Source organism: Anomaloglossus baeobatrachus, chromosome 12 (genome assembly GCF_048569485.1).
Source record: "Anomaloglossus baeobatrachus isolate aAnoBae1 chromosome 12, aAnoBae1.hap1, whole genome shotgun sequence".
Classification (NCBI taxonomy): Eukaryota; Metazoa; Chordata; class Amphibia; order Anura; family Aromobatidae; genus Anomaloglossus; species Anomaloglossus baeobatrachus.
In genome coordinates, this window is record NC_134364.1 from 89,310,264 (window position 1) to 89,382,352 (window position 72,089).

The window sequence follows — 72,089 nt, forward strand, 5'->3', positions numbered from 1 at the left end:
TGCAGACCAGTGCCGAACATTCAGGACACCTGCTGCGAAGATTGGAGCAGCGGGAGAATGGGGAGAGATGAGTTATTTTTGTAATCATTAGGTGGGGCAGCCATTATACTGTTTTCATCTGTGTAGGGGCCAAAATATAGTTTGCTGGGCTGTATGAGGGGGACATTATAGTATTTGGATGTCGATGTGAAGCGCATTATACTGTGTGTGAGCCATTATAAAATGTGGTGGGTTGTGTCGGGGCTATCATACTGTGTTGATGAAACTGTACTTTGTGGGTTGTTGAAAATGGAGGTTCACGAAACTTTGCGTCATCTTTTCAGAGTAGCTACTGAAAAAACTAGTTCTATCAGTCAGTGTAGGGGTAAACGGCCCTCTTTTCAGAGTATCAGAGGCTATTGTTGGGCAGAACCAGGCCCTGGATTCCGGATGTGTGATCAGGATCAGGCACTTGTGAAATTAAAAATTAATAGTAAAGTTAAAAAAAAAAAAGAAGAAAGCGCTTCATACTGACCGAGGCTCCGTTGCAGCTGTACACTGCTCCCGTGGCTTCTCCTTCACTTGCTGGGCCGCTAATTACTGCACATTCATATGCACTGCTTTCCCCGTCCTCCGGCTGTCCTGTCTCCTGTGATTGGTTGCAGTCAGACGCACTCTTAGCGTATGTGACAGCATCTGCCTACAACCAATCACGGGCGCCAAGACGGTTGATGAGCGGGAAAGCAATTCAACTCTGCGGATCATTATTGTGGTATAAAACGCATAAAATTTTTCACTGTGTTTTTCTCCCATATTATGACACCAAGAACAGAAAAAGCATATGGCTACAGTATGCAGCCCCCAGCCGTGTGCTTATCTTGGCTGTGTATCCAAATAAGAGGAACTGCATGCGGCTTTTTTCTTGATTTACAAAAATAATTTTAAAATAAACGAAATTCAGTCCCCCCGAATTTTGGTACCGAGGCATGATAAACCACAAAAGCTGGGGGCTGGTATTGTCAGGCTGGGGAGACCCCTATTTATTGAGCCGCCCCGTGCCTAAAAATAGCAGCCTGCAGCCACTCAGGATTGTCACATCCATTAGATGTGACAATCCCAGCACTTTACCTGGCTCTTCCTGGTTGCTCTGGGGCGGTGGCAATCAGGCTAATATGAAGTTAATCACAGCCCACAGCTGCCTCTAAGCCAGATATTAATCGTCAGGGTCTATGAGACACCCCCCCCTTAGTAATCTGTAAGTGACAGTAAATAAACACATACACCAAGAAAAAACAGTTTTTTGTAATTAAATACATCACCCTCATAAGCCTCTTGATTAGGCTACATTCACAGGACTGCCCCGTTTTTGCGGTCCGCAAAAAAATGGTCATGTTTTTTCACGGATGCAACGGTGTGGCATCCGTTCCGTTCCATATATGGTCCGTGTGTCATCTGCGTACCTTCCTATTTTTTTCATACTGCAAAAAAACGGAAGCAGCTAGATAGATAGAGGGATAGATAGAGACAGATAGCTAGAGGGATAGAGGGATGGATGAATGAATCAAGGGATAGATAGAGGGATAGATAATAGATGAGAAAGACCAATATAATGTCCTACCCCCCCCCGCATATTCTAAGCTGGCACCCTTTAGTGCCTTTCATGTGGCACTAAAGGGTGCTTAGCCTTGTATTTAGCCAATAAATAAATAAAGAATTAAAAAAAACGACGTGAGGTCCCCCCTATCTTTTGTAGCCAACTAGGGTAAAGCAGACGGCTGCAACCTGCAGACCACAGCTGGCAGCTTCACCTTGGCTGGTAATCCAAAACAGAGGGCACCCCACGCTGTTATTTAAAATTAAATAAATAATTTAAAACAAAAAACGTGGGGTCCCCCCCAAATGGCATCACCAGCCAAGGTAAAGCGGACAGCTGTGGTCTGGTATTCTCAGACTAGGGAGGTCCACCGTTATTGGACACTCCCCAGCCCAAAAATAGCAGGCTACAGCTGCCCCAGAAGTGGCGCATCCATTGGATGTGCCAATCCTGGCGCTTTGCCCCAACTCATCCCGTTGCCCTGGTGCGTTGGCAAATGGGGTAATATATGGGGTTGATGCCAGATGTGTAATGTCACCTGGCATCAAGCCCTGGGGTTGGTGAGGTCAGGCGTCTATCAGATACCCGACATCACCAACCCAGTCAGTAAGAAATAAAAAATAGACAAAAAAAGTTTTATTTGAAAAAACACTCCCCACATTCCCTCTTTCAACAATTTATTGACAAGAACAATCAAATCCGGGTCCGGCATAATCCAATAAGGGGGTCGCACGGCGATCCATACCATAGTCAATGAGACTCCCAGTCAATGAAGAACAAAATGTTCCCCATTGGCTGGGAGAGCCGTGCAGTGACCTGAGCTAACATCAATAGGTCAGCCCAGGTCACTGCAGGGGATGCCGAGCGTTGCCATCAGGAGGTTAGATGAGATCATTACCTGCAGTAACGATCTCCTGCTCTGCTGACGTCAGCGCTGTCACTGACTTCTATGCCCGCCGCGTTCTACGCAGTATCGAGAGAGCCCGTTACGTCACTGCTAGTGACAGTCTCGGGCCGCCCGCGAGACGGGCAGAGAAGGCAGTGACCGCGGTGACGTCAGGAGGCAGGAGATCGTCACAGCAGGTAATTATCTCATCTAACCTTAGCAGTCAGTGTCCCGCTCCCTGCCAGCCCCGTGAGAAGCTGCTGATACTGCGGGCAGACACTGACATTGCAGTGCGGGCAGCTGCGGGGCTGGCAGGGAGCGGGACACAGACTGCACGGGCAGTGATGACAAGCAGCGCTCGTCATCCCCGCGGCTCCACGCACTGCAGGGTGAGAAGCAGCTTATACTGCAGAGGGGGGCAAACACTGACACGCTGCAGTGCGGGCATCCGCGGGACTGGCGCGGGACACAGACTGATGCACATACACAGATGACCCATGATGACACAGACAGCGCGCACGGGGGAGGGGGGAAAGACAGTTCCCAGGGCGTCAGGCAGTAAACATGATAAAGCGCTGGGGACACAGCGCTGACAGTGTATCTGACAGCAAGTGTTCCTTGCCTTATTGAACTGGACACTGAATCGGCTGGAATTCAGGGCGCACGTAGCTGGGCACAGGAGGCGGTGGAGGGAGACTACGGAGTGTGTTGGAGGTTGTGGGCAGAGTATGGGGTGCGGGGGAATCTGTGGGAGGGTGCAGGGAACGGGGGCGGTTACTCCACGCACTGTACAGCCCAGCAGGGAGGCGACATGCTGTTCCAGATTTGCATGTCAACATGGCCCTGCCCATGTAGACATGAAATGACCGAAAGCAGCAAAATCGCGGCAGGAGCGGTCACATGACCACTCTGAGCCGGGGGAGAGGGGCTGACAGCAGGGCAGGTAAGTGGTCTCTATCTACTTACCTGCCCCAATGTAGCCCAATAGTGTCATAATGAAAAAAAGTCAAAAGAAGCCGGATAACCCCTTTAATCACAACATCTAGAACAGGGGTCTCAAACCCGGCTGGGTGTATGGGCTGCACATAGAATAAAGTCATTTTGGGGCCACATTCTTCGCAGGACAAAGTGACATTTTTATTGGTACCATATTTTATTTTATTTACACCTTTGGATCACTGTTTTTAAACATTTTTTGCACATTTATTATAACAAACGTGCACTTTTCTGTTTAAATATAAATAAAATAGAAAAAAAAACCACATTTTTGATGGTAAAAAAAGTCATGCTTTACTTTTTTATTTTTCTTTACGTTTTATCCCTTTCTTGTAAGTAATATAGTTTTACAATTAGCAATTTTTGCCAACATCTTTTAGTAATGTGCCCCTTCTTGTAGTAATGTTCCCATCCTGTTCACCATCGTGTAGTAATTTGTTCCATCCTGTAGTAATGTGCCCCATCTTTGTCCTCATCCAGTCATAATGTGCCAATCCTGTAGTAACATGCCCCATTCTTGTCCCCTTTAACTAATGTGCCCCACCCTTGACGCCATCCCATAGTAATATGACCATCCTGTAGGAATGTGCCTAATCTTCTCCCATTTTACTAATGTACCCTATCCTTGACCCCATCCTGTAGTAATGTGCCCATCCTGTATTAATGTGCTCCCTCCTTGACCCTATCCTGTAGTAATGTGCCCACCTTGTAGTAATGTGTCCCCTCCTTGTCCCCTTTTACTAATGAGCCACATCCTTGTCCCCATCCTGTAGTATTGTGCCCATCCTGTAGTAATGTGTTCATCATCCTTGTCCCCTTTTACTAATCTGCCCATCCTTGTTCCCTTGTAGTAACGTGCCCATCCTGTAGTATTGTGCCCATCCTGTAGTAATGTGCCCCCTCTTTGTCACCTTTTACTAATGTGCCCCATTCTGCAGTAATGTACCCAACCTTGTACCCTTTTACTAATGTACCCCACCTCTGTCCCCATCCTGTAGTAATGTGCCCATCCTTGTCCCCTTTTACTCATGTGCCAATGCAATTCCTCTTCTTGTAGTAATGTACCCTTTACTGATCCTCTTCTTGTACCAATGCCCCGTCCTGGTCCACGCTTATGCCATTTTTCACACACACAGACATCAAAAGAATCCTGTCACCTGTCCTCCGTTCCCTCTGCGACCTCTTCCCTGCTTCATGCGGGCCACAGGCACGAGCCCCCCTTGATGATTGCTGCTGCTGTCAGCGCTTCATCTGGAATTCAGATGAACCTTTTGCCGCGCTGCGCAGTTAAATCCAATGGCAGACGTCGGCCAATCAGAGGCAAGCAGATGACGTCATATGTATCAGCTGCTTGCTTCTGATTGACCAGCAACTGGCATTGGAATTGTTATGCAGAGAGAGCTTGACTCTGCACAGCTCGGCAAAATGTTCATCTGACAAAGCAGTGAGCACTGATGGCTACGGCCCCTGCACTGGCCATGATCGTCAAGGGGGGCATGTGTCTGTGGGCCACGTGTTTGAGACCCCTGAGCTAAAAAATGGGTCTCAAATTCAGTCAGGGTATATGGGCTGCACATAGAAAGAAAATTAATTTAGTGGGCCGGTCTCATCACAAGACAAAGTGACATTTCTAGTGATATATTTTCTGTGCACTTTTGGATCACTTTTTTTTTAACATTTTTCTAGTTTATTTATTTATTTATTTTAAATGGCGTTCATCATATGGGTTTTAGTACAGTTTTATAGCTTGGGTTGTTGTAAATGTGGCAATAACAAACGTACACTTTTTTTGTTTATTTTAGTTTTTATATAAAAAAGCATTTTTAATGGTAAAAAATATATGCTTTATTTTGAATTGTTTTATATTTTATCTCCTTGTAAGTAATACTGTCTTATAATTAGCACCATGCAGTAATTTTTTGGGGTAATCTTGTAGTATACTGCCCCATCCTTGTTCCTATCCTGTAGTAATGTGAATATCCTTGTCCCCATTCTATAGTAAAGTGCCTATCCTTGTGATCATCCTGTAGTAATCTGCCCATCCTTGTCATTATCCTGTAGTAATGTGACCATTCTTATCATCCTCCTGTAGTATTGTACGCATGCTATTCTTCTTCTTGTAGTAATGTCGTTTTTCGTAGTCTCCTTCTTGTATAATGCACCATTCTGTCATAATGTCCCCTATTGTGCTCTTCTCCACATACACATTAAAAAAAAAGATTTTTCTCACCTGTCCACCATTCCCTCGGTGTCCTCTTTTCTGATTCTTGTGGTCTGCAGGCATGCAGACCCCTTGATGATCGCGGTTTGATGTAGGGGGCCGCCATCGTCAGGTTAATATATTGCCAGTGCTGTCCAGAAAAGCTATTTGCACAGCAACACCAATGACAGCAGTGAAAAAATTAGAGGCCAGCAGGTGACGTCATATACCGACGTCAGCTGCTGGCCTCTGATTGGCCAGCGCCAGCCATTGGTATAGCTGCAGAGAAATTCCCTGCACTGTAAAGTTCGGGATCTGTGAACGCAAACCGAACACAGACTTTTTAGGGAAGTCCGTGTAACTCTTTGGGTTTGGCCGCCCGGATAAAGGACTACAAAAGTAAGCAAAATGGCGATTAAAGCAGGACAATTATACTTACCGAGTTTCCACGCGGCTGTCACACTGCTTCCGGGTCCACTCATTAAAGCTTATGAATATTCACTGCTTCCCTCTGTGACAGCGTCTGTGATTGGTTAAAGTCAGACTGTGCCCCACCCTCTGTACTGGCGTCCATAATTGGTTGCTCTCATAGTAGCTTTCTGGGTCCCCAAAGTAGAGTGTAAAAATAAATAAATTGGAAAAAAATGTTGGTCCAGGGATGGTTTTTTAAGTAATGGGTGTATGCTGGCATGTTTGAAGGAGGAGGGAAAGACACCAGAGGAGAGAGAGAGGTTGAATATTTTAGTTAGGTGAGTGGTGACAGCTGGGGTGACAGATTTAAGTAGATGTGAGGGAATAGGGTCACTGGTGCAGGTAGTAGGGCGAGAAAATGCGAGGAGCCTGGTGACTGGATCAAAGAATGAAAGTGAATTAGATGAAATGTAGGAGGGCAGACAATGTGTGGTGTTCTGAGGCTGGGAGGAAATTTCATTGGCGTATATGGTTATTGCAACCTCCTGCTCTGTGGCCTTCCTTCTAACAGTCTCGCATCCCTACAATCTATTCTAAACTATTCTGCACAGCGAATCCACCTGTCCCCTCGCTACTCCCCGACCTCTCCTCTCTGCCAATCCCTTCACTGGCTTCCCATTGCCCAACGACTACAGTTCAAAACACTAACCATGACATACAAAGCCATCCACAACCTGTCTCTTCCCTACATCTGTGACCTAGTCTCCCGGTACTTACCTGCACGTAACCTTCAATCCTCACAAGATCTCCTTCTCTACTCCCCTCTCTTCTCCTCTTCCCACCATCGCATCCAAGATTTCTCCCGTGCCTCCCCCATACTCTGGAATGCTCTGCCACAACACATCAGACTCTCGCCTACCTTGACAAGCTTCAAAAGGAACCTGAAGACCCACCTCTTCCGACAAGCCTACAACCTGCCGTAACCCTCAGTTTGATATAGCGCCGCACAACCACTTCTACCCTATCCTACTGTATCCTCATCTATCCCTTGTAGACTGTGAGCCCTCGCTGGCAGGGACCTCTATCCTCCTGTACCAGTCTGTGCCTTGTATTGTTTAGTCTGTGCCTTGTATTGTTTATGATTATTGTATTTGTCCCTATTATGTATACCCCTTTCACATGTAAAGCGCCATGGAATTGATGGCGCTATAATAATAATAAATAATAATAATTATCAATAAAAATAATAATAATAATAATAATAATAATAATAATAATAATAATAATAATAAAAGATAGCATCATGAAGACCAAGGAACACAACAAGCAGGTCTGTGATACTGTTGTGGAGAAGTTTAAAGCCAGATTTGGTTACAAAAAGATTTCCAAAACTTTAAACATCCCAAGAAGCACTGTGCAAGCGATTATATTGAAATGGAAGGAGTATCATACCACTGCAAATCTACCATGACCCGGCCGTCCATCCAAACTTTCATCTCAAACAAGGAGAAGACTGATCAGAGATGCAGCCAAGAGGCCCATGATCACTCTGGATGAACTGCAGAGATCTACAGCTGAGGTGGGAGAGTCTGTCCATAGGACAACAATCAGTCATACACTGCACAAATCTGGCCTTTATGGAAGAGTGGCAAGGAGAAAGCAATTTCTCAAAGATAGCCATAAAAAGTGTTGTTTAAAGTTTGCCACAAGCCACCTGGGAGACACACCAAACAGGTGGAAGAAGGTGCCTGGTCAGATGAAACCAAAATCAAACTATTTGGGCACAATGCCAAATGATATGTTTGGCGTAAAAGCAACTCAGCTCATCATCCTGAACAAACCATCCACACTGTCAAACATGGTGGTAGCAGCACCATGGTTTGGGCCTGCTTTTCTTCAGCAGGGACAGGGAAGATGGTTAAAATTTATGGGAAGATGGATGGACCCAAATACAGGACCATTCTTGAAGAAAACCTGTTGGAGTCTGCAAAAGACCTGAGACTGGGACGGAGATTTGTCTTCCAACCTGACAATGATCCCAAACATAAAGCAAAATCTACAATGAAATGGTTCACAAATAAACATATCCAGTTGTTAGAATGGCCAAGCCAAAGTCCAGACCTGAATCCAATCGAGAATCTGTGGAAAGAGCTGAAAACTGCTGTTCACAAACGCTCTCCAGTCAACGTCACTGAGCTCGAGCTGTTTGCAAAGGAAGAATGGGCAAGAATTTCAGTCTGTCGATGTGCAAAACTGATAGCCACATACCCCAAGAGACTGCAGCTGTAATCGCAGCAAAAGGTGGCGCTACAAAGTATTAACTTAAAGGGGATGAATAATATTGCACGCCCCAATTTTTAGTTATTTATTTTTTTAAAAAAGTTTAAAATAAGCAATACATTTCATTCAACTTCACAATTGTGTCCCACTTGTTGTTGATTCTTCACCATAAAATTAAAATTTTTATCTTCATGTATGAAGCCTGAAATGTGGGAAAAGGTTGAAAAATTCAAGGGGGCCAAATACTCTCACAAGGCACTGTGTAATGTAATATATATATATATATATATACATATATATATATATATACACACACACACTCTCTTTCTCCAAATTTACACCCCTGCAGTTCTGACATAATACACACCACAATGTCCCACGACGATTCCAACGCTGCTACATTCTGAAGTCGCAGTGCGCAGTCACATAAGAAAACATGACTGATCACTGCGGCCTCCAGCACACACTGATGGAGCCGCAGCTGTGAAAGCGGTGACACCAGTGAGTTCACCTGAGGTCACAGCTGTTGCTTCCCACGGTACCCCAGCTGTGACCTCAGGTGTACTTACCTCAGGTGATCTCATTGAACTCCATACCAGATTAGGCTATGTGTACACGTTGAGTCTTTGGTTGCAACAAATCTGCATCTCCTGTCACAATATCGCACTAAAAACAGATTTTGATGCATTTTCCTGCTAGGAGTTGCAGATATGGTGCAGAAATGTCTGCAAGCAAAGACTCAACATGCACACATTGCTTAATCCGGCATTGAGTTCAATGAGGTTAATCTCAGGCAAGTTCACCTGAGGTCACAGCTTGTAGTTCCCATGTTACCCTGCTGTGACCTCAGGTGAACTCATTGAACTCACCTAAGGTGAATTCATTGAACTCAATGCTGGATTACCGGATTAGGCCATGTGCGCATGTTGAGCCTTTGCTTGCAGACATTTCTGGACTAAATCTGCATCTCCTGGCAGGAAAATGCACTAAAAACGAAATGTGAGTGCTCGGATGTGTCGTTCATGAAACATTGAACACAAAGCACAGGCTCGCTTCACTGACTGATGTGACTTGGTACCCCAATGAGAGCCACTTGCAGTCTCTGAATGGCTCTCAATGGGGGTAAAAACAATGTTTTCTGATGTAGTGTGTTCAGAAAAAAAATAACCATGTGCTCCCTCCACTTGGAAATGCTCTGGTTATGGCTGCTTGTATATGGGAGGAGAACTGAACTACCCAATTAATGACTTCCACTAAACCTGTTAGTCGAGATGAGCCCATCCGAGCATCTGACCTCGAGTAATGAGCAACTGAGCATCGTACTGTTCACTCATTTTGAGTATCAGGCACTGTACAGCTCGCGCATCAATATTCATTACCATCTGTGCTCCTGTTTACTATGTACACAGTATAGGAAGCTCGGTCATCGCCTCCTTCTCTGGAACCAGTGGTCTTGTGATCCCTGGGTGTAAGTAGGGACCTGCTGGATCCTAGGAAATAGTGATGTGTCGGTCGTGAATGATCTGACACAAAGAACAGGTACTAAAATTCTCTTAATGGCTCTCACTGGGAGTAAAAGTCCAGTGTTCAGTGGACAAAATCCCACCCACCTGAATGAAACCTCACCCACTCAACAATTTAATTTGGCCATTGTAAGTGGGTGTGGTTTAGCAGCGGGTGGGCTGGGTTTTGGCAGCATTAATATAATTTTAAATATGTGTTCACCTGGAGTGAACACATATTTAATAGGGATCCATTTAGGACCCTAAAGAGCAGACTCTTTTTGGAGATCGGAGCCATGTGAGCTGAATCATCAAAAAGAGCCTGACTATCCATTACTACTAGGAACCCCCCCCCCCCCCCCATTATTACATCAAATTCCTTCCAGTGTATTATTTATACTTCTCATTTTACACGGCCCCTGATGCATCAAACCAAAGTCATAAAGTTTTAAAAAGTGACAAAATGTGTATTGCAGAGTTGTGCCAAAACTTAAAACTTATGTAGTTTTTTACTCTTAAGGCCGCTTTACACACTGCGATATCGTTACCGATATCGCCAGCGTGGGTATCCGCCCCCATCGGTTGTGCGACACATGCAAATCTCTGCCCGTGTCGCACAACATTGCCCGGACCCGCCACACCCTTCCCTGTGAGGTTCCTGTGACTGGCAAACCACCTCCTTTCTAAGGGGGCGGTTCGTTCAGCGTCACAGCAACTTCACAGCAGCGTCACTGAACCGCCGCCCAATAGAAGCGGAGGGGCGGAGATGAGCGGGACGAACATCCCGCCCACCTCTTTCCTTCCGCATTGTGGCCGGGAGGCAGGTAATGAGAGGTTCCTCGTTCCTGCGGTGTCACACGGAGCGATGTGTGCTGCCGCAGGAACGAGGAACAACTTCGTTACTGCTGCAGTAACGATATTTGAGAATGGATCCCCATGTCACCGATGAGCGATTTTGCACGTTTTTGCGACGATGCAAAATCGCTCATAGGTGTCACACGCAACGGCATCGCTACAGCGGCCGGATGTGCGTCACAAAATCTGTGACCCCAATGAGATCACTTTAGCGATGTCGTAGTGTGTAAAGCCCGCTTTACTCTCACTTTGACCATTCTGACAAATATTCTGAGCTGGGACGCCACAATTGATCGAATTTCTGCCTGTATTCGCCGCACCTCACGCCAACGTCTTACTCCACTCACTGACTAGAGTAAGATCATGGCAAGGAGTACAACACTTTTAAGACACCCCTGAATCATTGAGAAGCCTGTATTTATTAATAAATCTGAGGCAAGTAATGGAAAACTGCCGGTTAGATGAATCAGGGCCTTTCACTTCACAGTACCACCATTTTTCACCTCAGTCTCCTCTTCTGCGCTCTCGCCTCATTGCAGCTTACGGCCATTTCTGCATAATGTTACCTTATGGATGATAGGATTATAGAATTAAAATGTACTGCAAACATACAGCAGAGGCCGCTCCCCGATATTATCCCTCACATAATGCTCACACGTTATCCACCCTCCTCACTCACGCGTTTTCATCTTTGCACAGTTTTCTCCTCACTGCCGCTTTCCGCCCTCAGACTGTCTAGCTCCGCCCCCTCCCCGCCCGAGATGTCAGCTCATTGGCTACTGGAGCATGCCTTATTAGGCACGTCGACAAAATAACGGTCAGGGTTTCTGTAGGCGCCGGAAACGCCTTTGTATGGCGTATTCCCGTCCTGTGTACAGCCATTGCTTAGTCATTCTTCACTTTGTCATCACTACCACGTCGTCTCATCACGGCCGTTTTCCGCCTCAGAGCCCGCTCTTCTATTATCTCTCCAGGTCGGCGTCTCGCTGAGGTAATTAGTGAGCAGCTGTGATCACGGGGGAAAAAGGCGGGAAACCTTTCTCCTCCGATGAAAACGGCGGTCTGCTGAACCACGCCCCATTTCTGTAACTCCTCCTCTTAGCCAGGGACGCGCGACCCAACCAGTTTTGCGCACGCGGCGCTGCTAGCTCTGACCACAGGCACAACTATGGACCCTGAGGAGAAGCCAGGAGGGATTTATAGCCCCCTCTGTCTTCTATTCTGCCCTCTATATAGAGGACAGATGCCTCAGCTTCTATTGGGCCCAGCCATCAAATGATCGCAGGGTCTCTGCCTGACATAACAGAGCTGTCCTATCTGACCCAGATCTTCTCTGACACTGTTTTTTGTACCCAGAGCTCCTAGGGTGCCCAAGACACAGGGGAAATATGCACAGAAGAAAAGATTGTCCACAGAGCTCTAATATGATCGTTTTAAATGATTATTATATATAGATATATCATGTATAAAGATATAATTATTTACAAATATCACAAAAGGAAGGAGCTAGAGTGATTGAACATCTCCAGACACCCCTAGCATGATCAGTTCAAGACCTGGAAATAAAAACTGTGCCCCTGCATGAGAGGAGCATACACGGTTTTTTTATTTTTAGGTCTTGATCTGATTAAAGGGGTTGTCCACTACTTTTACATTGATGGTCTATCCTTAAGCCCGCTTTACACGCTGCAATGTATCTTACAATGTGTCGGCGGGGTCACGTCGTAAGTGACGCACATCCGGCATCATAAGGTACATTGCAGTGTGTAACAGGTACGTGCGATTGCGATTGAACATTAAAACGTTCATCGCATACACATCGTACCTGTCTCTAGAATTGCACGTCAGATTGTTCATCATACCCAGGGTAGCACACATTGCAGTGTGTGACACCCCAGGAACAATGAACAGATCTTACCAGCGTCCTGCGGCTCCCGGCCAGCAATGTGGAAGGAAGGAGGTGGGCAGGATGTTTACGTCCCGCTCAGCTCCGCCCCTCCGCTTCTATTGGCCGGCTGTCGCGTGACGTCGATGTGACGTCGAACGTCCCTCCCACTCCAGGAAGTGAACGTTCGCCGCCCACATCGAGGTCGTATGGACGGGTAAGTACGTGTGACGGGGGTTACTCGCTTGTGCGTCACGTTCAACAAAATGAACATACGATGGGGCGTTGCAAATCGCATACGATATCGTATGCGAAATTGCAACTTGTAAAGCAGGCTTTAGGAGAGGTCATCAATGTCTGATCGGCTTGGGTCTGAAAAAAGTTTGGACACACCTTCTCATCTCTAGAACAACTTTTAAGAGGAGACTTTGTGCAGCAGGCCTTCATGGTAAAATAGCTGCTAGGAAACCACTGCTAAGGACAGACAACAAGCAGAAGAGACTTGTTTGGGCTAAAGAACACAAGGAATGGACATTAGACCAGTGGAAATCTGTGCTTTGGTCTGATGAGTCCAAATTTGAGATCTTTGGATCCAACCACCGTGTCTTTGTAGAATAGGTGAACGGATGGACTCTACATGGCTGGTTCCCACCGTGAAGCATGGAGGAGGAGGTGTGATGGTGTGGGGGTGCTTTGCTGCTGACACTGTTTGGGATTTATTCAATATTGAAGGCATACTGAACCAGCATGGCTACCACAGCATCTTGCAGCGGTGTGCTATTCCATCTGGTTTGCGTTTAGTTTGACCATAATTTATTTTTCAACAGGACAATGACCCCAAACACACCTCCAGGCTGTAAAAGGGCTATTCAACTAAGGAGAATGATGTGGTGCTACACCAGATGACCTGGCCTCCAAAGTCACCAGACCTGAACCCAATCGAGATGGTTTGGGGTGAGCTGGACTGCAGAGTGAAGGCAAAAGGGCCAACAAGTGCGTTTCACACTTTTTTAAGTATTTCATTGCACATGTTTTAATTCATAGTTTTGATGCCTTCAATGTGAATCTACAATTTTCAGAGTCATGAAAATAAAGAAAACTCTTTGAATGCGAGGGTGTGTTTAAACTTTTGGTCTGTACTGTATATATAATGTATGTATATATGTGTGTGTGTGCTTTTTTTTTTGTCTTAGAAATATTTATTTATATATTTATTTATATATTTAAAAGTGTTGAACACTCCCAAACAGCCCTCGCTTAATCGGTTCAAGACCTGAAAATAAAGAACAGTGTACACTCCTCTACTGCAGGGTCGCCGTTTTTATATCGAAGTCTTCTTGACCTGATTAAGCTAGGATTGTCGGGGAGCGTTCAACCCCTCTAGCTCCTTCCAAAATGTCCTGCTTTTACTCTGATCAAGAATGTGTTGCTGTCAGAGATAGCTGAATTCGCCATAGAGAAGGCAGAGATGGTTTATTACCATCACTGTCTTCTCCATTGCTGTACACAGTAACACAACGTGCTTACAGTGGTACCATACACAGTGGTCATGTGATCGCTGGGTGTAGGAAGGGAACAGTAGCTGCGGGGTAATAGGAACCCTTGTCAGCTCTGCTATACTGCCAGGAAGCTGAATATCCCCCTGTAATTTGGGATATTTTAACCAAGAGAAATAGGATGAAAATAAAAAATATTGATATTCCCCCCACCACACACCCCAAACATTTTTATGAGCTTATGTGGGGATAATCTGCAAAACAAATGGAAAAATAAATATATATGTATCGGGCAAACAAATTTTAGTCATTCTTTGTGGTCATAAAAATGCAAAAAAATACATGCATTTCCCATATTTTTAATTCCCTTATTTTCCCATTGATATCAGTAAAAAAAAGGGAATGACATAAGTGATATAAAAATGGAGCCCAGTGTATTCATGACACAAAGACGCAAAATAGTTGTACTGCTGCCGCCCATTAGCCATCTCTTGTGCACTTCTGTTTATGCATCCTTCTATCAGGTTATGTAGGTAATGGACATATGTTCCTGGATTTCCAGGTTTTATCTATACAGCACATCAGTTCCTCATAGTCTGTCAATAACGTTTTATATTTGCAAAAGGAAAAAGCAGTCACAAAATTTATAACTTCTCCAATTCCACCTGAGGTAACAAATAAATCTCTTATTTTCATACTGATCATCACAATGTAGTGGATCATGATGTAGGTCCCGGGGGCAGCTCGCAGGACGCCCATTGTAGAAATGTTCATTGTCTTGTTGGATCTCTAGGAAAGTAGCTGGACCCTACTATTGAGAACAGGGGTGTCACTATACATGACACAGTCACTCCCAGGCCCTGGTACCTGCCACACACCAGTATTATTGATGGCCTACATTACAGATTTCTCTTCTGGGCTCAGAAGTTTAAAGTTGTGCATCTGACCAAAGGGTTCAGCTCTTGAGCTCTTATCCATGGAGGCCACCATTACTCATCTGCTTTAGTAAATTGCACAGGACTCCTCAGACATTACAACGTTGAGAAAAAAGTGGATCCATAGTGTTTCTTACACCTTCAGAAGAGGTGGAAGGGTGTGGCAAGTTCACACGTGGATGGGCTCATGAGGTGGCCCTAACCAAGAGACTGTGGGACCAGTCTGTTTTCAGGAGTTTTATACATATATACAAAAGGAGATATTACAGTGTTACATGTTCTTAGATCGACAGATCCCATTCAATATGAAAATGAAGTTCATGTGCATGTTCACAGTTCACCAGAAGAACTCAAACTATGAAACCCTCTCGAGACTGTGCCGGCACCATCACTGGAATGCCCCCGACTCTCTGGATGTTATATGGATTATGTTTTGGATTTATTCCTGGAACAATGAAGATTGGTTCAGGACTGAGAACTGGGCTGTCAATCTTGGCTTTGGAGATATCGCTGCCAACCAAGGAAGGAGCTGAAGGTTCATCTATTGGTGCCGCATTGTAGACCCGTCGAAGAGAGTAGCTGATGTGGTGCGGTCGGTAGCCAGCAGCGGTCCGGACACTGCTGGCACGGCTGTTGGTATTACTTGGAGGAGCCGCAACGTCCTCTCTATGGAAAAGAAGAAGATCAGATTAGCGGTTTTCCAGAATATTAGAGTCTAAAAGGTAATGTATTGCCTTGTGGGGAATGACATTTCAGTGTAAGGAGACTTATAAGCCATGTGATGCTCCTCTGGGAAATTAAATATGCAAATTGACTTTAAGTCTCCTTACACTGGCATGTAAGTCATGTCATTCTCCACAAGGAGAAACGATCTCCGTTAGACTCCAGTAAGAAGCCTCTCATACAGCCAAATAAGATCTCATGCCTTGCTCTGAGGAGGGTAACACCCTGAGACACATGTATGCAAACTGGATTCTGGTTTAGCTTTCAAGTCTTATGTCAAGGCTCGGTAAAGGGCTTATACTGACTTTTAAAAATGCTACTTTGAATAGGTTGCACTAAAAATCACGTCATCTATAGTTCCGAAGAGGCGATTTGAATATCAGAATATTAATTAACTGATGATTAGATTACTCAGTCCTGATTTCCAATGAAAACATCAATGTAGCACTATGGAAATCCAACCAGGGCCAACATTACTAACATTATGTGTCTTTTACTATTATATAGGCTAATTTGCACACTTCTCGGTTGTATTGTATTAATTTAAATCTACGTTTTGTGATGTTTGATGAACCCAGGCATAACTCACTGCTACTTGGGCCAGTAAGTAAAAAATTGAGCAGAACAATATCACCATCTTGTGGTCAAAAGTGGAGTTATCACCTTATGTCGTTGGCCAATTCCTTCTCGTAGCGTCTCTTGTTGCAGCAGCAGATCAGACACCAGATGAGGAGAAGAAGTAAAAGCAAGAGGAGCAAAGCACCAAACACTGCTCCAACAATTACCCCTGTACGGTTACCTGACCGGAGAAAGGAGAGGAGACATGAACTAATGACATTTAGGGGGACAGATACATGCCCAGTCACTTATTAATGATGACTCCACTAATGTTGTTTTAAAATGAAATATATTAAGTTATAATAGTAATAAAAAGTCTGTTGACTGTGTACCTGAATAAAATAATTGGAATATTACTCCTTCTACACAAGAATATAACTACCACGAAAAAGAATATAACTACTATACTACTGCTCCCTATGTATAAGAATATAACTACTATAATACTGCCCCCTATGTACAAGAATATAACTACTATAATAATGCCCCCTATGTACAAGAATATAACTACTATAATACTGCCCCCTATGTACAAGAATATAACTACTATAATACTGCCCCTATATAGAAGAATAAAACTACTATAATACTGCTCCTATATACAAGAATATAACTACTATAATACTGCCCCTATGTACTAGAATATAACTACTATAATACTGCCCCTATGTACTAGAATATAATTACTATAATACTGCCCCCTATGTACAAGACTATAACTACTATAATACTGCCCCTATGTACTAGAATATAACTACTATAATACTGCCCCTATGTACTAGAATATAATTACTATAATACTGTCCCCTATGTACAAGAATATAACTACTATAATACTGCCCCATATGTAGAAGAATATAATTACTATAATACTGCCCCTATATACAAGAATATAATTACTATAATACTGCCCCTATGTACAAGAATATAACTACTATAATACTGCCCCCTATGTAGAAGAATATAATTACTATAATACTGGCCCTATATACAAGAATATAATTACTATAATACTGCCCCTATATACAAGAATATAACTACTATAATACTGGTCCTATATACAAGAATATAATTACTATAATACTGCCCCCATGTACAAGAATATAACTACTATAATACTCCCCCTATGTAGAAGAATATAATTACTATAATACTGCCCCTATGCACAAGAATATAACTACTATAATACTGCTCCTATATACAAGAATATAATTACTATAATACTGCCCCTATGCACAAGAATATAACTACTATAATACTGCTCCTATATACAAGAATATAATTACTATAATACTGCCCCTATATACAAGAATATAACTACTATAATACTGCCCCCTATGTACAAGAATATAACTACTATAATACTGCCCCCTATGTAGAAGAATATAACTACTATAATACTGCCCCTATGTACTAGAATATAACTACTATAATACTGCCCCTATGTACTAGAATATAATTACTATAATACTGCCCCTATGTACAAGAATATAACTACTATAATACTGCCCCCTATGTAGAAGAATATAATTACTATAATACTGCCCCTATGCACAAGAATATAACTACTATAATACTGCTCCTATATACAAGAATATAATTACTATAATACTGCCTCCATGTACAAGAATATAACTACTATAATACTCCCCCTATGTAGAAGAATATAATTACTATAATACTGCCCCTATATACAAGAATATAATTACTATAATACTGCCCCTATGCACAAGAATATAACTACCATAATACTACCTCCTATGTACAAGAATATAACTACTATAATACTGCCCCTATGTACAAGAATATAATTACTATAATACTGCCCCTACATACAAGAATATAATTACTATAATACTGCTCCTATATACAAGAATATAATTACTATAATACTGCCCCTATGCACAAGAATATAACTACTATAAAACTGCTCCTATATACAAGAATATAATTACTATAATACTGCCCCTATATACAAGAATATAACTACTATAATACTGCCCCCTATGTACAAGAATATAACTACTATAATACTGCCCCCTATGTAGAAGAATATAACTACTATAATACTGCCCCTATGTACTAGAATATAACTACTATAATACTGCCCCTATGTACTAGAATATAATTACTATAATACTGCTCCCTATGTACAAGAATATAACTACTATAATACTGCCCCTATGTACTAGAATATAACTACTATAATACTGCCCCTATGTACTAGAATATAATTACTATAATACTGTCCCCTATGTACAAGAATATAACTACTATAATACTGCCCCCTATGTAGAAGAATATAATTTCTATAATACTACCCCTATATACAAGAATATAATTACTATAATACTGCCCCTATGTACAAGAATATAACTACTATAATACTGCCCCCTATGTAGAAGAATATAATTACTATAATACTGCCCCTATGCACAAGAATATAACTACTATAATACTGCTCCTATATACAAGAATATAATTACTATAATACTGCCCCTATGCACAAGAATATAACTACTATAAGACTGCTCCTATATACAAGAATATAACTACTATAATACTGCCCCCTATGTACAAGAATATAACTACTATAATACTGCCCCCTATGTAGAAGAATATAATTACTATAATACTGCCCCTATATACAAGAATATAATTACTATAATACTGCCCCTATGTACAATAATATAATTACTATAATACTGCCCCCTATGTAGAAGAATATAATTACTATAATACTGCCCCTATATACAAGAATAACACTACTATAATACTGGTCCTATATATAAGAATATAATTACTATAATACTGCCCCCATGTACAAGAATATAACTACTATAATACTCCCCCTATGTAGAAGAATATAATTACTATAATACTGCCCCTATATACAAGAATATAATTACTATAATACTGCCCCTATGCACAAGAATATAACTACTATAATACTGCTCCTATATACAAAAATATAATTACTATAATACTGCCCCTATATACAAGAATATAACTACTATAATACTGCCCCTATGTACAAGAATATAATTACTATAATACTGCCCCTACATACAAGAATATAATTACTATAATACTGCCCCTATATACAAGAATATGATTACTATAATACTGCCCCCTATGTACAAGAATATAACTACTATAATACTGCCCCCTATGTAGAAGAATATAATTACTATAATACTGCCCCTATATACAAGAATATAATTACTATAATACTGCTCCTATGTACAAGAATATAATTACTATAATACTACCCCCTATGTAGAAGAATATAATTACTATAATACTGCTCCTATATACAAGAATATAACTACTATAATACTGGTCCTATATACAAGAATATAATTACTATAATACTGCCCCCATGTACAAGAATATAACTAATATAATACTCCCCCTATGTAGAAGAATATAATTACTATAATACTGCCCCTATATACAAGAATATAATTACTATAATACTGCCCCCATGTACAAGAATATAACTACTATAATACTCCCCCTATGTAGAAGAATATAATTACTATAATACTGCCCCTATATACAAGAATATAATTACTATAATACTGCCCCTATGCACAAGAATATAACTACTATAATACTGCTCCTATATACAAGAATATAACTACTATAATACTGCCCCAATGTACAAGAATATAACTACCATAATACTGCCTCCTATGTACAAGAATATAACTACTATAATACTGCCCCTATGTACAAGAATATAATTACTATAATACTGCCCCTACATACAAGAATATAATTACTATAATACTGCCCCTATACACAAGAATATAACTACTATAATACTGCTCCTATATACAAGAATATAATTACTATAATACTGCCCCCTATGTACAAGAATATAACTACTATAATACTGCCCCTATATACAAGAATATAATTACTATAATGCTGTCCCTATGTACAAGAATATAACTACTATAATACTGCTCCTATGTACAAGAATATAACTACTATAATACTGCCCCCTTTGTACAGGAATATAATTACTATAATACCGCTTCCTATGTACAAGAATATAACTACTATAATACTGCCCCCTATGTACAAGAATATAATTACTATAATACCGCTTCCTATGTACAAGAATATAACTACTATAATACTGCCCCTTATGTACAAGAATATAACTACTATAATACTCCACCTATGTACAAGAATATAACAACTATAATACTGCCCCTATGTACATGAATATAATTACTATAAGGCTATGTGCGCACGTTGCGTACTGTCCCTGCTGAAATTTCTGCAGCGATTTGAACAGCACACGTGCACTTCAAATCGCTGCAGAAACAGTCCATAATGAAAAAAAAAAGCCGATTCCATGCGCTCTGACTGCAGCTCCTCCCATAGACAGAGTGGGGGATGCAGGCAAAGCGCAGGAAATAAGTGACATGTCACTTCTTAGAACGCGCGCTTTGGGCAGCAGCCGAAGCGCTGCGCTCTAAGACACCACGTGCGCACGGCTCCTGCATAATCTTCATAGATTATGCTGGGGACGCAGGACGCATGCAGTTACACTGCGGTGAAGATCGCAGCGTAACTGCATGTAATTACGCGACGTGCGCACATAGCCTAATACTGCTTCCTATGTACAAGAATATAACTACTATAATACTGCTCCTATATACAGTAATATAACTACTATAATACTGCTCCTATGTACAATAATATAACTACTATAATACTGCCCCTAAGTACAAGAATACAACTACTATAATACTGCCCCTATGTACAAGAATATAACTACTATAATACTGCCCCCTATGTACAAGAATATAATTACTATAATACTGCCCCCTATGTACAAGAATAGAACTACTATAATACTGCTCCTATGTACAAGAATATAACAACTATAATACTGCTCCTATGTACAAGAATATAACTACTATAATACTGCCTCTATGTACAAGAATATACTTACTATAATACTGCCCCTATGTACAAGAATATACCTACTATAACACTGTCCACTATGTACAAAAATATAACAACTATAATACTGTCCCTATGTGCAAGAATATAACTACTACACTACTGCCTCCTATGTTCAGTATAGCTACTATAATATTGACCCCTATGTACAAGAATATAAATACTACAGTCATGGCCAAATGTTTTGAGAATGCTACAAATATTAATTTTTACAAAGTCTACTGCTTAAGTTTTTCTAATGGCAATTTGCATATACTCCAGAATGTCATAAAGAGTGATCAGCTTAACAGCAATTACTTGCAAAGTCAATATTGGCTAAGAAAATGAACTTTAACCCCCAAAACACATTTCAACATCATTGCATTCCTGCCTTAAATGGAGCAGCTAACATTGTTTTAGTGATTGTTCCATTAACACAGGTGTAGGTGTTGATGAGGACAGGGCTGGTGATCAATCAGTCATGATTAAGAAAGAATGACACTACTGGACACATTAAAAGGAGGCTGGTGCTTGGTATCATTGTTTCTCTTCAGTTAACCATGGTTATCTCTAAAGAAACAAGCGCAGCCATCATTGCTCTGCACAAAAATGGCCTAACAGGGAAGCGTATCACAGCTACAAAGATTGCACGTCAGTCAACAATCTATCGCATCATCAAGAACTTCAAGGAGAGAGCTTCCATTGTTGCCAAAAAGGCTCCAGGGCGCCCAAGAAGGACCAGCAAACGCCAGGACCGTATCTTAAAACTGTTTCAGCTGCGGGATCGGACTACCAGCAGTGCCGAGCTAGCTCAGCAATGGCAGCAGGCTGGTGTGAGTGCTTCTGCACACACTGTGAGGCGGAGACTGCTGGAGCAAGGCCTGGTTTCAAGGAGGGCAGCAAAGAAGCCACTTCTCTCCAGAAAAAACATCAGGGACCGACTGATATTCTGCAAAAGGTACAGGGAGTGGACTACTGAGGACTAGGGTAAAGTCATTTTCTCAGATGAATCCCCTTTTCGATTGTTTGGGACATCTGGAAAACCGCTTATTAGGAGAAGAAGAGGTGAGCGCTACCACCAGTCTTGTCTCATGCCAACTGTTAAGCATCCTGAAACCATTCATGTGTGGGGTTGCTTCTCAGCCAAGGGAATCACACCACTCACAGTCTTGCCTAAAAACACAGCCATGAATAAAGAATGGTACGAGAATGTCCTCCAAGAGCAACTTCTCCCAACTGTCCAAGAGCAGTTTGGCGCCCAACAATGCCTTTTCCAGCATGATGGAGCACCTTGCCATAAAGCAAAGGTGATCACTAAATGGCTCAAGGAACAAAACATAGAGATTTTGGGTCCATGGCCTGGAAACTCCCCAGATCTTAATCCCATTGAGAACTTGTGGGCAATCATCAAGAGACGGGTGGACAAACAAAAACCAACAAATTCTGGCAAAATGCAAGCACTGCTTATGCAAGAATGGACAGCTATCAGTCAGGATTTGCTCCAGAAGTTGATTGAGAGCATGCCAGGGAGAATTGCAGAGGTCCTGAAGAAGAAGGGTCAACACTGCAAATATTGACTTGCTGCATTAACTCATTCTAACTGTCAATATAACCTTTTGGTCTCATAATATGATTGCAATTATATTTCTGTATGTGATGTAAACATCAGACAAACACAATTAAAAGCCAGAGGGCAACAGATCATGTGAAAATATAATTTTGGTGTCATTCTCAAAACTTTTGGCCATGACTGTATAATACTGCTCCCTATGTACAAGAATATAACTACTATAATACAGCCCCCATGTACAAGAATATAACTACTATAATACTGCTCCCTATGTACAAGAATATAACTACTATAATACAGCCCCCATGTACAAGAATATAACTACTATAATACTGCTCCCTATGTACAAGAATATAACTACTATAATACTGTCCCCTATGTACAAGAATATAACTACTATAATACTGCTCCTATGTACAGGAATATAACTACTATAATACTGCCCCCTATGTACAAGAATATAACTACTATAATACTGCCCCTATATACAAGAATGTAACTACAGTGGAACCTTGGATTACGAGTATAATTGGTTCTGGGAGTGCGCTCTTAAACCAAGTTACTCTTATATCAAAGCAAATTTTCCCATAGGAAATAATTGAAACACAGACAATTTGTTCCACAACCCAAAAATATTTGATGTATTTATACAAACTTATTACAGTAATACAAAATAATGTACTGTATTCATATAACATTATCACAGTACACTAATACATAATACCGTACAGTACAGTAAAAAGAAAAAAAACAAATTAAACTGCACTTTAGCTTACAATAAAATTGTTGGTGTGTGAGAGGTACAATATAAGCAATGTACTGTACTGGTTAGCAGAAAGAAAGTACAATACTGTATCCACAAATGCAAATTTATAGACATGCTATATAGCATATAATGTAGAATGGTATTCAGTATACAGTACATATGTACAGAAAGTTACCTCTAGACCGGGTCAGAGCGCGGTGAAAGGACAGAACCAGACGTGTGCACGGTGAGTATTTGCTCTTATTGCAAAGCATTGCTCTTAAACCAAGTTACAAATTTGTTAAAAGCTTTGCTTGTTTTGCAAAACGCTCTCAAACCAAGTTACTCTTAAACCAAGGTTCCGCTGTACTATAATACTGATCCTATGTACAATAATATAACTACTATAATACTGCTCCTATGTACAATAATATAACTACTATAATACTGATCCTATGTACAATAATATAACTACTATAATACTGCTCCTATGTACAATAATATAACTACTATAATACTGCCCCCCTATGTACAAGAATATAACTACTATAATACTGCCCCCCTATGTACAAGAATATAACTACTATAATACTGCCCCCTATGTACAAGAATATAACTACTATAATACTGCCCCCTATGTACAATAATATAACTACTATAATACTGCTCCTATGTACAATAATATAACTACTATAATACTGCCCCCCTATGTACAAGAATATAACTACTATAATACTGCCCCCTATGTACAAGAATATAACTACTATAATACTGCTCCTATGTACAAGAATATAACTACTATAATACTGCCCCTATGTACAAGAATATAACTACTATAATACTGCTCCTATGTACAATAATATAACTACTATAATACTGCCCCCTATGTACAAGAATATAACTACTATAATACTGCCCCCTATGTACAAGAATATATTTACTATAATACTGCTCCTATGTACAAAAATATAACTACTATAATACTGCTCCTATGTACAAAAATATAACTACTATAATACTGGCCCTATGTACAAGAATATAACTACTATAATACTGCTCCTATGTACAAGAATATAACTACTATAATACTGCCCCTATATAGAAGAATAAAACTACTATAATACTGCTCCTATATACAAGAATATAACTACTATAATACTGCCCCTATGTACAAGAATATAACTACTATAATATTGCCCGCTATGTACAAGAATATAACGGCTATAATACTGCCCCCTATGTACAAGAATATAACTACTATAATACTGCTCCTATGTACAAAAATATAACTACTATAATACTGCCCCTATGTACAAGACTATAACTACTATATATATATATATATATATATATATATATATATATATACAGTATATATATATATATTGTATATATATATATATATATATATATATACATATATATAATACTGCTATCTATGTACAGGAATACAACTGCTATAATACTGTCCGCATTTGCTAGAATATAACTACTATAATACTGCCCCCTATGTACAAGAATATAATTAATATATTACTGCCCCCGATGTACAAGAATGTAACTTCTATAATACACCACCTTGTAAAATAATATAAGTACTATACCAATGACCATTATGTATTAAAATATAAGTACTGTAATACTGCCCCTATGTAAAAAAAAATATAACCAATATAATGCTGCCGTGTATGTGCTGTTTTTTCTCACCTGCGCTTATGGTTAGGGCAACCACACATTGTCCACTTCCCACCTTGTTTCCCACTGTACACTGGTACGTTCCGGCATATACCTCAGAGATATTCTTGATTAGTAAATCTCCAGTTATAGGAGCTGTATGGAGACACAAATACATTTCCTATTAGAAAAGCAAGAATGAGTGAGTGACTTTATGCAAAATGTAAGAATGTTTTTATAACTATTGCAACAGGTGATAAGCAAAGCATGATGGGAATCTAAATCTTACCCAGGTTCAGAACCGGGGTGGCTGGGTTGGGAGACCCAGCTATCTTCTCCCATTTGTAAGTCAGGGGTGGGGTTCCTTCACTCGGTTTGCACTTCAAAATGGCGTCACTTCCTTTGGTCTGATCTCCTTCAATAAAACAATGAGGATGCGAGGGGACCTCTGGATGAAGATTAAAAAAAAAGGTTTATCAGTTTTAGCTAAACCATTTTGGATGTTCATGAATTTATGATGATACTTTTGTCCTCCAAGTTGCATCATGAAGTCTCCTAATGACTCTTGCACCAAGGTGTAACTTTTAGGAAAGACCATGTGCGAAACACAAGAAGGGGAACATGTATTGCAAGGAGCTGTTTTCTTAGTTGTGTTATTCATCATGGAGCCTGATCAGAGGAGAGTGTGGTTACAATGACCAAAGGATGACAAGAGGAATAGTCCAAAGACAAGGAGTTATAGATATGGAGAAGGACCACTGAAAGTGCAATGCTGACCTCCAAGTTTACCGCCAAAACAGATTGGTTGAAAAACCCAAAATAAGTTGAGTTGCTTCTTAGTTTTCCGAAATTCAGAAGTCACAGAGATCAGCCTGAGAGTGGGAAAGTCAGCAGAGTTGTCGTAGATACGTGTCTGCAAAGAAGGTCCCAAATTTTCAGTGGGCACCTGGTGTACTAAATGTAAACTGTGCTGTAACAGTAAGGATTATAGTGCCATATTTTATTATCGGTTGCATTCAGTTTAAAGATTTTGTGTTGAAGCTTTCCCTGAACCATTTCCTCCCACAAGGGCACATGGCCATGACCTATTAATTTTTCCTGTATCATTAAGGATTATTGTGTCATATTCTGTAATTGGTTGCATTGAGTTTAAGAATTTTGTGGTGACACTTCCCCTCATTCATTTGCCTCAAAAATGTTAACTGAATAACCTAGAGGAGAATTAGGCACTGGAGTATATGAAACAAAGCCCGTATCTCAAAAAGAAGGCCACTAGAAAGTTCTTAAAAATAAAAAAAAAACACTCTTTAGTACAAATAAAACAAGACATAATATAGTACATGCATAAATAGAGAGAAACACCATAAAGAAAAATAGGGAGAGAAGGGGAGGAAAACCCTTCACGGCCAAAAAGAGACACTGCAATCCAGGTGAAGATTAAATACAATCAAAACTATAAGGATGGAACACAATGGACATGGATATAATGCAAAGAGGTACAGTAAAACGTGCTAGGAGGCAAACAATGGCCAAAGGACAGCACTAATAACTAAGGCCCTGTAAAGCCAAAAAGTAACAGCTACCAATGTACCGGAAATGTATAATCTTTAATACCAAAGTCTAAATGCATTAAATAAAGGTGACAGGTAATTACCTTGAGCCATATCCTAAAGTGCAAGTAGAACACCTGGACAGCAGAATAGAGGGAGAGCCCCGACGCGCGTTTCACCACACTGGACTTCGTCCTGTCACCTTTATTTAATGTATTTAGACATCGGTACTAGTGATTATACATTTCCGGTGCATTGGCAGCTGTTACTTTTTGGCTATACAGGGCCTTCGATATTAGTGCTGTCCTTTTGGCCATTGTTTGCCTCTAGCATGATTCACTCTTTGTATTATATCCATGTCCATTGTGTTTGATCTTTATGGTTTTGATTGTATTAAATTTTCACTTGTATTGCAGAGCCTCTTTTAGGCTGTAAAGTATTTTTCTCCCCTTCCCTCCCTATGTTTCCCTATGGTGTTTCTCCTTATTTATGCATGTACTATATTATGTCTTGTTTTACTTATTTGTAATAAAGAGTGGTTTTGTATTTTCAAAACCTTGCTAGTTGTCTTCTTATTGAGATACGGGCTTGGTTTCATGTACTCCAGTACCTGATTTTCCTCTGGGTTATTTACTTGCTATTACCACTAATGCAGTATTATTTGTGGATATACTTTTGTAGGTTTTATAATGTTCGTTGGATACCTGGTGTACCAACCACTAAACTGTGCTCTTACAGTAAGAATTATTGTGCCATATTCTGTCATTGGTTGCATTCCAGGGGTTGCCCCCTACTTGGACAACCCCATCTCAATCAGAGTGTTTGCCCCAATTAAAAAACAAACACATTATCTTATTATGCCAGCGCTGTTCCTCCAGTGTCAGCAGTCGCTCTCCAAGGGCTCACGTGAGGCTATGTCATGCTATCCCTGCGACCGATTAGCGATGGCTTCACTCTCCCCGCCTTCCGAAGAATCGAATGTCAAGAGGAAGTTGGAGCTGTGGCTGGCCGCTCACTTTCTCACTTGATGTTTGATATGTCCGAAGGCGGGCACAGTGAAGACAGCGCTGATTGGGTACAGGGCTCACATGATGTAAGCTCAAGGAGAGCGAGTGTTTTTATTTTGACATAGTCAAACTCCCTGACTGAGAAGGAGTTGTCAGAGTAGTAGACCATAGGCTGAGGACATTTTCAGAGTAAGTGCGCTGCCTTTTTAAAAAGCAGGGAGATCACACCACCTAAGCAGGTGACAGGAAACCTGCAAGTCACACGCAGGCCTTGTGAGCTAGAAACTACGACAGAAGCAAACACATGTGGGAATGGACCTGCAGGGCGGCCATGGTGGAGAGCATGTTGGCGTCCTTGCCAGTAGAAAGGAAAGGAACCATGCCGGGACGCCGGCGTTACAGTTCCACTCTAAGGCAAATTTAGTTTTTGCCTACAGATGGTCCCTATTATAAATGGACCACCTTGATCAATTTCTAAAACGTTAGGTGCAGCTTCTTTGAGAAGAAAAGAAAGTTTTCAAAAGATCAAGCAATGTAAATTTGTAACTATGACTCAAAGATGGTTGCCTATGATAGTCCACCACCCTTGAAATAGTGATAGAGTAATAGTCTCATTCTGTCCTCCTTAGGTTGTGTGTGTGCTCAGAGGAAAGTAGTGGAATCAAGATATGAATACTTCTGGCACACCGTAAAGAGAAAAAATCCGAAAAGATTGCGTGAAAAAGATTAACTTTTTATTTTTAGCTCAATTGTGTGAACAAAGAAAAAATATTTTTTTTCAATTTTTTCAATCAATTAATGACGTTTCGGTCATTTGAGACCTTCATCAGGGTCACACTAAACATGAAAAAAGGAAAACATACTATATTACTTATGATACATGTCAATACTGTCCAGATTATAAAATTAAATCACATCATATTATAATACATACATTCTGGCACACCAACAAGAAAAAAGATTCCAATGGTCTTGCTGAATTAAATTTTTATTTCACACATGTGAGAGAAGAGATAATTTCGGCTGAATTTAGCCTTTATCAAGATATCTCTATAGATTGGGGTCACACAATCAAAAAGTAGAAGTCCTATATCAGATGCTGACTTATTAGAGGCAAGACTGTACAGCACTGCAAGTGTGGTGTCTTGTGGACACAGATCTAGTGGCGTTGTGGGCCAACTATAGAGATACCTTGAAAAAGGCTAATTTCAGCCAAAACATCGGTCTTATCTCTTATCTAACATAGGTCAAATAAAAATTTAATTCAGCCAAACCATTGGAATCACCTTTTTTCTTGTTGGTGTGTCATAAGTATTCATATCATGGCTTCACCACCTTTGTACACGTCTTAGGGCGGCTTTGCACGTTGCGACATCGCACGTGCGATGTCGGTGGGGTCAAATCGAAAGTGACGCACATCCGGCGTCACTTTCGACATCGTACCGTGTAAATGCTAGATGATACGATTAACGAGCGCAAAAACGTCGTTATCGTATCATCGTTGCATTCACCAACATTTCCATAATGCTGGTGCTGCGACAGGTACGATGTAGTTCCTCGTTCCTGCGGCAGCGCACATCGCTGTGTATGAAGCCGCAGGAGTGAGGAACATCTTACCTGCCGCCGGCGGCTATGCAGAAGGAAGGAGGTGGGCGGGATGTTTACATCCTGCTCATCTCCGCCCCTCCGCCGCTATTGGCCGCCTGCCATGTGACGTCGCTATGACGCCGCACGACCCGCCCCCTTAGGAAGGAGGCGGGTCGCCGGCCAGAGCGACGGTCGCAGGGCAGGTGAGTGCATGTGAAGCTGGCGTAGTGATAAATTTCGCTACGCCAGCTATCACACGAGATCGTACCTGCGACGGGGGCGGGGACTATCGCGTGCGACATCGCAGCATCGGCTTGCGATGTCGCAACGTGCAAAGCCCGACTTATACACATGACCGTCTTTTACCTTGGACAACTAATGTAACTTTCCTTGAGGCCACCCCAGGATTTTTCTTCACTTTGCATTGGAAGGTCCCAGAGTCTCCAACCTCCAGATAGGTAATTGTGATAGAAGCATCGCCCAGACTAGGATTCGCATTTTTAAAAGTCAATCTGTTCATGAGGCTAGAAGGACCTTTTGGTATCACAGCGTTGTCCATGTAGGTGAGAATCTGGTGGGGAAATAGATACATTATCAGAAATGGAGACTTCAATACCATCAAGAAACCATAATCTATTTGTTCATTGTTATAGATACTCACCACTTTATCCAGTCCTGTGCTGTCTGGGTTCATCTGTGACCACTCAATATCCAAAGCTCCAGTTTCTGAAGGGTCCAGGATATAAGTACAGCCCAGCGTCACACTATCTCCTTTAGGTAGGAGAATGGTCTCAGTACTTTGCTCTTGGATAGTAACGGCATCCAGTAATACTAAAAGCAAAAACAAATGGTCAAAACCCCTTGATGACTACAAAAACAAACAATATATACTACATATACCAAGATTATTTACTCAACAATACGATTATTATAATAAAACAATGGATACAAGAGATTCATGCATAAATATTTTAATTGTAATATTTCAAAAAAGAATAAAAAAATACAACAAACAGAGACATTCCTATGAGGGACGAAGGCATACATACAAACAGTTAATTACTAGAATTTAGCCAATATTATTCATAATTTACATGGAATTCAAATTTCTACAGCACACAATTTACAATTGAAGTGCAAATGGGCATAAAGACAGTTCACCGTATTAAATTATGTTGATATTTTGAATATTTATACAAAAAGGGAACCCCACATAATCATTGTATTTACAGCCATATGAAAAAGTTTGGGCACCCCTATTAATGTTAACCTTTTTTCTTTATAACAATTTGGGTTTTTGCAACAGCTATTTCAGTTTCATATATCTAATAACTGATGGACTAAGTAATATTTCTGGATTGAAATGAGGTTTATTGTACTAACAGAAAATGTGCAATCTGCATTTAGACAAAATTTGACCGGTGCAAAAGTATGGGCACCTCAACATAAAAGTGACAGTAATATTTTGTAGATCCTCCATTTGCAAAAATCACAGCCTCTAGTCGCTTCCTGTAGCTTTTAATGAGTTTCTGGATCCTGGATGAAGGTATATTTGACCATTCCTGTTTACAAAACAATTCCAGTTCAGTTAAGTTTGATGGTCGCCGAGCATGGACAGCCGCTTCACATCATCCCACAGATGTTCAATGATATTCAGGTCTGGGGACTGGGATGGCCATTCCAGAACATTGTAATTGTTCATCTGTATGAATGCCTGAGTAGATTTGGAGCGGTGTTTTGGATCATTGTCTTACTGAAATATCCATCCCCTGCGTAACTTCAACTTCGTCATTGATTCTTGCACATTATTGTCAAGAATCTGCTGATGCTGAGTTGAATCCATGCGACCCTCAACTTTGACAAGATTCCCGGTGCCGGCATTGGCCACACAGCCCCAAAGCATGATGGAACCTCCACCAAATTTTACTGTGGGTAGCAAGTGCTTTTCTTGGAATGCCGTGTTTTTTTGCCTCCATGCATAACGCCTTTTTGTATGACCAAACAACTCAATTTTTGTTTCATCAGTCCACAGGACCTTCTTCCAAAATGTAACTGGCTTGCCCAAATGTGCTTTTGCATACCTCAGGCGACTCTGTTTGTGGCGTGCTTGCAGAAACGGCTTCTTTCGCATCACTCTCCCATACAGCTTCTCCTTGTGCAAAGTGCGCTGTATTGTTGACAGATGCACATTGACACCATCTGCAGCAAGATGATGCTGCAGGTCTTTGGAGGTGGTCTGTGGATTGTCCTTGACTGTTCTCACCATTCTTCTTCTCTGCCTTTCTGATATTTTTCTTGGCCTGACACTTCTGGGCTTAACAAGAACTGTACCTGTGTTCTTCCATTTCCTTACTATGTTCCTCACAGTGGAAACTGACAGTTTAAATCTCTGAGACAACTTTTTGTTTCCTTCCCCTGAACAACTATGCTGAATAATCTTTGTTTTCAGATCATTTGAGAGTTGTTTTGAGGAGCCCATGATGCCACTCTTCATAGGAGATTCAAATAGGAGAACAACTTGCAAGTGGCCACCTTAAATACCTTTTCTCATGATTGGATACACCTGCCTATGAAGTGCAAAGCTCAATGAGGTTACAAAACCAATTTAGTGCTTTAGTAAGTCAGTAAAAAAGTAGTTAGGAGTGTTCAAATCAAGAAATTGATAAGGGTGCCCATACTTTTGCACCGGTCAAATTTTGTTTAAATGCGGATTGCACATTTTCTGTTAGTACAATAAACCTCATTTCAATCCAGAAATATTGCTCAGTCCATCAGTTAGTAGATATATGAAACTGAAATAGCTGCTGCAAAAACCCAGATTGTTATAAAGAAAAAAGGTTAACATTAATAGGGGTGCCCAAACTTTTTCATATGACTGTAAATATGGGTATAAAGGTATATCACACCAATAAATGCTGCTCTTGAATTAATTGTAGATGTTCAGGTGTAAAAAGTAGCAGCAATTGATTAGTAAAATACAACTGCGATATGCAGAGTCAAAATTTATTGGATCTCCCAGTTAAATGCCAACATCGTGCAATTTTTACGTTCAGATCAAAGAATATATATCACACCAATAAATAATGTTGCAATTATTTAAATAAACAGCAAGTAATTTGAAATACGATGTGCAAATCTTCACACCTCCGGGAAGAAGCCTGGGAGCGAAACGATCGTCGAGGTGGAGGGACGTGTACGCTGCAGCTCTTACTAACAACTACTATAACCAGTCCCTACTACAAAGGCATAAAACCCAGTATATTTGATTTGTTGCGTTATTGCTCCACACATCATGTGGGCACTTAACTTAACATTCCATATTCAATGCCTTTAATACAAATGTTGTAAACTGTGCAGATTAGCATGTTATAATCAATGAAAACCTTATGACATATTGTCAGCTTGTATATTGCACTCACTGCTGCTAAGCTATAGAAGGTTGAGTTTTTTATACAACATACATTCTAATTATTCATTAGCCAACTTTCTGCTGCTAATTTCCCCATAATTGGGTTTTGTATTTGGATTAACTGCAACATTTGCTGATGCGATGTGTTTTTATAATCGTATGCTATAATCACATGCGGTTTTATATGTTGTCACAAACCACCGGGGGGGGTCACTCAGAAATCCCCCGCGCTGGCTACCAGTACGTCACAATCGGGGGGTAACAAGTGGGGGTCACCCCTCCTTTATACCTCCCGACCGACAGACAGAGCACGTGACGCGCTCTCTAGCGCCCCTCTTATAGTCAGGCCAATTATGGAATTGCCCGACCATAAGCAAGGAGGCCGCTATACTACTTATGCCGATTATTGAAGGGTCCCCAGTGAGAGTAGGGTATATATTCCCCCGACCTCCGCGGGCGGAATATATAAAACCTCCCTGGATCTCACTGGCCTCCCCACAATAATCCTTGGCACAACTCGCTGCCACCAACCGCTTCACGGTAACTATTAGCCGAACACACAGACGTGGGATTCAAGATCGAGATAACAGAACAGCCCAAGATTAATTATATAATTTAATCAGCCTAAAGCACACTAGAAACTACAATATATACAATAGGGAATCTACAGAATATACATATGTCAGAGTACAGTTACAATCAAAGCATGGGTTACAAACAGGCCTACACAGTTCCAGCAGTTACCTTGTTGCGTCTGGCCACAGGGGGGCGCTGTACCCAGGTTTCTAGGATCCTTCCCACAGATGTTTCCTACACGTGCCCCCAGCGAAAAGAACACTGGAAAATGGCCGAAGTAGGGTTATCAACCTGGGCACATCCAGGTCCCCTCCTACCTTAGTGACCTCAGAGGGAGCACTGCTCCACCCCTGGCTTGAGTTATGGACAATCCACAACATGGAATATGGGCCATAACTTTGCCTGGGAGCGTCGTAGGCGGACGCCAATGCTCTCATTGTGACAGTTATGAATTTAGCTACAGAACGAGGGGACTCATGACCTGTCTGCCAGTTCCCCATTGGCTGATATCACGCCTGGGGCATTTCCCAATGTCCTGCTCCCATAAAAAGGGTGTGCCGGCATCGTCCGCATGCGGAGACACCATTTTTATGGTTGCCATATTTATCGGAAATATGGCTTGCGAGATATGAACCATTTTTTACTGGAGTCGTTCTGTCTGGCTATTTCCATAGCCTTGTAATGAGATACAACTCTTGTTACAGGGTGACGGCAGGGAGTCATCCTGTGTCCTTTGTTCCCACATCACCTAATTTCCATATCACAGGACATGGCCATGGAGGTGTAAGTGGAACACTGAGAACAAGAAGGGAGGGGGCACTGCCAGGGAGTGATGAGGGATTATGACTGGAGTCATAATTCATCTTCATATCCCGGGATTTGCCTCACACCTCCCCCCTTTTGAGGGCGCTAGGGGGCAGCACACTCCGGTGTTCCCCCGTGCGCCCGTCCGCGACCTCTCCTTGTCGGGACAGCCCGTCTGCGTTACCGTGGTCACGGCCCCTTTTGTGGCGAATGGTGAAGTTGTATTGCTGGAGCGCAAGGCTCCATCGCAACAATCGCCCATTCGTCCCAGAGACGGTGTGCAACCAGCTGAGGGGATTGTGGTCCGTCTCCACGATGAAGTGGCGCCCGTATAGATAGGGTTGCAGACGCTGCAGGGCCCACACTATGGCCAGGCACTCCTTCTCCATCGTGGAATAGGCAACTTCCCTTGGTAACAGCTTCCTGCTCAGGTACAAGACTGGGTGCTCTTGGCTCGCAGAGTCCACCTGGCTGAGCACCGCACCGAGGCCGAAGTCACTGGCGTCGGTCTGTACTACAAACGGCCGCGTGAAGTCGGCTGCCTGTAGCACGGGCGGGCTGGACAGGGCGTCCTTTAGGGCCCGGAAGGCTGTCTCGCAGTCCATTGTCCAATCGACTGCAGAGGGCAGCTTCTTCTTGGTGAGGTCCGTCAAGGGCTTTGCCAGGCTACTATAGCATGGAACAAACCTCCTATAGTACCCAGCGGTCCCCAAGAAGGACATCACCTGCTTCTTGGTCCTGGGGGTGGGCCAGGATGCGATGGCTTCCACTTTCTCAGGCTCGGGCTTCAGTGTTCTCCCACCTACCCGGTGACCGAGGTACTGGACCTCGCTCATGGCCAGCTGACACTTTCCCGGCTTGATGGTCAAACCTGCCCGGTGGATCCGCCTGAGCACCTGTGCTAGATGCTCTAGGTGGTCCTCCCAGGTGGGACTGAAGACGGCAATGTCATCCAGGTACGCGGCCGCGTACCCTTCAAGTCCCTTGAGCAGGGTGTTGACCATCCGCTGGAAAGTGGCAGGGGCATTCCTCATCCCGAATGGCATCACCGTGGACTCGTACAGTCCAAATGGGGTAATAAAGGCAGAGCGTTCCCTGGCCTTGCGAGTCAGGGGGATCTGCCAATATCCCCGGCTCAGATCCATGATGGTCAGGTACTGAGCCCTGGCCAACTGATCGAGCAGGTCATCGATGCGTGGCATTGGGTACGCATCGGCGACCGTGACCGCATTGAGCCCCCTGTAGTCCACGCAGAACCGAGTGGTTCGGTCCTTCTTAGGGACGAGGACTACAGGCGAGGCCCAAGCGCTGTTGGATGCCTGGATCACCCCCAGCTTCAGCATCTCGTCAATCTCCTGGCGCATGTGTTGCTGCACCTCCAGGGAGACCCGATATGCTGAACGCCGGATCGGGGGATGATTCCCAGTGTCCACGTGATGGACAGCCAAGTCAGTCCTTCCGGGCTGGTTGGTAAACAACCCCCGGAAGGGGAGGAGGGTGGCCCACAGCTGGGACCGTTGGTCTTCCAAGAGCTGGTGGCCAACCTCCACATCCTCAATGGATCCGCCTGCCCTAACCTGGGCTAGCATATCCAAGAGGGTTTCCGCTTCTCCCTCCTCGGGCAGGTTGCACACGGGGAGCGCACATGCCTCCCGCTCATGATGTGCCTTCATCATGTTCACATGGAAGGGCTTCCGCCTTCCACGGGCAGGGTCCAGGGTGACCAGGTACGTTACAGGGTTGAGCTGCTGGTACACGAGGTATGGGCCTTCCCAGGCTGCCTGAAGCTTGTCCTGTGGTACGGGGACCAGTACCCACACCTTTTGACCCACTTGGTAGGTCCTCTCACAAGCGTTCTGGTCGTACCAACGCTTCTGATCGGCCTGGGCTTGAGCCATATTGTCGTGTACCAGTTGCGTCAAGGCCTGCATTTTGTCCCGGAAGCGCATGACATACTCGATAACCGACACTCCAGGGGTGGCCAAATCCCCTTCCCAAGCCTCTTTCACCAGAGCCAGGGGGCCCCGCACACGTCGCCCGTACAGGAGCTCAAACGGTGAGAATCCTGTTGAGGCCTGTGGAACCTCCCGGTAAGCAAATAACAGGTGTGGGAGATACCGCTCCCAGTCACGCCCATGGGAGTCGACCAACATCTTAAGCATCTGCTTTAAGGTGCCATTGAACCGCTCGCACAGGCCATTAGTCTGTGGATGGTACGGGCTGGCCACCAGATGTCGCACCTGGACTTGCTTACAGAGGGCCTCCATCAGCTGGGACATGAATTGGGTCCCCCGGTCAGTGAGCATTTCCTGGGGAAAACCCACTCGGGAGAAAATCTCCAGCAATGCGGTGGCCACCTTGTCAGCCCGAATGGACGACAAGGCCACTGCTTCTGGGTACCGGGTGGCATAGTCCACTACCGTCAGTATGAAGCGTTTCCCGGAGCTGCTGGGGATGGCCAGCGGGCCGACCAGATCCACAGCCACCCTCCTGAAAGGCTCATCGATGATGGGCAGAGATACCAGTGGGGCTTTGGGGCGTGGCCCCGCCTTCCCCACTCTCTGACAGGTTTCACACGAACGGCAGTAGGCAGCCACATCGGCCCCCATTTTTGGCCAGTAGAAATGCTGGTTTAACCTGGCCTTGGTCTTAGCGATCCCTAGGTGTCCGGCCATCGGAATCTCATGTGCGATCCGCAACAACTCCGTCCGGAACGGATAGGGTACCACCAACTGTCGGTCCCTGGGCCACGCCTCCGGTGAACCCTGCTGGACCGTGGCCCGGTACAGCCGTCCTTGGTCCCAGACCACTCGCTCCGGGTCCGAGTCCGAGGGAGGCTGTGCCGCCTGCTCCTTAAGAGCTTTCAGGCTGTCGTCAGCTTCTAACGCTGCCTGAAACCCCTGACTAGATGTGGCCAGAATCGACGAGACTGTCACATCTTCAGTCAGTACCCCGGGACCTGTGTCCTGGCCTCCACCTGACTCGGCTGCCACTTGGTCAGAAGGGGAAGAGCTATCGGACCTCCGGGAGGCCCCTTGGCTTCCAGCACTCCCACTGCGGGTGACAGCGGCCACAGCCGCTGCGACCGTGGGTCGTGCCTGCTCCTCCTCCGTTCCTGACCAAGTCGCCGGTTCAGGCAGACCTACCTGGCTTCCTGACACCCCGGTTGTGGGGGAACCATGCACCGAGATCTTACCTGGGAGCACTTCCGCTCCTGGACCGGCCCCAATCTCACCTGCCTGTTCCCCTCCTGCAGCAACAGAACCCCGCTGTGAAATCTCTGGGGACCCCACATTTGCTGTGGTAGCCCCCACCCCACACACTGGTCCTCCCCCTGCAGCACCCTGCTCTCTGCTTATCCCTGCAGAGGGCAACAGATCCCAGCTCACAGGCTGATTACTTGTAGAGGCATTGTCACACCTTTCTCTGACCCCCTCCCCTGTCACAGCTGCAGCTGAGTGTGTGTCTATGGTGTCTATGCAAGCAGAAATATCAGAGTTCACTCCCTCCTCCCTTACATCATTCATAGATAACACATTAACATTGTTAGGAGTCATGTCAGTACGGGCTGAAGGTTCAGCCCTTGGGGGGGGCCCAAACTGGGAGGTTATCTGCCCCAAATCTGTCCCAAGTAGCACGTTTGCAGGGATCCGATCAGTTACCCCCACCTCCCTCACCCCTCGCCCTGCGCCCCAGTCCACATAAATGTCAGCAACAGGCAGCGCCGGGTCAGTGCCTCCAATCCCGGAGACAGCGAGGGTTTTTCCAGGGATCAAGTCTTGGGGGGACACCATCTCAGGCCGCACCAGAGTCACCTCCGAGGCGCTGTCTCGCAGTCCTATGGTCACAGACCGGCCGACGGTGACAGGTTGGAAGCTGTCCAGGGACCTACCACCACCCCCACCCACACAATACACCTTGGGCGGCCCTTGGGACGGGGACGGAGCCGGGGCCTTGGGACGCTGAGGGCACATGGCCTTGAAGTGTCCAGGTAGGTTGCACTGGTGGCACCGTCTTGGTTCCGCCACGGGCCTGGAGAGGGGAGTTGAGGGGGACACCCCCTGCAGTCTAGGGGCAGGTGGGGCAGTCGCAGAATTCATCTTACCCCCTCTCCAGGTGCTGCTGGTGGCCGCTCTCCTGGCCTCAGGGGCCCGGTTGTTGGTGTAGTCATCGGCAAGGGCAGCTGTAGCCGTGGACCCCTTTGGCTTCTGGTCTCGGATGAACTGGCGGAGATCCTCAGGGCAGTTCCACAAGAGTTGCTCCGTGATGAACAAGTCCAGGATCTCCGGTCCGGTGGAAAGCTGCAGGCCTTGGGTCCAGTGGTCGGCAGCTCGGGCAAGTGCCCGCCGGTGGTCAGCCCAGGAGTCCTTTGGTCCCTTCTGTAGGCTCCGGAACTTCTTGCGGTAGGACTCTGGAGTGAGGTTGTACTGTTGGATCAGGGCCCGCTTGATGGTGTCGTAGCCCTGATCTGCCTCAGCAGGCAAGTCCCCAAGGATATCCAGGGCCTTACCCCTTAAACGGGGGGTCAGGTATTTGGCCCACTGGTCCTTGTCCAGATGGTGCTGCAAGCAAGTCCGTTCAAAAGCAGTCAAGAAAGAGTCCAAGTCTCCATCCTTCTCCAGCACTGGGAAGTCCTCAACACGGACCTTTGGAAGTTTGGTGTCTCGAAGGTCACGTGTGGCTGATGAGGGCCGGAGCTGAGCTAGCTGCAGCTGGTAGTCACGGTCTGCCTGTCGCTCTCGCTCTCGCTCTTCACGCGCTGCCTGCCGCTCTCGCTCCGCAGCCTCACGCTCTGCGTGCCGCTCCGCAGCCTCAGCGTCACGCGCTGCCTGCCGCTCTGCCCTGCGCTCTGCCAGGAGTTCCTTGTAGCCCTTCTGGTCTCCAGCCTGGAGAAGGGCCATAGCCATTTGAAGAAGGCTATCTGAGCCTCCCAGGCTCGGTGGAATGGCACGTGGTGATCTGCGGCACGCTGCAGAGCTAGGCGATTCACTGTCCCTTTCAGAGCGGAGGGCTGGCATCTGGCTCGTTGAGGAACCTTGGGTGAGCTCCTCCTCATCTTGTCCAGCAGTGCCAGGTTGCGCAATGTCCTCGGCAGAACGGTTTTCTGGCGTCGAGCTCCTGGAGGACTCGTGGGCAACCTCCTCATTGCTGTCCACAGCACCGTCCTCCCTCTCTTCGGCTCCTGCCTTAGCATTGGCCAGTTGCATAGCTCTGCTCCTGGTGCCATCAGCCATTCTTGCAGACTTTTGGTCACTGACACAGAACTGACACCTGATGCCTCCACACACCTTACAGTATCTGCACTCTGACACTCTAGTGTTGAGCTAGTCTGAAGACCCCAGCAGCCACAGCTGCTGCAGGCAGTCTTTAGTGTCTGGGAGTATGGGTCTCACACTCACACACACTATTATCTCGATCCCACCGCTATGCCACCAATATGTCACAAACCACTGGGGGGGGTCACTCAGAAATCCCCCGCGCTGGCTACCAGTACGTCACAATCGGGGGGTAACAAGTGGGGGTCACCCCTCTTTTATACCTCCCGACCGACAGACAGAGCACGTGACGCGCTCTCTAGCGCCCCTCTTATAGTCAGGCCAATTATGGAATTGCCCGACCATAAGCAAGGAGGCCGCTATACTACTTATGCCGATTATTGAAGGGTCCCCAGTGAGAGTAGGGTATATATTCCCCCGACCTCCGCGGGCGGAATATATAAAACCTCCCTGGATCTCACTGGCCTCCCCACAATAATCCTTGGCACAACTCGCTGCCACCAACCGCTTCACGGTAACTATTAGCCGAACACACAGACGTGGGATTCAAGATCGAGATAACAGAACAGCCCAAGATTAATTATATAATTTAATCAGCCTAAAGCACACTAGAAACTACAATATATACAATAGGGAATCTACAGAATATACATATGTCAGAGTACAGTTACAATCAAAGCATGGGTTACAAACAGGCCTACACAGTTCCAGCAGTTACCTTGTTGCGTCTGGCCACAGGGGGGCGCTGTACCCAGGTTTCTAGGATCCTTCCCACAGATGTTTCCTACACGTGCCCCCAGCGAAAAGAACACTGGAAAATGGCCGAAGTAGGGTTATCAACCTGGGCACATCCAGGTCCCCTCCTACCTTAGTGACCTCAGAGGGAGCACTGCTCCACCCCTGGCTTGAGTTATGGACAATCCACAACATGGAATATGGGCCATAACTTTGCCTGGGAGCGTCGTAGGCGGACGCCAATGCTCTCATTGTGACAGTTATGAATTTAGCTACAGAACGAGGGGACTCATGACCTGTCTGCCAGTTCCCCATTGGCTGATATCACGCCTGGGGCATTTCCCAATGTCCTGCTCCCATAAAAAGGGTGTGCCGGCATCGTCCGCATGCGGAGACACCATTTTTATGGTTGCCATATTTATCGGAAATATGGCTTGCGAGATATGAACCATTTTTTACTGGAGTCGTTCTGTCTGGCTATTTCCATAGCCTTGTAATGAGATACAACTCTTGTTACAGGGTGACGGCAGGGAGTCATCCTGTGTCCTTTGTTCCCACATCACCTAATTTCCATATCACAGGACATGGCCATGGAGGTGTAAGTGGAACACTGAGAACAAGAAGGGAGGGGGCACTGCCAGGGAGTGATGAGGGATTATGACTGGAGTCATAATTCATCTTCATATCCCGGGATTTGCCTCACATATGTATACCTGTTATTTGGAATATTTGATAATTTGCCTATTTGCACATCGTATTTCAAATGACTTGCTGTTTATTTAAATAATTGCAACATTATTTATTGGTGTGATATTCTTTGATCTGAACGTAAAAATTGCACGATGTTGGCATTTCACTGGGAGATCCAATAAATTTTGACTCTGCATATCGCAGTTGTATTTTACTAATCAATTGCTGCTACTTTTTACACCTGAACATCTACAATTAATTCAAGAGCAGCATTTATTGGTGTGATATACCTTTATACCCAGTGGCGTAACTAGAGTTTGATGGGCCCTGGTGCAAAATTTGACCCGGGGACCCCTCTCCACGTACACATCGACACTTAGGGTACAGGATAATGACACTGACACTCGGGGTACAGGATAATGACACTGACACTTGGCTTTTAGCCACAGCACCCAGGTGTCCCATGATCTGAAATCCCTCTATCAGCACACAGCTTTCCCATGATCTGATATCCATCTTGTCCTCGATACCCAGCTTATCCATGCTCTGCCATACATCTTTCCCTCAGCACCCAGCTTTCCCATATCAGAGCATGAGAAAGCTGTGTGCTGAGAGAAGATGTACAGCAGGGCATGGGAAAGCTGGGTGCTGAGAGAAGATGTATAGCAGAGCATGGGAAAGCTGGGTGCTGAGGGAAAGCACAAAACATTTCCATCCCCTGCTTGTATCTTTGTCCTCCCTTGTATATAGTTTTCCAAATACTATAATGGCCCCCACATAGCCTTCCATATAGTATAAAGGGTCCCACATAACCCTTCATATATTAGAATGCACCTTCATAGTTCTCCATGTATTATAATGCATTTCACATAATCCTCCATGTTTTATAATGCACCCCCATAGTCCATGTGTAAGGTAGCCTCCATATATTATAATGTAGCACCCATAGTCCTATATGTAATATAATGCAGCCCCATAAATCATCATATTGTATTATGCAGCCCCATACTCCTCCATGTATAATGCACCCCTATATTCCATGTATAAGGTGTCCTTCATTTTGTATTATGCAGCCCCATATTCCGTCATGTATAATGCACCCCTACTCCATGCATAAGGTATCCTTCATGTTTATTATGCAGTCCCATAGACCTACATGTATCATGCAGCCAGCACCCCCAGTGCCTCCATGAATCATGCAGCCAGCACCCCCAGGGCCTTCATGTATCATGCAGCCAGCCCCCCCCCCCCCAGGGCCTCTATGTATCATGCAGCTAGCCCCTCCCCCCCAGGGCCTCAATGTAGCATGCAGCCAGCCCCCCAGGGCTTCCATGTATCATGCAGCCAGCCCTCCCAGGGCCTCCATGTGTCATGCAGCCAGCCCCCCCAGGTGTCATGCAGCCAGTCCCCCCAGGGCCTCTGTGTCATGCAGCCAGTCCCCCCAAGGCCTCCATGTGTCATGCAGCCAGTCCCCCCAGGGCCTCCATGTGTCATGCAGCCAGCCCCCCCAGGTGTCATGCAGCCAGTCCCCCCAGGGCCTCTGTGTCATGCAGCCAGTCCCCCCAGGGCCTCCATGTGTCATGCAGCCAGTCCCCCCAGGTGTCATGCAGCCAGTCCCCCCAGGGCCTATGTATCATGCAGCCAGTCCCCCCAGGGCCTCCATGTGTCATGCAGCCAGTCCCCCCAGGGCCTCCATGTGTCATGCAGCAAGCCCCCCCAGGTGTCATGCAGCCAGTCCCCCCAGGGCCTCTGTATCATGCAGCCAGCCCCCCCTGGGCCTCTACGTGTCATGCAGCTAGCAAAATAAAAAAACAAGTACCTCTCTTCTCCTTCCGACCCTTGCGACCCCGGTAGTTACACCCTTACCCCCATATGTCACACACCCTGCTCCCCATACAGCCTACACCCCCCATATCACACACACTACACCCCCATGTCATACACCCTGCTCCCCATACAGCCTGCACCCCCCATATCACACCCACTACACCCCCATGTCACACACCCTGCTCCCCATACAGCCTGCACCCCCCCATATCACACACACTGCCCCACATATCTCACCCTGCCTGTACCCCAACTTACCCCTCTCAAACACTCTGCACCCCTTCACATCCTCCTGTCACAGTCTGCACCCCTCATATGCCACTCATCCTGCACCAGCCCCCTCCCTCTCATGTCCCCTCCTATTACCAGTAATGTGTCCAAATCTCCTACAGGAATCGATATCTTCTGATGCTTTCTGCCCGGCAACCTGTGTCTCCTCCCACACAGTCACATGGGCGTGAGATCATCGCAGTTCCTGCAGGATGGATTCCGTCTGCCGTGCAGGAGCGCTTCTGCTCTGCTGCAGGTCAGAAACGGCTGGTGGGCCTCTCCAGGTCAGGGGCCCCTCTACTGACACTGGGCCCCCCTGACTCACAGGCCAGCCCCTTGACGGTCGCCTAGTCGGCCACTACACAGTGCATCTCCTCTCTTACAGAGAGGAGCCGGAGCCAGCTCTGCAGAGCGGCTGCCGGGCCCCTATAACCCTGCGGGCCCGGTTGCAGTGGCGACCTCTGCGACCGCTGTCGTTACGCTTCTGTTTATACCCATATTTAAATACAATGATTATGTGGGGTTCCCTTTTTGTATAAATATTCAAAATATCAACATAACAATTTAATACGGTGAACTGTCTTTATGCCCATTTGCACTTCATTTGTAAATTGTGTGCTGTAGAAATTTGAATTCCATGTAAATTATGAATAATAAGGGCTAAATTATAGTAATTAACTGTTTGTATGTATGCCTTCGTCCCTCATAGGAATGTCTCTGTTTGTTGTATTTTTTTATTCTTTTTTGAAATATTACAGTTAAAATATTTATGCATGAATCTCTTGTATCTATTGTTTTATTATAATAATGGTATTGTTGAGTAAATAATTGATAAAGTGTCATGCCTCTTATGCTGTCTAGGACTATATTGTGTTATATACCAAGATTACACTGCTGTTATAACATATTAATAATTCCATATAGGGATCCAGAGAGACATCAATGCATGGACTCTAGTGATAACAGATATTTGCTGAAATATGTTATGGTATTGGGTTATTCCTTATAATAAGTGATATCTACAGAGACTAATTTGGGATCATCGTCTCTTTATTTATTGATTACTGTAATTTCCGTAAATGACATAAATAACAGAGGGTTTTATAAAGAATAACTGCATCCATTGGTTTAGTTTTGGGTGTGGAATTTTTCTTTAAGGATGGGAACATCTTCCGACAACAGTCGATTTTTTTATGAGACAAGTTCACACATAGTGATAACAACGTGGAAAAGTCCCGGGATATTGTCACATGGAAATTATCCCGCATCACTGTCTTGTCTGGATTTTCTAGGAGTGATGTCCTCACATGCCATGAACGTGAACACAGGAATGTGTCATTATGCGCACTCCAGACCGACATGACCGGTATCTCTTGTCACACACACGCCCTACAGTGAGAGGAGGACGTCATGGGGACAACACCTACCACTGAATACTAGTTTCTGTAAGGCGTACTCACTAGATGGAAATAAAAATAGTAGTCTGAAGAGATAATTGTGATCTTACAAAAAAAACAACATGAAATTAAGACTAGCTGGGTGACAACTGACGTAGACACTGTCATAGCTCCCGTGGGGTATGCGGCCACCCAAGCTTTTACAGCCAAGAGAAAAAAGATTTCCAATGAGGCAAAGTTGTACAGAAGCTTGCTCAAATTTGGCATCTGATAGGAATACTCTTTCAGTGGGTTACGTTGAGTGGAAAAATGTCTTTTATATCCCCCTTTTAGGTTACATCCCGACAATGTCTTACTTCCATGCTCCTGAATGTGCCTTTAGATGCAGGGGCCCTATCATCCCAGCATTACGCAAAAAAAATATAATAGAGCTCTGCTTTCCAGGAGGCTTCCACGGCTGCCAGGAGATTTGTCAACTTTTTACGAGACTCCAGGAGGTCAACCCTGTATCCAGAAGCCTCCCGGACACTCAGAGTTGGCAACTGTGAGCTTGGGAAAGTGGGTAACAACCAAAGAGACAATTGGAGCTATTATCCGGCATTCCAGATCTTCTGTGGTTTCACCTGGCATCTATGCCAGGCGTGTGAGTACCTTAATCTCTATCTCACGTTGATCGTTCCTCATCATTGTTTACTTCTCATACATACACACGTGTGTTTGTAAGCTAATCACCTCGCTCACGCTGGCGACACCGCAATGTCAATGCAAACACAACGCTTCCGAGAAGGCGGAAAAGAAAGGTGGATTTGCTTTTCTGCAGAAAGGGCAAATAGAATTCCTAATGCAACTTGGATTGTGACTGGAGTATAAGTTACGATACTCAGAAATTGTATCAGATAAACAATCGGAAGGAATTGCCGCTTTAAATTTGTAATAAATGAGGAGTTATTTATTGTGAAATTCGTTTTCGTGCTGTGCCATGATTCATAAATGTAGCAAGGGAAATGTCATCGTATATGACGTATCTCATCAATGATTTCATTTCTCGTGTAATATGCAAGTCACAACCTCAACAGTGCCAGAGGCCATTGGCAGATTGTGAGATGTGAGGAAAGACACAAAGGAGTTTGGTCATGATCTCAAGAGGAAGGCAGGCGGAAGTGGTACTGTGCAGTGTATATATACAGAATAATACAGATCCTAAGAATTACACCCAGTATACAGGACATGAGAAGTGGTACTGTGCAGTGTATATATACCGAATAATACAGATACTGAGAATTACACCCAGTATACAGGACAGGAGAAGTGGTACTGTGCAGTGTATATATACAGAATAATACAGATCCTAAGAATTACACCCAGTATACAGGACATGAGAAGTGGTACTGTGCAGTGTATATATACAGAATAATACAGATCCTAAGAATTACACCTAATATATAGGACAGAAGTGGTACTGTGCAGTGTATATATACAGAATAATACAGATCCTGAGAATTACACCCAATATATAGGACAGAAGAAGTGTTACTGTGCAGTGTATATATACAGAATAATACAGATACTGAGAATTACACCCAGTATACAGGACGGGAGAAGTGGTACTGTGCAGTGTATATACACAGAATAATACAGATCCTGAGAATTACACCCAATATATAGGACAGAAGAAGTGGTACTGTGCAGTGTATATATACAGAATAATACAGATCCTGAGAATTACACCTATTATATAGGACAGATGTGGTACTGTGCAGTTTATATATACAGAATAGTACAGATCCTCAGAATTACACCCAGTATACAGGACAGGAGAAGTGGTACTATGCAGTGTATATATACAGAATAATACAGATACTGAGAATTGTACCTAGTATATAGGACAGAAGTGTTACTGTGCAGTGTATATATACAGAATAATACAGATCCTGAGAATTACACCTAGTATATAGGACAGGAGAAGTGGTACTGTGAAGTGTATATAAGCAGAATAATACAGATTCTGAGAGTTAAATCCAATATAGAGGACAGGAGAAGTGGTATTGTGTAGTGTGTATATATACAGAATAATACACATACTGAGAATTACACCCAGTATACAGGACAGGAGAAGTGGTACTGTGCAGTGTATATACACAGAATAATACAGATCCTGAGAATTACACCCAATATATAGGACAGAAGAAGTGGTACTGTGCAGTGTATATATACAGAATAATACAGATCCTGAGAATTACACCTATTATATAGGACAGATGTGGTACTGTGCAGTGTATATATACAGAATAGTGCAGATCCTCAGAATTACACCCAGTATACAGGACAGGAGAAATGGTACTGTGCAGTGTATATATACAGAATAATACAGATACTTAGAATTGTACCTAGTATATAGGACAGAAGTGTTACTGTGCAGTGTATATATACAGAATAATACACATACTGAGAATTACACCCAGTATACAGGACAGGAGAAGTGGTACTGTGCAGTGTATATATTCAGAATAATACAAATCCTGAGAATTACACCCAGTATACAGGACAGGAGAAGTGGTATTGTGCAGTGTATATATTCAGAATAATACAGATCCTGAGAATTACACCCTGTATACAGGACAGGAGAAGTGATACTGTGCAGTGTATATACACAGAATAACACAGATATTTTGAATTACACCCTGTATACAGGACAGGAGAAGTGGTACTGTGCAGTGTATATATACAGAATAATACAGGTACTGAGAATTACACCCTGTATACAGGACAGGAGAAGTGGTACTGTGCAGTGTATATATACAGGATAATACAAATCCTGAGAATTACACCCAGTATACAGGACAGGAGAAGTGGTACTGTGCAGTGTATATATACAGGATAATACAAATCCTGAGGATTACACCCAGTATACAGGACAGGGGAAGTGGTGCTGTGCAGTGTATATATACAGAATAATGCAGATATTGAGGATTACACCCAGTATACAGGACAGGAGAATGGTACTGTGCAGCGTATATACAGTTAGGTCCAGAAATATTTGGACAGTGACCCAAGTTTTGTTATTTTAGCTGTTTACAAAAACATGTTCAGAAATACAATTATATATATAATATGGTCTGAAAGTGCACACTCCCAGCTGCAATATGAGAGTTTTCACATCCAAATCGGAGAAAGGGTTTAGGAATCATAGCTCTGTAATGCATAGCCTCCTCTTTTTCAAGGGACCAAAAGTAATTGGACAAGGGACTCTAAGGGCTGCAATTAACTCTGAAGGCGTCTCCCTCGTTAACCTGTAATCAATGAAGTAGTTAAAAGGTCTGGGGTTGATTACAGGTGTGTGGTTTTGCATTTGGAAGCTGTTGCTGTGACCAGACAACATGCGGTCTAAGGAACTCTCAATTGAGGTGAAGCAGAACATCCTGAGGCTGAAAAAAAAGAAAAAATCCATCAGAGAGATAGCAGACATGCTTGGAGTAGCAAAATCAACAGTCAGGTACATTTTGAGAAAAAAGGAATTGACTGGTGAGCTTGGGAACTCAAAAAGGCCCGGGCGTCCACGGATGACAACAGTGGTGGATGATCGCCGCATACTTTCTTTGGTGAAGAAGAACCCGTTCACAACATCAACTGAAGTCCAGAACACTCTCAGTGAAGTAGGTGTATCTGTCTCTAAGTCAACAGTAAAGAGAAGACTCCATGAAAGTAAATACAAAGGGTTCACATCTAGATGAAAACCATTCATCAATTCCAAAAATAGACAGGCCAGAGTTAAATTTGCTGATAAACACCTCATGAAGCCAGCTCAGTTCTGGAAAAGTATTCTATGGACAGATGAGACCAAGATCAACCTGTACCAGAATGATGGGAAGAAAAAAGTTTGGAGAAGAAAGGGAACGGCACATGATCCAAGGCATACCACATCCTCTGTAAAACATGGTGGAGGCAACGTGATGGCATGGGCATGCATGGCTTTCAATGGCACTGGGTCACTTGTGTTTATTGATGACATAACAGCAGACAAGAGTAGCCGGATGAATTCTGAAGTGTACCGGGATATACTTTCAGCCCAGATTCAGCCAAATGCCGCAAAGTTGATCGGACGGCGCTTCATAGTACAGATGGACAATGACCCCAAGCATACAGCCAAAGCTACCCAGGAGTTCATGAGTGCAAAAAAGTGGAACATTCTGCAATGGCCAAGTCAATCACCAGATCTTAACCCAATTGAGCATGCATTTCACTTGCTCAAATCCAGACTTAAGACGGAAAGACCCACAAACAAGCAAGACCTGAAGGCTGCGGCTGTAAAGGCCTGGCAAAGCATTAAGAAGGAGGAAACCCAGCGTTTGGTGATGTCCATGGGTTCCAGACTTAAGGCAGTGATTGCCTCCAAAGGATTCGCAACAAAATATTGAAAATAAAAATATTTTGTTTGGGTTTGGTTTATTTGTCCAATTACTTTTGACCTCCTAAAATGTGGAGTGTTTGTAAAGAAATGTGTACAATTCCTACAATTTCTATCAGATATTTTTGTTCAAACCTTCAAATTAAACGTTACAATCTGCACTTGAATTCTGTTGTAGAGATTTCATTTCAAATCCAATGTGGTGGCATGCAGAGCCCAACTCGCGAAAATTGTGTCACTGTCCAAATATTTCTGAAACTAACTGTAGATACCAAGAATTAGACCCAGCATATAGGACAGGATAAGTGGTACTGTGCAGTGTATATATACAGAATAATACAGGTACTGAGAATTACACCCAGTATACAGGACAGGAGAAGTGGTACTGTGCAGTGTATATATACAGAATAATACAGGTACTGAGAATTACACCCAGTATACAGGATGGGAGAAATGGTACTGTGCAGTGTATATATACAGAATAATACAGGTACTGAGAATTACACCCAGTATTCAGGACAGGAGAAGTGGTACTGTGCAGTGTATATATACAGAATAATACATGTACTGAGAATTACACCCAGTATACAGGATGGGAGAAATGGTACTATGCAGTGTATATATACACAGAATAATACAGATACTGAGAATTACACCCAGTATACAGGATGGGAGAAATGGTACTATGCAGTGTATATATACAGAATAATACAGGTACTGAGAATTATACCCAGTATACAGGACAGGAGAAGTGGTACTGTGCAGTGTATATATACAGAATAATACAGGTACTGAGAATTACACCCAGTATACAGGATGGGAGAAATGGTACTGTGCAGTGTATATATACAGAATAATACAGGTACTGAGAATTACACCCAGTATACAGGACAGGAGAAGTGGTACTGTGCAGTGTATATATACAGAATAATACAGGTACTGAGAATTACACCCAGTATACAGGACAGGAGAAGTGGTGCTGTGCAGTGTATATATACAGAATAATACAGGTACTGAGAATTACACCCAGTATACAGGACAGGAGAAGTGGTACTGTGCAGTGTATATATACAGAATAATACAGGTACTGAGAATTACACCCAGTATACAGGACAGGAGAAGTGGTGCTGTGCAGTGTATATATACAGAATAATACAGGTACTGAGAATTACACCCAGTATACAGGACAGGAGAAGTGGTACTGTGCAGTGTTTATATACAGAATAACACAGATACTGAGGATTACACCCAGTATACAGGACAGGAGAAGTGGTACTGTGCAGTGTATATATACAGAATAATACAGGTACTGAGAATTACACCCAGTATACAGGACAGGAGAAGTGGTGCTGTGCAGTGTATATATACAGAATAATAAATACACTGAGAATTAAATGAGTATATACAGTACAAGGCAGAAGTGGTACTGTGCAACAGAATTACAAGAGTTAAAAACTAGATAAAAGACAAGTACAATAGGGTCTTATCTGAGTTATATTAATGGTATGGGTAAAGGAAACACGCTCACAACAGAATGCACTTGTAATACGGCTGCTGTGGCCCCTTGAAGATGGGAAACAGTACAGCAGGAAGAAAAGGGGTTAGGACACTACAGTGCCGATGAAGCAGAGTAAAAATCCAAGACTACGCGTTTCGAAGTAAAAACTTTTTTAGGCAGTAGTTTCTGTCCTGAAGAAGAAGTTATTACTTTGAAACGTGTAGACTTTCATAACTACTTTGATTTTTACTCTGCTTCATCTTTTCTTCATTGGCAGCGTAGATTGTTAAACCCCTTTCTTCCTGCTGTACTGACAGAATTTCAGGAGACATTCAGAATTACATCCATTAGTATTGTGCACTGATTAGGCACACAGAATTATGTCTAGCCTACAAGACAAAGCATTTTAGTACTGATCTAGAGGCAGTCCCTGAGTGCCAGTGCCATGTGCGTGACCTCCATGTTATCATCTTGAGCACAGTTGTTGGGGTACAGCTATTTGAACATTCAAGCTTGATTTATCACTTTGCAGAAGAGCAACCGGCAGTAACTTTCACCTCTAAGCTACTTCTCTCAGCAGATAAACAGAAACTCAGAACTGGTCAAACAAGTCTTAGAAATGTAAAGAATCTCAGGTCCTTTCAGTGTAATGCCACTTAAAGCTCGTCTTCGACAACTTTTGGACATTTGGAAAGATTATGGTATACTTTCTTTTTTTATAATATAATTAAAATAATGTATCTATTCACATAATGGTTTGGACCCCCTGGTAATGCAGAGGAATAGGTCCTCATCTGGACAGCCACAGCTCTCCAGTGCTCTGTCCACTGTATTTGGGGTAGGACATAGAGTAGGTGGCCTGTGGTTTTCTTTAAAGGGAAGGTGTCACATTTTTTTATTTTTGTATTAATAATAGTGATTATGAAATCAAGTATTTTTAATACAAAATTTAACTCACTGTTTATTTAATTTTTATTTAATTCTAGTTTTACTGAAACACTGGGCGCTGCCATCTTGGATCTGCTGTGAGTAACGACAGTTACTCATCGCATTTATGGCAGTGCCCAGGGCACTGGATCTCATAGTCGCGATTGGACCCCTAGACTTAACATACAGAGCTCCCTGCTGTGACCTGGATACGTCCCCTGGGCTGTCCAGATCACAGCAGAGGGAGAAGATTGGCGTCATCTTTGTGGAGCTCACAGCATTTGCACTTTCCCCCTGTCACTTTGGATGTGTCAGCACTGGCGCCGGTCCGCCACGACTACCCTCCGCCCCACTCAGCTCAGCAGAGCACAGTATGCTGAGGAGCGCTGTTGTATACACTGGCGTGCATGCGGCAGAGCATTGCGGGAGGTCGGGCGTGCGGCAGAGCATTGCTGGACCGTAGCGTGCAGAGCGCTATGTCGGGAGCACTATGCAGCTGTTCTTGGTGACACTTTAGACATTAGGATCACTGCACTGTGATCCTAAACTTCATCTTCCCTTTACCTTTTGGAAACCGCCAGATTGGGAGGGGGAGGTGACATCACACTCAGGAGGGCAGATTCCACCAACTTTTACTGCAGTTCTAATGTGAGCTAGTTCTACAGTAGTTCTACAGTAGGATTTCGGCAGCTGCTCCCCCTAGTGTTTAGGAGTGGAAAATATCAAACATTTTAATTTTTTTATATATATATATATTGCTCAATTAAAAATAAATAATAATATTTAAAAAAACATTAATACGTTACATTTTTTCAGTTTTTTCTTTTTTTCTTTTTGGATGACACCTTCCCTTTAAAGCCCCACGGAAGATTTGTGAGTAAAATACGCGCAGACTGATGGCTATGACTCATCTAAAATACAATAAGTAACAATTGTGTATACAACTCCTTTGCAGACTGATTGGTCTCCATGGTTATGGACTGCAAAGCAATTCTGCACTCTGCTCATAAAGTCATGTGTTTAGGTCCATTTAAACTCCCAATCATCTGCCTGTGTGAACATGCTGCCGATCTGCTGTTGATTCAGTAAAATACTTGTTTGCCAGCTTATGGGATCATTACTGCTGGCATAACAACTATCATTATCGAAAGACTGAGTAATGTGCTGCTGAAAATCGGAGCTTCTCTTTAGGCCTCTTTCACACGTCCGTGCCTCCGGTACGTGTATGGTCAGTTTTCTCACATACCGGAAACATAGGCACACGTAGACCCATTAAAATCAATGGGTCTGCGTTCACGTGCGTATTCTGCCATGGACCGTGTGTACATGTGGAGTGTACGTGTGCCCATGTGCTCCACATGTAGACATGTCCACGTTTTCTCCGGCATCATGGGTGTCACACGAAACACGAACGGACCACACGGATGTGTTCCGTGTGACACGCGCCGGAGAAAACACATGTATCTGCGAGAGAAAAAAAACAAAACTTTACTCACCTTCTCCTGCCCTCCTGCCTCTGCCGTTGCTGTCACTTGCTTCCGACCGTCGCTCATTATGCTAATTGAATATTCACTTCACTGCGGCCGGAAGCAGCAGCAGCGGGGAGTCGGCAGGACCGGAGACCGAAGATCAGCACCACGGACAGCGACGCCAGGGACAGGTGAGTAGAAAGTTTCCGTTCTCCGTGTGTTATCACAGATGACACACGGAGAACACACATAGGCCATAAACACGGGTCACGGAGGGCAAAACGCACCTCTGACACGTCCGTGAAAAACGTGCGTGGTTTTTCACGAACATGTGAAAGAGGCCTTAAGCAGAGATCTCAGATTGACCTTCTGTCGTCAGTGACTGTCTTTATAAGGTCCTTTAAAAACTCCTGTCCCTGAGGCTTGGAGAGAAACAGATGCTTACACAAATTGGGAAACTCCCACAAAATTTACCATTTTCTTCAAGAAATACCTATTTCACCAGATTTTATCATATTCTGGATGTCCTAGAAATATTATTTCATGCAAGAAGGAATTGGTAAAAATAAATAGTTTGTTTTATTGCATATAAAGAAGATTTGAAATATCATGATCATAAGTAAAACTCCTCTCCTTTTTTTGTATCTTCAGCCCCTATATACCATGGCAAAAATAGTAGATAGATTCCAGCACCAATTAGCATACCATCCAAAAAATTATGTAAAAAATAGAAAATTCTTTATTGGATCTTCATGTTAAAAATATGAACACACAATTTAAAAGTCCATAAATAAAACCTGATGCGTTTCGGATCTAAAGATAAGATCCTTACTCATAGGTGATTATCTTTAGATCCGAAACGCGTCAGGTGTTATTTATGGACTTTTAAATTGTGTGTTCATATTTTTAACATGAAGATCCAATAAAGAATTTTTTATATTTTACATCATTTTTGGATAGTATCCTAATTGGTGCTGGAATCTATCTACTATTTTTGCTGTTGCTCTATCCTGGGAACCCCAATCCTGGTGTAATCCGTGCATCACAATTGAATCCATATCACAGGCATTACGGTAGGCTGAAAATGATTTTTTCCTTTTCTTTACCTATATACCATGAACTCTAATCAAGTCTGCGGACTGTCATACCTGCTCTCGTGTTAAGAAGTCCTGTCTTTCCTCCAATATAGTGGAAATACACACGTCACCCTACTGTTAAACTGGAGGAGGTGCTCGATTGGGGGTCCAATCCATAGATAACTTATGAAGCGAACTCTGCACCCAATTTGCAAACTTTGAAAAGGAATTTTATTTTTTGCAATCACAATTAGTCGACGTTTCGGCTATTGGAACATAGCCTTCATCAAAATATAACTGATTGTATGGGTGGTCAGAGGTCACACAAGGTGAGCAATAGGGTATTGCGATCACGCGATGCAATGAGTTATGTTCTGATGAAGGCCATGTTGCAATAGTCGAAACGTTGACTTTGTGATTGCATAAAATAAAATTCCTTTTCAAAGTTTCCTCCAATATAAACAGCTAGACACAATAAATTGTTGATCATCCCCTGATGAAGCTTTAGCGTTATGTGAAATATGCGTCAGGTGCATTTCTTTTGTCACCACCATGTTTATACTTGATAACATCTTGATGGTATATCCATTCCCATTGTTCTTAATATAATTTTATATGCATCTTATAGTTTTTGTATCTTTATTACTTTGAGTATCCATCTTCCATCCAGAGTGATAGTACATACTTATAATGCCCGACACGTCTTAGGGTCTTTGACCCTAAATGGCTCTCCTTGGAAGAGATAGCTATGGCCAACAGAGTAGTAAGGTGAAATTGCTTGAATGTGAAATATAATGGAATTTCACTTTTCAATCATTGAGTCCTAAGGGGTTAAAATATAATTTTAATGTGTTCTTATGAGGTTGTTACTAGCTTGAATGTTAAGATGGCAGATCTGTTGTATGCAGCAGTCTCAGTGTATCCTGTGTTTTGTATATAGAGAAGTCTCAGTATATCATATGTGATGAATATACAGCAGCCTCAGTTCCTTACATGTGATGTATATACAGCAGTCTGTATTTCCTTTGTGATATCTAGACAGCAGTCTCAGTTTCTCCTGTGTGATGTATACAGCAGTCTCCGTGTATCCTATGTGATGTACAGTGGGTACGGAAAGTATTCAGACCCCTTTAAATTTTTCACTTTTTGTTTCATTGCAGCCATTTGGTAAATGTAAAAAAGTTCATTTTTTTTCTCATTAATGTACACGCTGCACCCCATCTTCACAGAAAAAAAACAGAAATGTAGAAATTTTTGCAAATGTATTAAACAAGAAAAACTGAAAGATCACATGGTCATAAGTATTCAGACCCTTTGCTCAATATTGAGTAGAAGCACCATTTTGAGCTAATACAGCCATGAGTTTTCTTGAAAATGATGCAACAAGTTATTCACACCTGGATTTGGGTATCCTCTGCCATTCCTCCTTGCAGATCCTCTCCAGTTCCGTCAGGTTGGATGGTGAACGTTGGTGCACAGCATTTTCAGGTCTCTCCAGAGATGCTCAATTAGGTTTAGGTCAGGGCTCTGGCTGGGCCGGTCAAGAATGGTCACAGAGTTATACTTCAGCCACTCCTTTGTTATTTTAGCTGTGTGCTTAGGGTCATTGTTTTGTTGGAAGGTGAACCAAGTCTGAGGTCTAGAGCACTCTGTAAGAGGTTTTCTTCCAGGATATCTCTGTACTTGGCTGCATTCATCTTTCCTTCAATTGCAACGAGTCGTCCTGTCCCTGCAGCTGAAAAACACCCCCATAGCATGATGCTGCCACCACCATGTTTCACTGTTAGGGTTGTATTAGGCAGGTGATGGGCAGTGCCTGGTTTTCTGCACACATACCGCTTAGCATTATCACCAAAAAGTTCTATCTTAGTCTCATCAGACTAGAGAATCTTATTTCTCATAGTCTGGGAGTCCTTCATGTGTTTTTTTGCAAACTCTACGCTGGCTTTCATATGTCTTGCACTGAAGAGAGGCTTCCGTCAGACCACTCTGCCATAAAGGCCCGCCTGGTGGAGGGCTGCAGTGATAGTTGACTTTGTGGAACTTTCTCCCATCTCCCTACTGCATCTCTGGAGCTCAGCCACAGTGATCTTGGTGTTCTTCTTTATCTCTCTCACCAAGGCTCTTCCCCCACGATTGCTCAGTTTGGCTGGATGGGCAGGTCTAGGAAAAGTTCTGGTTGTTCCAAACTTCTTCTATTTAAGGATTATGGAGGCCACCGTGCTCTTAGGAACCATGAGTATTGCAGAAATTCTTTTGTAACCTTGGCCAGATCTGTGTCTTGCCACAATTCTGTCTCTGAGTTCCTTGGGCAGTTCCTTTGACCTGATGATTGTCATTTGGTGTGACATGCACTGTGACCTGTGAGGTCTTATATAGACAGGGGTGTGCCTTTCAAATCGAGTCCTATTAGTTCAATTAAACACAGCTGGACTCCAATGAAGGAGTAGAACCATCTCAAAGAGGATCACAAGTAAATGGACAGCATGTGCCTTAAGTATGAGTGTCTGAGCAGAGGGTCTGAATACTTATGACCATGTGATATTTCAGTTTTTCTTGTTTAATGAATTTGCAAAAAATGTCTATATTTCTGGGGGGGGGTTTCTGTCCAGAAAGGGTGTAAAGTGTACATTAATGAGAAAAAAATGACCTTTTTAGAATTTACCAAATGGCTGCAATGAAACAAAGAGTGAAAAATTTAAAGGGGTCTGAATACTTTCCGTACCTACTGTAAATACAGCACTCTCAGTGTATCCTATGTGATGTGTATATACAACAGTCTCAGTGTATCCTATGTGATGTATATACAGCAGTCTCAGTGTGCCCTACGTGATGTATATAGCCATCACATTAGGGGGGAGTTAATTAAATGTTTGACCAAATATAGCAGGCTAATTTTTAAGTTGATCATTTTGTATGTTCACCAGATAATGATATAAATATCCAAATGGCCCTTGGCAGAAAAAAGGTTCCCCATCTCTGATCTAGATAGACATTTTCCTAGTCTGCTCCAAAGTGTTCTCGCTTTTTCAAGCTCACTATTGTATCAGAGCAAGAGATTACGGGCCAGTTCAACTCTGATGAGCCAACATAAAATTGTAACTAAAAAATAAACTCAACCTATCCTATGACATTGCACACTTAAAAAAATGCCAAAAGTCATGTAACGCTAAGAGGGGCCAGTTAGCTGTTAGCTATATAGTATCACTACTGTCTACTAATGTAATTAGGCAATGTATAGAGAAATTTGCACAGTGGCTTCCCATCAATCCCGCAGAATAGCCACTGATTGGGAAATTATGTGATATGGGGTCATGCACTACTAGAACAGTTCAATTTAGCTAGAAGGTGCAAATCAGAAGTTTGAAGTCCCAACCTGAGGTTGATATGATACATAACAAATGCAATCAATAAAAGTGAGCGCACACTGAGGGAACGTAATCTGACTCTTACCTGGCATAAATCCGAGAATAACCCACCAGATCACCCATAGACCACCCATAATGATCCTAAAGGGGTTGGATTTTCCACAGCGTATGCTACTCCCAGGCAGCTGTAATGTTAATGTAGAGCTGTGCGTGTGTTCAGAGCAACCTGTACACAGGGTAGAAGCTGCAGAACTTGTGCTACGAGATCTAGGCGCAGATAGTACAAGACACACCTGTACCAGGAGGGCCGAGAGGGAAATGTCCTCTGCCTGGTGACACCCAAAGATGGCTCATGCCTCTGTCTACAAATTTTTTCAAGGGGTGGAATTTGAAACTACGGTGTCTATGCAGGATGCACTAGAGAATTGCTTAAACTATTAATCTCCTAATATAATAATATGAGAGAATCATTATTAGAGGTTCAATCCAAAAACACAACTAAAACGAACACTATTGAGGTTCCTAATAATTTCAGCAGCAGACACACAATACAGATCTATTACACAGCTTGGGAAGGTGCTAGTGCATTGATCTCTAAGGGAACCATGTGGCACGGACAGTGGTAGAAAGTGGTAGTAGTAAGTAGCCATTTTCAAAGCAAGTACTAGTTGCTTTAAGACCAAATACTGTCCTCCTAGACTGCTATTGAATAGACTGCTGACAAGAGACGATTGTGGAAGTAGTGAGGGCAGTGTCCGTTTAGTAGGCATGTTTACAAAGAGAGCAGAATTGGCAGGCAGACTGTATTTATACAATGCCGAACAAAGACATCTCAGAACTTTTACATAGTAGAGTTGATACTCTACAAAAAATGTAAATGAGATTGTTTGCAGATGAGGATCAGTGGCGGTGAGAGAATTGGGACTATGTCATCTCATTTAATCTCAGGTTTTATAATTTTGTTCTGTGTTTATACTACTTAATCATATAATGACATCTATAATTCTTTACTTTATCTTGTATTCAGTCTCTATATTTAACATTTCTATTTGCTATAAGTAAATGAGACATTATTGTTAATTTAGGCACTGATAATGCCTAATTGCACAATTGCGCAGTTTTGTTATACTTTGGGGATTCTAAGGACCCCATTGCGGTACCTAATTCTTTATAGGACATCAGATAATGTCATTGTATGACTGGTTTTGACGTTTTCTAGTGTACTTTGTGTTTCACTTTTCTCACCATGTTCAAGGTTGAAAGGATAGATTATTGTAAATATTCAGATCATGTACAATGTACACAATCCAGTTATATTATAATATACTCTGGGGGTTCTTCAGATTCCATTGTGGATAGTATTACGTCCCTAAAACATCAGGCGAATATCCGTGTTAACAAAAACATGAAAAACTGCTCCCTTTAAAACTAATGAAATAGTTCATGGTGCTGCAGCCCATGAACATTTGAAAATATCATGTACTAGGTGTGGCGCGGATTATTTGTATCCTTGTCTACATACATTTATGGTTCTCTGGCTTGCAACACCTTTCTGCTCACGGCAAAGATGCCTCTGCTGGTAAATGCAAAAATAAAATGTACCCCACCCCACTGCTGGCAGCTTAGACTGATGTCAGTAAAGTAGATTTAGCTAATATCAGATGTGTTAAATTCTAATAAAGCCAATTTTAAGGTTTAGTCATATTGATTAATGTTGATGCTTATGTCTTACAGCCAATGAAAACCCAAAAGTCTTATCTCAGAAAATTAGAATATTATATAATACCAACTGAAAAAATGATTTTACACTCAGAAATGTTGGCCTACTGAAAAGTATGTACATTAAATGTACTCTACACTTGGTCGGGGCTCCTTTTGCATGAATTACTGCATCAATGTGGCGTGGCATGGAGGCGATCAGCCTGTAGCACTGCTGAGGTGTTATGGAAGCCCAGGTTGCTTTGCTAGCAGGCTTCAGCTCATCTGCATTGTTGGGTCTGGTGTCTCTCAACTTCCTCTTGACAAAACCCCATAGATTCTCTATGGGGTTTTGGTCAGGTGAGTTTGCTGGCCAAACCAGCACAGTGATACTGTAAACCAGGTATTGGTACTTTTGGCAGTGTGGACAAGTGCCAAGTCCTGCTAGAAAATGAAATTTCCATCTCCAAAAAGCTTGTTGGCAGAGGGAAGCATGAAGTGCTGTAAAATTTCCTGGTAGGCGGCTGTGCTGACGTTGGTCTTGATAAAACACAGTGGAGCTACACTAGCAGATGATATGGCTCCCCAAACCATCACTGATTGTGGAAACTTCACACTAGACCTCAAGCAGCTTGGATTGTGGCCTCTCCACTCTCCCTCCAGACTCTGGGACCGCGATTTCCAAATGAAATGCAAAATTAACTTTCATCTGAAAACAACACCTTGGACCACTGAGAACAGTCCTGTTCTTGTTCTCCTTGGCCCAGGTAAAACTCTTCTGGCATTGTCTATTAGTCATGAGTGGCGACACAAGGAATGCGACAGTTGTAGCCCATGTCCTGGATACGTGTGTGTGGTGGCTCTTGAAGCACTGACTCCAGCAGCATCCACTCCTTGTGAATCTCCCCCAAATTTTTGAATGGCCTTTACTTAACAATCCTTTCAAGGCTGCTATTATCTCAGTTGCTTGTTCACCTTTTTCTACCACACTGTTTTCCTACCACTCAACTTTCCATTAATATGCTTGGATACAGCACTCTATGAACAGCCAGCTTCTTTAGCAATGACCCTTAGTGGCTTATCCTCCTTGTGGAGTGTGTCAATGACTGCCTTCTGGACATCTGTCAAGTCAGCAGTCTTCCACATGATTGTGTAGCCTACTGAACCAGACTAAGGCTGTGTGCACACGTTGCGTTTTTTACCGCGGAAACGCTGCGTTTTGAACCGCAGCGTTTCAGTGGCAAATTGCATGCGTTCAGCTTTCCCAGCAAAGTGTATGGGAAAGCTGAAAAATCAGTGCACACGCTGCGTTTCTAAACGCAGCGTTTTTGATGCCAAAAATCGGTGCGGAAAGAAAAGCAGCATGTCACTTCTTTTGTGCGTTGTGGCTGCGTTCTCTCCCCCATTGAAATCAATGATACGGGTCAGACCGCAGCTACAACGCAGTGACCTGCTTTTTTGTTGCGGTCCGCGGGCTTTGTCGGCATGCCAGAACGCAGGCATTTACCTGGAAGTGAGGTCAAGAGGTTTCCTGTTGACCTCACTTCCTGGCAAAGTTCAGGAAAGCCCCCGGTGTCTCCAAAGTGCCCGCCCCGACCCAACAAAATCCAACATGGCCGCGCGCACAGTAGCGCACCGGCCACCCTGCTCCTATGTTATCTGTCGCATGTGCCTTGAGACATGCGACAGAAAAATGCACCCAGGCCCTGCCCGTTCACCCCAATTCCCCCCGGTGTCATACATACCTGTCCGGTCGCAACGCTGATCCCCCGCGGCCCCCTCCTCCTTCACAGCAGACGCCGGCCGGTCACATGTGCCGAGCAGCTGACAGCCAGCACTGTGTTCAGTGTGAGCTGTGCTGGCTGCTCGGCACTCTGCAGCTGTGACCCGGGGAGAGTGGGTGCAGATTTTTGCACCCACTCTCCTCAAATGGAGGGTCTGCCCTCCTAGAAAATGGGGGATACGTTCCCTGAACGTGCCCCCATATTCTAGAAGGTCCAGAGCCGACGTGGGACATCCAAATGGATTTCTGCGGACCCATTTTTTTTATTAAATTGGAGAACAAGGGAATGATTTGGGGAGTGTTTTTTCTAATAAAAAATTTTTTGTTGTCTTTTTTTGCTTTTGTTTACTGTCAATTAGTTACGTCGGGTGTCTGATAGACGCCGTGACATCACTAATTGCTGGGCTTGATGCCAGGTGACATTACACATCTGGTATCAACCCCATTTATTACCCCGTTTGCCAACGCACCAGGGCGCGGGATGAGTTGGGGCAAAGCGCCAGGATTGGCGCATCTAATGGATGCGCCACTTCTGGGGCGGCTGTGGCCTGCTATTTTTAGGCTGGGAAGAGTCCAATAACCATGGCTCTTCCCACCCTGAGAATACCAGACCTCAGCTGTCAGCTTCACCTTGGCTGGTGATCTAATTTGGGGGGACCCCATGTTATTTTTTTTTTATTATTTTTATTTATAAATAAAAAAAAAAAACCTGGGGAGCCCTCCAAATTGATCACCAGACAAGATGAAGCTGCCAGCTGTGGTTTGCAGGCTACAGCTATCTGCTTTACCCTGACTGGCTATCAAAAATAGGGGGGACCCCACGCCATTTTTTTTTTTTTGTTTTTGTGATAAAAACTAGGCTAGGCACCCTTTAGTGCCACATGAAAGGTACTAAAGGTGCCAGCTTAGAATATGCAGGGGGGGGTGGGACGTTGTATATATATTTGACCTCCATTGACGCTTTTTAGGCTGGATGCCCACAATCGGGGTTTGCAGCATTTTGGGCGCAGAGTGTTTTCCCTGCGTCCATGACGCTGCGTTGTGCAGTAGAAGCACAGTGGAAGGATTTTTAGAAATCTCATGCCCACTGTGCTTCTTTTCTCTGCAGCATAAACCGACCTGTGAAGCAACTTCCCGAGCCTCAGCATGTCAATTTATGCTGCGTAGATGAGTGTTCTCTGCAGGTAGAATAGAGCTCCACAGCAGCCTGAACCCAAATCGTGGGCATGGGCAGCTGCGTTCTCCCGTGGGAAACACTCACATCTCTGCAGGAAGGCTGACACTGTGTACTAGACGCCGTGTCGCTGGATCATGGCCACATAGCCCAACAGTGAGAATATTGTTGCTACAGCTACATTTTGGGGGAAGTAGCTGTGGATTCAAAATGATTAATATACTCCTGAATAAAATCCTTGAGGGGTGCAGATTCCAAAATGGGGTCACTTGTGGGGGTTTTCTGACGTATAGGTACCCAAGTCTTAAAAAATGCACCTAAAAAAACGCATGGAAAACGCATGAAAAACGCATGCGTTTTCGATGCGTTGTTTCTCAAAAAGCATTGTTTACAATTCTCCCCTCTGCCAGAGGGTGCGTTTTTTTCCGCGCGGAAAAAAAAGCAACGTGTGCACATACCCTTATAGTAGTTATATTTTTGTACTTAGGGGGCAGTATTATAGTAGTTATATTCTTGTACATAGGGGCAGTATTACAGTAGTTATAGTCTTGTACATAGGAGGCAGTATTATAGTAGTTATATTCTTGCACATAGGAGACAGTATAATAGTAGTTATATTCTTGCACATAGGGGGCAGTATTATAGTAGATATATTTTGTACCTAGGGGCAGTATTATAGTAGTTTTATGCTCTATACAGTGAGTATAGCATATACTGACTCTAAGATGTCACAGATATGTCACTAGTGTCAGAGAAGCAGTTTAACCCCTTTAGCCCCCGGGCACTTTCCGTTTTTGCGTTTTTCTTTTTTGCTCCCCTTCTTCCAAGTGTGGAAAAACTGCAAAAAAAAAGTGTGATGGCACAATAGTTTTTGGGATGTTTTATTCACCGTGTTCACTATATGGTAAAACTGATGTATCTATGTGATGCCTCAGGTCGGTGCGAGTTTGTAGACACCAAACATGTATAGGTTTACTTGTATGTAAGGGGTTAAAAAAATTCACACGTTTGTCCAATAAAAGTGGCGCACGTTTTGCGCCATTTTCCAAAACACGTAGCGTTCTCATTTTTCTGGATCTATGGCTCAGTGATGGCTTATTTTTTGCTTCTCGAGCTCACATTTTTAATGGTACCATTTTTGCGCAGATGCTACGTTTTGATCGCCTGTTATTGCATTTTGTGTAAAACATGCGGCGACCAAAAAACGTAATTTAGGCGTGTGGAATTTTTTTGCCACTACGCCGTTTACTAATCAAAATAATTGATTTTATATTTTGATAGATCGGGCATTTTTGAACGCGGCGATACCAAATATGTGTATATTTATTTATTTTTTACCCCTTTAATTTTCAATGGGGTGAAAGGGGGGTGATTTGAACTTTTTGGGGTTTTTTTTAAACTTTTTTTTTACTTTTTTTTTTCATTTTACTAGTCCCCCTAGGGGGCTATAGCGATCAGCAATCCGATCGCTCTGATCTATCTGCTGATCACAGCTACACAGCTGTAAACAGCAGATATGGTCACTTCCTGTTTCATTCGGCTCCGGGCTGGGTGAAAATAAAAGTGAAACGTCATAGCTGCAGGCGTCATCACATGACCCTGTGCTACCATGGCAACCACCGAAAGTCACGCAATCACGCACGTGACGTCCGGTGGGGGCGGCGGTAAGTAAAAATCATGGCGCGCGCATATAGATCAGTCAAAGTCTGGCAGCGAGATTTAAGGGGTTAAATGTTGCGAGTGGAAGCGATTCCACTCGCAACATACAGGCACACATGTCAGCTGTTGAAAACAGCTGATATGTGTGCCGATCGCCGCCGCCTGCCCGCGGCAGGGGGCGGGGCTTAATGTGACACGCTCCATGACGGATAGATCCGTCAAAGGTCGTGAAGGGGTTAAAATAGCAGTAACCACCAGTGTACAGCACAGACACGTTGATAAGATGATGTGCAGTTGTGATGTTTCGCCCCAGTTGTGAGACAAAGCCTTTAGAACAGGGTCCTTTCCTGCCCCTCTGCCTCATCTTCCACTCATCCTCCCTTTGCTCTCACACAGAAGTCTGTTCTGCTTGATGGTCACCGCACAAATGGCTTAGATACTCTGGCTCAGCAGATATGACATCACAGGCTTAGATACAGCAACTAAGGAAATAGTATTACACAGGATAGACTTAGATATAGTGTAAACTCTCCAGACAACTTTGCATTTCTAACCTTGTGTCTGGTGTCGGTATACTTTCGCACTTCCTCACATCTGTAGCATTGTGACCTCACCCTTTATAATAACTATATCAGGCATCTCACGTGTTGGATACACAAAACAAGAAAGAGGAAGCCTGGTGCAGTCACATAATAGAGGGTGGAATTAGGGAAATAAGTCTTGGCTTCTGGGCAGTAAAGCTCAATTTACTGCATAGGACAAATAGGAAGGAAATCAAACCAGAGATGAATGTTACAGGTGAAAAATCACCAATCATCCATAACATCAAAACCACTGGCCTAATCTTCTGTAGCGTCGCCTCGTGATGCCAGAACTGCTCTGCCCCATCTAGATGTGGATTCCACAAGATCTCTGATGTTATCCTCTGGTACGGGAACTCTGACCAGTCTACAGTGATCGGCGATCCTTTGTGCAACCTGACTCCGTCCTATGACAACTACGATGCTCTGCATATTCTTATATTAGTCAGCAGTAATGTTTATAGTAAGTTGTGGCACAGCCGATAAGAGGTTGGGCTTTCTTTGGCCACTTTTGGTAGGTACTTACCAATACATACCAGGAACACCCCATGAGACCCAGCGTATACTGAGACCACATCACGTGATTTGCCATATACTGAGAACCCATGAGACCTGCCATATACTGAGAACACACTATGAGACCCACCGTATTCTGCGAACATCCCATGAGGCCTGCTGTATACTAAGAAAACCCCTTCAGACCCGACGTATACTGAAAACACCCGAGGCCTGCTGTATACTGGAAACACCCCACGAGACCCAGTGTATACTGAGAACACCCCAAGAAACGCAGCATATACTGAGAACACTGGTATGAGACATGGCATATACTGAGAACACCCCATGTGATCTGCCATATACTGAGAACACCCCATGTGATCTGCCATATACTGAGTACCCATGAGACCTGCCATATACTGAGAACACACCACGAGATCCACCGTATAATGCGAACATCCCATGCTGTATACTAAGAACACCCCTTCAGACCCATCGTATACTGTGAACACCCTACGAGGCCTGCTGTATACTGGGAATACCTCACGAGACCCAGCGTATACTGAGAACACCCCAAGAAACCCAGCATATACTGAGAACACCGGTATGAGACACGGCATATACTGAGAACACTCCATGAGACATGTCATATACTGAGACCACTCCACGAGGCCTGCTGTATACTGGAAACACCCCACGAAATAAGAATTATTCTTACCGATAATTCGGTTTCTAGGACCTTCCACGACAGCATAGGAGGTTGTCTCTCCACGCCCTAATTGGGACAGGAAGTTCAAGAGGTTTAAAAGGACCCTCCCACCTCCCACAGCCAGTGTCTTACAAAGAATCCATAGCATATGAGAAGTACTACACATTCAGGAATATATGAATACATAGGGGAGGGAATTACCTGCTGTCGTGGAAGGTCCTAGAAACCGAATTATCGGTAAGAATAATTCTTATTTCTCTAGTCCCTTCCACGACAGCATAGGAGGAATACCAAAGAATTGATACCTAGGGGGGGACCACAGCCTGCAGGACTTTCCTGCCAAAGGCCAAATCCCTGTTGGAATCCAGATCCAGACGATAATGCTTCGTGAAAGTATGGAGCGAAGACCACGTAGCCGCCTTGCAGATCTGCTCAGGGGAGGCCCCTGCCCGTTCGGCCCAGGAGGCAGAGGTAGCCCTGGTGGAGTGCGCCGTGAATCCAGTAGGTGGAGAGAGATGCTGAGCGAGGTATGCATCTCTAATTGCTCGCACAATCCAGTTGGCGACTGTACTCTTAGCCACCTTCTTGCCCTTATTGCGGCCAAAGGGCTGGATGAACAGGTTAGAATCAAGGCGCCAAGAAGCAGTAACCTCTAGGTAGTGCAACACTATCCGACGGACATCCAAAGAATGAAACACTTCCTCACCCGGAGTCCGAGGATTCTGACAGAAGGAAGGCAGGACGATGGACTGCGAACGGTGAAAATCCGAAACCACCTTGGGAAGGAAGGAAGGGTCCAGCTGAAAAACAATGCTGTCATCTCTGATGGTCAGGTAAGGTTCCCTAACAGACAAAGCCTGAAGTTCGCCGACTCTGCGAGCAGATGTAATAGCCACAAGAAAGGCAGTCTTGTGAGAAAGGGAACGAATGTTACAAGAGCACAGAGGTTCAAACGGAGACTGAGATAGTCCTGTAAGGACCACATTGAGATCCCAGCGAGGCGTCAGGACCCTCTGACGTGGACAGAGTCTACCAGCGGACACAAAGAACCGACGGATCCAACGATGATCTGCCAGAGCCGTGTCAAAGACTGCACTGAGTGCTGACACCTGAACTTTCAGGGTGCTAGGCCTAAGACCTAAGTCTAAACCACTCTGGAGAAAGTCCAGAATCTGCGCAATATTAGGCCGAAGAGGGTCAGGAGGCCGAGAACCACACCAGGGGGAAAATCTCTTCCAGATTTTGTTGTATATACTATTAGTCACAGGTTTACGGTTCTTCTGTAGCGTAGCCACAACTTTGTCAGAAAGCCCTTGGGCCTTCAGTGCCCGGGCCTCAGAAGCCAGGCAGCCAAGTTGAGTTTCTGGGGAGCCGGATGGAAAATCGGACCCTGTGACAGTAAGCTGGGGTCCGAACCTAAGAGGACTGGGCCGTCGATTCCTAGCGTCATGACCAGGCTGTACCAACTCCTCCGGGGCCACAGAGGGGCTACCAGTATAGTTGGGACCCCCTCGTCTCTGATCTTCCTCAGGGCCCGTGCGAGAAGAGGAAGAGGGGGGGACGCGTAAGCGAGGCGAAAGGACCAACTGTGGCAGAAAGCGTCTACCCCTAACGCCTCGTCCCTTGGGTTCAGGGAGAAATATGTTGCGACCTTGCGATTCCCTGCCGAGGCAAAGAGGTCCACCTCTGGTGCACCCCACCTTGCCACTAGAGAGCAGAACACCGCCTGATCCAGGCTCCATTCCCCTGGATGAACATCCCGACGACTCAGGAAATCCGCCTGAAGATTGAGGGAGCCCTTCAGATGGACCGCAGAAAGGGAGAGCAGAGATTGTTCTGCCCATTGAAAGATTCGGGAGGATACTGACTTCAGGGCGCCTGAGCGTGTACTGCCCTGATGGCGGAGATGTGCCACTGTTGTGACATTGTCTGAATATACCAGGACGTGAGAGTCCCGGACGAGGTCCTGAGCCGCAAGGAGGGCTTCCCTGACTGCCCTGAGCTCCCGGTAGTTGGAGGATTGGGAGCTGACGTAAGGACTCCAGACCCCTTGAAATGGGGAATTTGCCACCATTGCCCCCCATCCTCGTAGGCTGGCATCTGTGGTCAGTGTAACCAGGGGTTTCTGAGTCCAGGCAACCCCCACCTGCAGGTTGGCGGGACTCAGCCACCAGAGAAGGGATGAGGAGACGGACTCCGAGAGGCGAAACCTTCTGTTTAGGGATGACGGGAGTCTGTCACAATGTGCCAGGATATGATCCTGGAGACACCGAGAATGGGCCTGAGCCCACCTGACTGAAGGAATGCAGGATGTCATGGAACCCAGAGCTGACATAGCCGCTCGAAGCGTCGGGCGAGCCTGCCTGCGAAGCTTTGATATTTTGGCTAACAGAGCTATCCTGTGGCCCTCTGGGAGAAAAGATGCCTGTCTGTCGGAGTCCAGCAGCACTCCGAGAAACTGCCGAGTGGAGGAGGGGGTTAACTGTGATTTTTTGAGATTGGGAATCCATCCCAGAGACCGAAGGATTCCCAAAGACCTTTCCACATGGCTCCGGAGGGTTGGAGCAGATGGAGCCATGAGAAGAAAGTCGTCCAAATATGGAACCAGACAGATACCCTGCAATCTTATGAAGGCGACCACCTCTGCCATGATCTTGGAAAAGATCCTTGGAGCTGAGGAGATCCCGAAGGGAAGTACATTGAATTGGAAATGAAGTACTTCCTCCCTGTGAAGCACCGCAAACCTGAGGTATTGCCTGTGTCCCGGATGGACGGGTACATGGAAGTAGGCGTCTTTCAGATCTATAGAGGCCATCTGATGGTGTAGACCTATCAGGGGAATAGCTGATTTCACCGACTCCATCTTGAACCGCCGGTACCTGACCTGACGGTTTAGACGTTTTAAATTGATAATTATACGGACGTCGCCGGATGGCTTCTTGACCAGGAAGAGACGGGAGTAGTGTCCTACCCCTTCTTCCTGACTCGGGACTGGGGAAACGACCCCCGAGTGCACTAGCTCTATAATCTTTGTGTACAACAGAGCCTGTGAACCCGGTGACGCCAGCGCAGTGACTCGGAGACCCGGAAGAGGGGGGGAAAGGAATTCCATGAGAAGACCGTCCGAGATGATTTTCAGAACCCATTGGCAAGTGGTTATGGACTGCCACTGGGGAAGAAACGCTGAGAGTCTTCCCCCCACCCGGGCCGAGTCACTGTTTGTCCTGCTGAGGACGTTGCTGATGGGGAGGGATGAGGATGTTTCTCCCTCTACCTTTGGGATAGCTCCACCTGCCTGCCTTCCCTTTCCCTCTGGGCTGGGAGGCCTGAGGCATCGAGGGACGAAAGGACCGCTTCCTGTTAGGTCTAGGATCGGGCAAGGCCTTACGATCAGTCGCCTTGTCCAGGATATCATCCAGGGCAGGCCCAAACACTAAATCCCCTTTAAACGGAAGTGAACAAAGCCTCATTTTGGAGGTGGAGTCTCCGCTCCAGGCCTTAAGCCAGAGGGCACGTCGGGCAGAGTTAGAAAGCACCGAGGTCCTGGCTGCCAGGCGGACAGATTCCACCGAGGTATCTGCCAGAAAACAGGTAGCCTTCCTAAGCAAGGGAAGGGATTCCAGTAATTCCTCCCTAGGGGTCCCTTGGGAAATATGAGCCTCCAACTGGTCTAACCACCTAATTAGGGACCTGGATACGCAGGTGGAGGCAATGTTGGCTTGAATAGAGGAAGACGATGCCTCCCAGGACCGCTTCATCAGGCCCTCTACCTTCCTATCCATCTGATCCTTCAGTTGGGAAGTATCCTCAAAGGGAAGAGCCGTTTGCTTAGCTACCCTAGCCACCTGAACGTCTACTCTTGGGACCTCCCAATGTAGTCCCGAAGTTTCCAGAGGAAACCGGCGTCTAAGGTCACTCCGTACCCGCCTCTCAGGAAATTCCCATTCCTGAGAGACAATATCCAAAACATTGGCATGAACTGGGAATCCCAACTGTTTGACTGACTTCAGGCCAGCAAACATTTCGTCCTGGATTGAAGGAAGAGACTGCACTTCCTCTAAACCCATAGTGCTCCAAACTGACCCAATAAGATCCCCCAACTCTTCTGAGTGAAATAGAAAGGACTGGTCAGACCCCCCAGATGGAAATCCTTCATCAGGACCCTCAGAGGTGGAATCAGCGTCCTCCTGATCAGATGGGGTCGACTGGAGTCTCCTCTTTTTTGGAGGAGAGGGTCCAGGAGCAGGGCCAGGAGCAGGGCCAGGAGCAGGGTCAGGAGCAGGGCCAGGAACAGGAAGGGAGGCCAGAGAGGCCCTAATCTCCTGTTTCATCATGGACCGCAACTCATCTATCAGACATGGTTGTTCGGCCCTAATAATCTAGTCTGTACATTGCTGGCAAAGCTTTTTATCCCATACTGCAGGGAGCTTCTTTATACAGATAGGACATTTTTTAATTTTTTCCACTCTGTCAGGTCTATCAGTCTTATCGGACTTGTCAGCTTTTTCTGACTTCTCAGGCTTCTCTGATTTTTCATTTCTGTCAGTTTTCTTGGTGGCCTTGTCCTCCTAGAAAACACAGACCATAGAGCCATAAATCATCTGATGAGACCTATGTCCGAGGGACCATTCCCCTCCATACTCACAGTAGCAGGGGGCACACTGGGTTCTGCAGATGCAGCTGCAGCGGAAGACATGACAGGGAGCACGGTTGCTTACCATGATCTGATGTCTTCGTGGCAGCCCTTATGCAAAAGGGCCTGCCCCCCCAGTGACGGTGCACGTTCCCCGCCTCCCGCATCCGGTCCTGGGCAGGCTGTGTCACCGTCGGCGTGCCTCGACGCTGCCTCCGCAAACCGGAAGCGCTCGACCGGAAGTCCGCAAGACCGGAAGTCCCGCCCCCGGGAGCACTTCCGGATCGCTCCGGCAGCGTGCATGCGGGAAGCGGCCGGCGGCTCAGAGAGGACGCCGGCCGGGGAGCTCAACAGCCTGCATCACCCCTCAGGAGGATCCGGAAGGCTGGAGCAGCGGTCCCCCACAGCGTGAGGGAACAGCAAGGGAGGAGCGGTGAAGGCCCGACCGATGCTGTCCGGCTTAAGGTAACAGGGGAAGAAGGAAAAAGAAAAAGAAAAAAAAAAAAATATACTGTAGTTCGCCGGCCACCACAGCATAGGAGAAAACCAAAACCTCTCCATGCCCCATGGGGACAGGAAAGACACTGGCTGTGGGAGGTGGGAGGGTCCTTTTAAACCTCTTGAACTTCCTGTCCCAATTAGGGTGTGGAGAGACAACCTCCTATGCTGTCGTGGAAGGGACTAGAGAAACCTGCTGTATACTAAGAACACCCCATGAGACCTGCCGTATACTGAGAACACTCCACAAGACCCCCAGTATACCGGGAACACCTCATGAGACCTGCGGTATACCTGGAGCATAGCACAAGACCTGTGGTATACCTTGAGAACGCCAAGAATCCTGCCAATTTAGGGATTCTTGTCAGATATCACAATTTGGCCCATCACCCCCGTAGCTCAGATCTGTCAAGGTGCCCATTTTTCCTGTTGCTTTTAATAAACAAGGTACATAATGCAGAAAATTGCTTAAAGAGCCTAGAACATAATCACTTTTTTTATTACACACCAGGCAGATCCTGATTCCTGATGATTTTCATAACTCTCCCCCATATGTATGGCTTTTCCTGAGATGCTCTGTATGTGACTATATTCCCCTGTACTGCCGCTGCAGGTAAGAAAAGGAATAAGGGTCTAAAAACTGCACACACAAGATGCAAAGATAAATGTGTATATTGTCATCTATAGATAAGAGCCTGCAACGTGTCATGTAACAGAATCCTAGGGGTGTCCACTCCTTAGTGTACAATGGTGAGAGGAGCATCAGATTTTCGTGCCACCATTGAGCAGTACTTGTCAGGGAGTCCTGCCATTCTAAAAGGAAACAAGAACATGATTAATAGTCAGTGACTAGACCGTGAACCACAGTCATTCTCCTATACCACAGCTACATGCGTCCTAGGTGGTATCTGGTGTCTGTCATACTCACCGCAGTTCATCCAGCTTCTTCTGTTTCAGTTCGTCCAGACGCGCCCTGCGCTGCCGCGCCTCTTCGTCCAGCCTCTTCCCCTCGTCGAAGTGGGTGATCCTCTCGATGACCTGCTTCTGCTCGTTCTCTCGCACCTGACGCCTTAGCTCTCCGGCGTGCTTCATCAGCTCGCTGGCCTTATCCGCCTGCTCTTTGCGCTCTTTCTCCATCAGTTCCCGCTGGACCCTGGTGTGGGAAGATCCGGAGAGGACTATAAACGAGCCATGCCTAAATAATAAATCCTTGTAATGACTGCCATTATCACTTTACTTACCATAATACCCTGTCGAATTCTGCCCTGTCGCGCTGAGCCTGCACAGCCAAGAAATGCTCTTTCTGAGCCACCTGCTCCAGACGAGTTTTCTTCAAGGTGGAGTTCATCTCTGCTTGTTTCTTGGCTTCCTCCTTCTCCTTCTGACGCCAGGATCGCTCCATGGCTTCCTGGTTTCTCTTGGCCCGGAGAGCATCCTTGAATAGAAGATATATTAGACAACTTATCTGTACTCATGGGGCCTGGATAAGAAGACAGAGGGAGACCCCTCGCTATATCAAACCCCCTGTATGCTGTGACTGCTATTGACCATAGGATCTAAGGAGGTATATTTCTTCTGATTGCAGCTTAGCTTAGTTAATAGATTATTTGATTTAGAAAATGGAGTCACATACACATGGCACATACCTGCTCTGCGTGGTGGTCCTGGGCT

The 72,089-nt window shown here is 44.3% G+C and overlaps 2 protein-coding genes across 3 annotated transcripts in view; both read right to left on the reverse strand.

Annotated features, from left to right (window-relative positions):
• Nucleotides 1-14,423: 14,423 nt before the first annotated feature.
• Nucleotides 14,424-57,436, reverse strand: VSIG8 (V-set and immunoglobulin domain containing 8). Its single transcript, XM_075331050.1, has 7 exons — nt 57,271-57,436; nt 30,120-30,289; nt 29,825-30,029; nt 25,604-25,762; nt 25,348-25,470; nt 16,406-16,541; nt 14,424-15,685 (listed from the first exon to the last, which is right to left on the reverse strand). The coding sequence occupies exons 1-7, from the start codon at nt 57,317-57,319 to the stop codon at nt 15,370-15,372; spliced, it is 1,158 nt and encodes a 385-aa protein (XP_075187165.1). The 5' UTR covers nt 57,320-57,436; the 3' UTR covers nt 14,424-15,369.
• Nucleotides 57,437-70,970: 13,534 nt separating this feature from the next.
• The window catches only part of CFAP45 (cilia and flagella associated protein 45), a 9,364-nt gene continuing 8,245 nt past the window's right edge, over nt 70,971-72,089 (reverse strand). For both annotated transcript variants that reach the window (XM_075329544.1, XM_075329542.1), the window contains 4 exons: nt 72,065-72,089; nt 71,660-71,853; nt 71,347-71,571; nt 70,971-71,231 (listed from right to left, as the gene is read on the reverse strand). The exon at nt 72,065-72,089 is cut by the window's right edge and continues 89 nt beyond it. In XM_075329544.1, coding sequence (XP_075185659.1) covers nt 71,156-71,231; nt 71,347-71,571; nt 71,660-71,853; nt 72,065-72,089 — 520 coding nt within the window. In that variant the 3' untranslated portion in view covers nt 70,971-71,155. The remainder of the gene's footprint in view (nt 71,232-71,346; nt 71,572-71,659; nt 71,854-72,064) is intronic.

Coding starts and splice junctions, on each gene's coding strand:
- VSIG8 (XM_075331050.1), bottom strand. CDS start 57,319: ATGGGTGGTCTATGGGTGATCTGGTGGGTTATTCTCGGATTTATGCCA. Junction 25,763..29,824: donor AGTTACATTAGTTGTCCAAG/GTAAAAGACGGT, acceptor ATCTTCATCCAG/AGGTCCCCTCGCATCCTCAT. Junction 25,471..25,603: donor CACCCCGGTTCTGAACCTGG/GTAAGATTTAGA, acceptor GTCTCCATACAG/CTCCTATAACTGGAGATTTA.